The sequence below is a fragment of the Magnolia sinica genome, chromosome 14, assembly GCF_029962835.1.
Source record: "Magnolia sinica isolate HGM2019 chromosome 14, MsV1, whole genome shotgun sequence".
Taxonomy (NCBI): domain Eukaryota; kingdom Viridiplantae; phylum Streptophyta; class Magnoliopsida; order Magnoliales; family Magnoliaceae; genus Magnolia; species Magnolia sinica.
This window is the reverse complement of record NC_080586.1, coordinates 19,133,447-19,205,535: the sequence shown is the minus strand read 5'-3', so window position 1 is coordinate 19,205,535 and position 72,089 is coordinate 19,133,447. Positions and strand designations below refer to the sequence as shown.

Here is a 72,089-nt window from a genome sequence, read left to right as displayed (position 1 = left end):
TTGGGCCACAAGGCCTCATCATGACCATAAAATGAAGGAGGGAGAGAGAGAGAGAGAGAGAGAGAGACGCATGAAGGGGATGGAACCCGCCACTATGGGCCCTCCCTGCACTTAATACAAAGCATACATCAAGTGGGTCCCACCATAAGTGGGCCCACAAATAGAAATCAATGGAGAAAATTCCAAGATCACTCACCGATTTCACTTCTTCTAGTCTCATGAACTCCTTAGCTCCTAAGCTTGCCATTTGATGGAGGATGATGAAGTTGAAGGGCTAGGATGAAAGATGAGGGGGTAAGAAGTGGGCCACACATGGCTCTTCTCATGGAGAGCTTGGATGTTTCTCCTTTCCTTGGGTTGCTGGAAATGGAGTGAAGTGAGAGAGAGAGAGAGAGAGGAGTGATGTAAGGGAGTGAGATGGGTGATAGATGGAGTGATGGATGATGGGTGATGGGTGGTATGGGTTGTATAAGAGAGAGTTGACTTGGCGAATGGCTTGTGAACTTGGGGATGGGATGGAGTGATGGGTTGTACTTTGATTAATTGATGGGATTGATTTAACATTTGGTAGAGATTCTCTTACGCAGTGTTTTTCTCGAAATAAACGCGGGCCCACAACTCCAGGCCAGGATATCGCATCAGCGCATGAGACATGGCGTTGGAACCGAGGCGACGACACAGTCGCAATGGTATAAGTCTGGGGTCGAGTCAACTCAGATTGACAGAACGTGACTCAGGGTCGTACGCAAATGCTATCTACGCGTTGCGGGTCGTTGGAATTCGACCGGGAGGACCGCGGGAGCTTACAGAATGATACAGTCTAGGATACGGGCTGAAAAATTTATACATTTGTTTGTTTCTTGTTTATAATTAATTAAATGCATATAATACTGATAATTTAAAAAAATAAAAAATAAAAAAATCGGCTTCTTCGACAGGTCGTGCACGTACTCGACTAGTCGAACCCTTGACGGGTCGAGTACGCTGCTTGACCGGTTGAGGACTACGGGATTTCACTTCTTAAAAATGAACATTCACTTTTTTTTTCTTCATTTTCATCTTCTTCTTTGACTTGTCAGTGGCCCACTCATCCAACCCATATCCAAACCTTGCTTGTGAGTGATTGTTTTTCTATTTCTTTCAAGATTTGAGTACTTCATTGCTAAGTAATCTATCATTTGGGGTTTATTGTTGATTTCAAACCCTCTTTGGTGTGAGATTTGTGAAAAAATTTGTTATATCCTTAATCTCACATCTCTCATTTGTTATTTCTTGAGCAAATATTATATATGGAGCATTGTACTAAACGTGCAACTACACCAAAAACTCATGGTAGTTCGTCTTCTAGGCCAACTTCATCCAATGTAAGAACCCTAAGGGTTTTGAAGAAAATGCAGACCAAATTAGGGATTTCAGCTTAAGAGAATTATTATTGAGCATGCTATAAATGTTGCTCACATTGCTCCATTTAATCTTATTCCTTTGCTTTCTAATGTTGGTTGGGGAAGCATTTTGGCTTGGGGCGGCAAAGCTTACCGTTCCATTGTGCAATGCATGTATGCATCAATTTGTGAAGTGTCTTAAGAAAATCTTACCTTTACAATTAAATTTGTGGAAGGGAACTTCACTGTAGACCGCTATTTGATCTCAACCTTAACTAGGATTGCTATTACAAAGGATGGAATTCCTCTTAACAATCTAACTGATAGAATGTCTCATTTGAAATGGCTAGCAGTTACACATACTCTGTGTCGATTTAATGCGGAACGGCATTCGGGTGATGCTTTGCGTGCCAATTAGGGATGCACACAGGTCGATTTGGTCTGGTTCTAGGGTGAAACTGAAACCGAACCGTTCCCAACGGTTCTAGGATATTCGGAACTGGAACCAGACCGTTTAAACTGGTTCAGTTCTGGATCGATTCCACCGTTCTAGGCTTTTTATAATCCAGCCCAATTGCATGTTTTATTTTATAATCTTGCCCATGTCCATTCGTGTTGTGATCCATTTGATGAATGGTTTAGATATTGTATAAGGTGTGCTAAAATACATTTATGGAAATAATCAAATTGTGCATTGTAAACCATAAATCATGAGTCAAATAAGGAAACAATCAAAAGGTTCTTAGTTCGGTTCCAAGTTCAGTTCCGCGGTTTGGATCCACAGTTCGGTTCGGTTCTACACACCCCCAAACCGAGAACTAAACCAATGTACTCGGTTCTTTGATTTTTGGAACCGGAACCAGTGCACTCTAAAACCAGACCAAACCGAACCGTTTGGTCAGTTCTGGTCTGGTTCCACGTTTCTACCGGTTCGATGTTGTAACACCCCAGTTCCCAAAACCCAAATACACTACTCGTTTTTCAAAAACCCGAGTGTTAACCTTTAAAGATAGCCAAATTTTACGTACATTTTTTTTCAGAGTTAACCATTTAAGCGGAATAAAAACAATCCAAGTATAAGAGGGAGTCCAAATATATATAACCAAAGTTTCAAGTGGTTACTCAAAAACTTATACAATTCAATGTCTTAATCTTTATAAATATAATAGTATAAATTAAATACAAATAAAATTAAGAATGGAGAGTCGCTAGATCATCTGGCTCCTCCCATTCCATATGAACACCAGTATACGTGTCATCTGCGTCTCCTGCACACTGAGTATGGTTCGATAGCGTCAATAGCTATCGCAGTGAGATATACCCCCCAAGATTTATAGCATCATCAAGATAATTAAGCATAGTTATCAGAAACAGTATATAACAAATATTATACAATGATTTTCATGGGGATCACATAAGGTTCATCAGATATGCATTTATGGAATAAATCACACAAAATAATTTTGTTTAAATGCATGGATACATGCACATGCTCATAGACCTGAGAATGCATATCCAACTAGTAAAAAGTCACCCAAGGAGAACTAGTCACCCGGAAAAAGACCATACAGACCGCCCGCGATAGATTAACTACCTAGAAAAGGCCATTTAGACCGCCCGCGGTAGATTAACTACCTGGAAAAGGCCATATAAACCGCCCATGGTAGATGAACTACCTGAAAAAGGCTATGTAGACCACCCGCAGTAGATGAACTACCTGGAAAAGGCCATAATAATATATAAATTGCCCAAGGAGGACTAGTCATCCGGAAAAGTACACAAAGGTACGCCCAAGGAGAACTAACTACCCGGAAAAGACTATAATATATGCCATGAAAATGCATAATTAGCCCAACCATTACTAATCCAATTTCAAATAATCAATTTAGGAAAACTTAAAGGTCATTATGGGGGTTTTATCACCCATCATAGGCCGTCAGCTCAGGCATAGTGTCCAATTCCACCATCCCTGGCTCATGAGACTAACAAATATGGTGTTTAAAGGTAACCTACTCAACTAGTGACCAATTATAGTTCTACGAGTGGGACTTATCATCAAAGGATTATTTAATAAAAATTCATTAAAGCCGCAAGGACAAATAACTAATCCGAGCCACAAAGAGCAAATAGCCTAATAAGGCCACAAAAGGGTAATTAACCAATCAGAGCCACTAGGGAAAATACAAGCCGCAAGGGCAAATAACAAAAGCCACTTAGGCAATAAATGGTCCATAAGATGGTAAGTCCACCATAATTTCATTTAATTCATTACACAAATGGCCACTAGTTCGAGGACCTCTAAATACGCCATAAAGTAATCGCAAATGGTAAAAGAAGTCATATACAATGTCACTAACATTTACACATATAAAGTGTACATCTTACATCAGACGAGAGATACTAGAGATTCATAGCATGTTAAATTACTTGAATTTAAATCTAACCATGTTGAATTTATAAAAGATTATGCAAATGGAACTAACATTAATCATTACTTTCACGTTGCACTATATTAAGAAATCAACAAACAAATTAAACTAAGCTAACTATTATGATGTAGGAAAAGCTTGAAGGGTGATCCTCACCTCTAGTTATGATTTTCCTGGCTAAAAGGTAAGGAAAAGGAGATATTGGAAGAATTCCAAACTCCTACAATAAGAAGATAATTCTATTAATAAACCCATTGTGTAATCTACAATTAATTCTAACCTAGAAATTTTTAGAAAATATAGTTAACTCACCTCGGATTCGAGCCAACCTTGACAATAATACATCAAAAACTGAAACTAAGAATTGAGTCAAGATACAATTGAATAAATTACTTAGCTAAGCCGAGTTGACTCACATACTATGATTTCACGGTTAATATAAATCGATTCAAGATCGAGCTCTTCCGACACTATATGAAATCAAGATCTCTCTCATGAAGGTTTCAGGTGTTGTTGAACTGAATGTGGCCAACCTCAATTTGCACTCAAACTGAGCCAACTTGGTTGAGTCAACTTGGCTCACTAGATTTTCCTCTCCTGTCCTTTTTCCTTTCTCTCCCTTCTTCTTTGTTTCCTTTCTTTCTTTCTATCCTTTCAGATTTCTCTCTTTTCCCCCTCCTCTCTCCTACATTTGCTGAGATTCAACGAAACTCAGCCAGTGGTTTGACTCGGCCCACGATTCAGTCGACTCGCTAGTGGCCCCTGTTGTCCCACTAGCTACCTTCCTCATCTCTCTTCCTCTGTATTCTTCCTCTCCTTCTTCTCTCTCTCTGCTTTCTCTCTTTGTGGTCGAACAGAGCTCGGGCTCGTCCTCCATGCGCCCGGACAGAGCCTGGCTCAACTACAACTCAGGCCACGACTCGAACGAGTCTATGCGACGTGAATACAGCGTTGCACATTGTGCTCCCTCGCGTTCCTCTCTTCTCTCTACTTTCTCTCCATCTTCTCCCTTCTGCAATACCTGTCCAGCACCTGGACCGAGCACGGCCCGCCTGACTCACTACAACCCAGACCAAGTTGACTCGACTCCATGCGGCACAACAGACGGCGCATTTTCCCCTCTCTCTATCTCTTTCCATTTTTGGAAAGGAAGCCCTAAAAGGGTGCCTTTTATAAGGCCCTATTAACCTCTTCCAGACGTTTCTTAAGTGTAATTACTCAAGAGATTAGTTACGGTCTTTAACTATTAATGTGTGTCGTTTTGCATTGTTATAACCAAATCAGGTCTTCATGGACATAATCCAGCACCATGATTGACCATGTGAGGTTTTGGGTCGCCAGATCATGGCTCAGATCAAGGAAGATGGCCCATTCCTAGTGGTGGGTGTCTACGGTTAAATGGAGAAGAAGATCTCATCTATAATGGCGGTTTCATGATAAGTGGTTGGTCTGGTGATCTGATTCATATGAATGGTTTAGATGAGTTCACCTATCACTGTGGGACCCACTAGATGCATTGTCATTTACGTTTTAAGTCTCTGTTTTAATATGCAGCGGCGGTTCTTTGTGAGAGGATGGAAACCCTAAAATCTACGTGGATTGTAAGGCAGGGATTCGCTGAGGTAGAGGGCTAGGATTAAGGGAGGTTCCGCATGCACATAGCCAACCTGGCAATAACGTGGAGTTTTCATTTTCAAAAACCATCACACGTGACCTGTTTGCACCAGAAATTGTGCACATGCGCCCGTGTCTTAAGGTGAGGGAAAAGTTCTTTTTTGGTCAGATCCCAGGTCTGAACATGATAGACGGTTCAAATCCATCATGGGATCTATGATGGTGGGTCACGGATCACCACTATGGACGGTTGTCCATTTGCTGGCGTAAAAAGGAAAAGGAGAGGAGATTCCTCCTTTTTCAAATAGTTATGGGGTCAGCACCCGGTTGACCGGTTCTTAGAACCGGTGTGTCACGTGTGTGCGTCCATTGGTGCACACTCACACCGTGAGTGTGGGATCCACCTTGGTGTGTTGAGAGATCCATACCACTCGGTTCCTCTTTCTAGTCACTTTAGGGTCCAGGTTCATATACGAGGTAGATCTATGGATCAGGTGGGCCATGCTAACTGAACTATGGCCATTAACTGCCAATTATCGTCGATCCGACGATTGGATCAGTTTAAATCTAAGAATCGACGGTCAAAAGCCCTAAGGGGATCATACGTGCGTTTTTACTACGAATTCCTCAACATAGTATATTACTAAATTAGTGTAGAATCTTATTACTTGGTTATAAATTATTTTATTTTATTATTATTATCTGTATATTTAACATGTGGGACCTACACTTCATGGTACGTACCTTAAGTTTTAGTATTTTTATTATATAAATGGGCCACATTTAATGATTATGAATTTTATTATGGAAATTGTGGCTATACCTATCTAAATTTGTTAATTTTAATTTTTTTTAAAAAAATTGATGGTTAGGTAGTTTCCAAACATAATCTAGAATAGTTTTAGAAGTTCAATATTAATGATAAGTGGTTTAACTTATCTATCAAAGTGATTGAGATCTTAGAATTAAATTTCTTTAAAGATGTGATGGTCCATCTGAATATCGACTGATGGACGGTTTGATCAGTGGATGCAAACTATCCTTGATAATTAGATTGTTGCACGATTGAGTTTATAGGCTGATCTCGAAGTACTTAGGTGCGATATCCCATGCCTTAATGGTTGGATCGGATCGTGGGTCAGCCAGTTAGTGTCGATGTAATCCTACGTTGAGACGCAAGGGGTCATTCAAGGGTGGATCATGAGCAATCATAAGTAGTGTAAGTTATAAGTAACATGTGTTTTATCATGCATTCATGCTAGATTTGATTTAAATGGTAACACCTGAGTACTGAAAGGTATGGGGTGTTACAGATGTGCACCCCTAGTGCCAATCAAATGCTGTCTCGATTTCAAGTTCTTTATTGCATCTTCACATCCAATGTGTATCCTCGATCATGGAATAAGTTAGAACTTACTCCATTCATGGCTAATTTTTTACACTCGGTTGTTTCTGGGGTACAAGTGTGTCTTTCTTATCTGATTTGCTATATCATAATACAGTTTTGTCTTCATCCTGGTTATGGTTCTATTCCCTTTATGTATCTTATAACTTGTATTGCCTTAAATTGTAATGTTTTCCTATGTCTGACGCACCCGAGTCAGTATTACCATTCAATAACGTTAATATTCACAAGATGAATCTGAGATATCTTCCAGGCCAATGAGATGAGGAAGAAAAGGAAGGTCACGACATTACAGGTTTCACATCCATAGATGATATTTTTGTTGAATTTGATGAGTCAGATGATCCAGATGATCCATATTTTCAGCTTTCACAGGTTGATGACCGTCTTCAATTTCTCAAAGAGAATATCACGATATTACAGGTTTCACAGGATAACCTGGCGTAAACTCAAAAATCCTCTATGAAGTACATGAAGAAGTACTTCCACCGTATTACGAAGAGTTTGCATCAGATGGATCCTTTCATACCTGCTCTTTCCTCCTTACGATCTGATTGAGTTCATTTTCATTTCTTGTTTATTTCTATGGGACTGTATAACTTTATACTTATTTTGCTTGATGACTTGCTACTTTTGCTTTGTTTGGATGATCTTTCCTTTATATTATTGATGACTTGATGACTAGATGGCTTAATGGTTTATTTCTTCTACATATTTACATGTTAACATCCTTCTTTCTTTGTCAACTTGTGACAAAAAGGGGGAGAAGATTTGAATGAATGCATGAACATGATAGAGATTATAAATGCTATGAATGCTTGCTTTGAGTATGGTATATTTGAAAAACGGGCAATAGGGAAAGCACAACTTGAGGAGGAGTAGTATTTATTTATTTTGCTCTCTTCAATTACATCATGAGTTCAAGAATACAGTGCTATACTCAGATTCATGTATCTCTAAGTGTTTTGTCACGAATTTGATAAAGAGGGAGATTGTTAGCGCTATAATGTTTAATACACATGTTACACCTAGTTTGTCAAATTTCGTCTTGTCAAAACAACTTAGCATAGTATTCTTCAAGTTAAAGACAAGCTCATGTTTAAGTTGTAGTCTAGCTTATGTTCAAGTTAAAGTCAAGATAAAGTTCAAGTCACGTGGATCAAGATGGAAAGTTCACCTTCAAGTTCAAATTCTACTAAAATTGCTAGTAGAAGATCAAGCTCCAAGTGCAAGATCAAGCCTCAGGTTCAAGTTCAAGTTCTACTAAAAATGCTAGTAGAAGATCAAGTTCCAAGTGCAAGTTCAACTCTTGCTGATGAATCTTCTAAGTATAAGATCAAGCTTGTTTGAGAACTTCAAAGTTTCTACAAAGTTTAGTCCATACAGGTAATTTAAACCCTAGAAAGACCTTAGGTTTATGGGCTTTCAAAACATATTTAATTTGAGTTTTTATACTTATAATTGACTGAATTTTGTCTTGTCCAACTTCTGCTTCGACCAGTCTAAGATATTCCTCGACTAGTCCAAAGAACAACTGAAGTATAACAGAATTTCTGTTAGATCTTCGACCAGTTGAGTGGAATCATCGACCAGTCGAAGGACCCCCTTCAACCAGTCGAAAGTTCCTTGACTCAAAGTCCAGCAACTATTATCTATTCAGACTCAGTTTTCTCGACTAGTCAAGCAGACTATTCGACTAGTCGAAGGTCACCCTTGACCAGTTCAACAAACTCTTCAACCAGTCGAAGATTTGTTGAAACTTATCCTACTCGAATTTTAAAATTTGTTGGACCTGAATCTGGTGCTTCGATCAATCGAAGGAACATATTTTGTGAGTATAAATTGAGGTCCTTTCTAAATTCGAAAATACAACTTAAGCCTATCAAAGCCCTAATTCAAGAGAAAGAGAAGCCCCATTTATTGTCAAACTATCAAGCAGTATTTATAATTTTACTTATAGCTTTTTCATTAATTCATTTATCTCAAAACTTTATCATTCCGATTTATCAAAAAGAGTATTTACTCTTATTGAGATTTGAGGGAATTAATGCAAGTAGCCTTTAAGTTTAAAACTAATTAAAATCAATTACAACCCTAGACTTTTTCTATTGGACTGAACATCGAACATTCGTCATTCAAGAAAAGCGATCTATAGCTACAGCTTTTTCTTTGGTGAAAATAAGTATCATTTTACTTTCTATATTTGGTTTTTTATTAGATAGCTAGAAAATCTCATTTGTTGGTTTTTCTAAGATAGCCAGAAAATCTCAGTGTGGGGTTTTTGTTTGTGATAGCCCTTTAAAATCACAACTATATCAGGTTTTAAGGTGATCCTGTGAAAACCTTATTTTTAATGAAAGCCAATATAACGTAAGTTATGATTATTGGGAGTGGAGTAGGTATGGCTGTTTGAGAATAGTTAATGTACACACTGAACTACTATAATTCTTAGTGTTTGTGATGAATGTTTACTTTTTTTATATATGGAGAATGGTTATAATTTTATTTATGTAAATGCGATGAATGTTTATAATAGATATCTTTATTATCTCTTGCTTGGTTTGAGATCTTGATCCTTATAAACGTTCGTGAAATAAGGTTGTCCTACCTAAAACTTTATTTTTGGTGAAGGCTGTCCTACGAACTAAGTTTGAATCAATTTTTCAATACTAGTGCTATTGAGATTTCTTATTTATTTATTATTTCAGTAAGTTAATTTTTTATTTAGCATAGTCCTATTCATCCCCCCCCCCTTCTCTAGAACTGTTAAGCTCACCTTTTCATCTTGCAAAAACGAAACCCACTTAACATGCATATGATTAACGTTAGCTTGGCTATTAATAAATTTGAGAGCTTGATGGTCTGTGTAAAGTATGAATTCCCTTTAAATCAAATAATGTTGTCAGTGTCGCAGTGTCTGGACCACTATGTACAATTCGATTTCATATGTAGACCACTTCTTGCATGCATTACTAAATTTCTCACTGTAAAAGACTACTAGCCTATCTTCTTGAGACAAAACTCTCCCAATTTCGACATATAAGGCATCACATTCGACTTCAAACAGTTTATCGAAATTGGGAAGTACAAGAACTGGGGTTGTGTATAACCTGTGCTTAATTTAAGCAAAGCTCCTGTCGGCTTCATCAGTCCATTGAAACTGCCCCTTCTTTATGCAATCTGTGATTGGTGATACAATGGTACTAAAATTCTTCACGAACCAACGATAGAATGTTGATAGTCCATGAAAGCTTCGTACTTCATGAATATTGATGGGAACTGGCCATTTCCTGATTGCCTTCACCTTTTCCTCATCCACTTGAATGCCCATGGATGTCACGACAAAGCCCAAAAACAACAGGCTATTGATCATGAAGCTATACTTTTTTAAATTGAGATACAGTTTATTTTCAGTGAGCACTTGAATGACTTTCTTGAGATGTTCCATATGTGTGGTTTTGTCCTGACTGTATATCAAAATATTATCGAAATAAATCATAACAAATCGCCCAATGAAAGGTTTGAGAACTTAGTTCATTAACATCATGAATATGCTAGGCGCATTCGAAAGATTGAAGAGCATTACTATCCATTCGTATAATCCTTCCTTGATCTTAAAGGCTGTCTTCCACTCATCACCCGACTTTATTCGAATATGATGGCAACCGCTCCTTAGATCCAATAATTTCGCGCCCTCAAGCATGTCCAACATGTTATCCAACCGTGATATGGGAAACCTGTATTTTATGGTGATTTTGTTGATGGCCTGGTTGTCGACACACATGAGCCAACTCCAATCTTTCTTAGGAGTTAATAAAGTAGGTACAGCACATGGGCTCATCCTCTCTCGGATGAGACCCTTATAGATCAGTTCCTCCACTTGCCCTTATAAAATTTCGGACTCTTTCGGACTCATCCAATAGTGAGGACAATTTGGTAAGTTGGACCCAGGGACAAGGTCGATATAGTGTTAGATATCTCGCATGGGAAGTAATCCATCGGGAAGGTCATCGGGCCAAATTTCTTTAAGCTCTACAGTAAGGGTTTTAATTCATCAGGGATGTTGGTGGGATTGAGTTTTTTCCTTTTACAATTAGTGCATAAGCATGTCATGTTTGTTTGGATTCCTCCACGAAGTGTTATATGGTTAAAAGAAAACGACCCTCCACTTTAGAAGTTTCAGGTGGTCTCTCTGGATCCATAGGGGCCAATATAGTTTTCCGGCTATCCTTGATGAAAATACACACATTATCTAGCCCTTTATGAGTGGCGTCACGGTCGGATTGCCAGAGTCGACCGAGTAGTATGTGACATGTTTTCATGTCAACTACATCGCATACTACTTCATCTTTATAATGTTTGTCAATTGAAAAAGATATGGTGCACTGTTCAGTTACATTTGTTTCACCGACCTTCTTGATCTAACCGATCGTATATGGGGAGGGATGATACTCCATTTTCAAATGCAATTTTTCTACCATTACCATCGAGATGATGTTCTTGCTGCTCCCACTGTCGATGATCATATCACAGACTTTTTGATTCACCGTACACCTAGTTCGGAAGATGTTATGTCGTTGTGGGTGTACTTCTTTCCTTAGCGCATACAATAGTCACCTCACAACGAGTGATTCGCCATAATCCTGCTAAACCAACCTGACTCATCTGCATCGTCTTCTGTGGTGTGATCTGATTCCTCAGTACTTGGGTTATTGTCAGCGTTTTCAGCACTACCATCATTGATGGTGAAGTTCGCCACTTGTCGTTGGGGATAAGTATTTAATAGGTGACCCGGCTAGCCACAACAGAAGCAATGGTCCAGCCTTGGCCGAGCATAGGGATTCGGGATCCTGCATCAGCCAGCAGTAGTCGACATGCGCCATTGAGGCTTAGCTTGCCCTCTTCCTTGATCCTGGTTCATGGGTGTAAGAGGTTGAGTGCGTGCTCCTATGGGTTCCTTCCCCTTGGGCTGTGAAGCTTCCTAGGGCGGACCTGCCGCGACTACCCTTGCGGTAGAATAGATCTATGTGTTAGGACGTTCAAGTTATGCTTCTGGCCGGGTAGCCAATTTGATTACATCATTCATCGTCCAAACAAACTGCATCTAGACCCGATCCTGGATCGTCATACGTAATTCACCGTTGAATCAGGCGACTTGCTGCAATTTAGTCTCAACCAAATCGTTACACACCGCCAAGCAGTAAAATTCTCTTGTGTATTCTCTCACCGACCAATTACCCTGTCGACAATTTTAGTATTTTGGAATAATACCTAATTATAGTCGCTAAGGAGAAATCGGGCACGTAGTAGTTGTTTCATCCGCTGCCATGTGCGGATTGGTGCTTTCGTTTGTCTGGTCCGTCGAGTTATAGTTGTTCCCACCAAGTTGAAGCTCCGCCCTTCAACTTGTAGGCCACAAGCTTGACTTTTTTTTGCTTCGAGGATATCCATATAGTTGAAGAATCGCTCAACTTCAGAAAGCCAATCGAGGAAATACCCAATGTGTAATTGGTCATTGAAGCTAGGAATATTGACCCTCATCTTGAACTCTCGATCTATTCGATCTACTCGATCGTCGCCTTGTAAAATGCCGAATTTTCACGGTTAGAGTTTATACTCGTGCCCGAGAATATACACACACACACACACATATTATATCTCGTTACATTCATGAAGGTAATAATTCACGAGAATAAAATCGACTCTATTTATTATTTCATTAGAGTAAAGAATTCAATAAATTATCAAATGCTCTCTCAATGAGAGTTTATTACATTATCGAGTTCGCAGTGGAAGTATAAAACTAAATCATAAAATTATCTTCTTATTCTTTCAGTATAATCTTCCATAGGGAGATGGTCCTCTAGGTCTTCAATCTGTACATCACCTGCATCATCTGTACGGCTGTAGAGGGTCAATGCCCTACTCATAGTGATGGTTATCCTTTAAGATTAACAATAATTCAAGAGATTCATAAAAGTAATGTAAGGGTTCTGAAACGTCTCGCACTCCACTACTACGAGGGGTATCAGCATGAGCAAACAACTTACATAAGATGCATGCCTAACAAAGTGTGTGCAGCTCATCATAAAAAACCTGACTCGACCCGCATCTCATAACTATGAATATTCGCCAACATGTCCAATGCTATCGTGGATTTACGTAAACACCTCGAGGCGGCACAACACATAAATCAGATGAATTACATGACACGATTTGCTCATGGAGCGATTATTTGTGACATTCAATCCCGGAAGTAATGTAACACGCATTGTGAATTACTTACAGCAATTTGTGTATCACTACCTAAAAACCCATGGCATTACGCGTCGACCAAGGGGATCTCTACCTAGAAGCGCATTACGTCCATGATATAATATTTGAATCACTAGTTGTGATACCTTTAACACATCACTTTCATCAAAAAGAATGTAAAATGAATCATGAAAGTTTTAGGATACCAAAAATCATGCCCAAGCCTTAAAGATAGATAACACAAGGCTAATAAATAAGGAGGAGAGTGGCAATGACCAACTCAACAAAGAGGAGAGTGGCAATGATTAACTCAATAAAGAGAAGAGTGGTAATGGCTGACTCAACAAAGAGGAGAGTGACAATGACCAACACAATAAAGAGAAGAGTAGCAAGGGCTAACTCAACAAATTTGGTAAAGGCAAGGGCAAGGCCTATGTCCATCACCCCACATAAATAAAGATACGCATAATTAAACTCGGGCCTTAACCACCATTCTCAAAGGATAAATAATCATTGATGATAAATAAAACAATTGCAAGAAAAGAATCATAATAACATGATAATAGGGCATATAAAAGGTGGAATAAAATATATCAACTTAAATCAAGTTAAGCTTAAAGGAAAAACCCTCACATAAATTCAGGAAGATCATACATAATTAATAGCACATCTTAATCATAATTCCCAAAGGATAAATAATTGATGGGGGTAAATTAAATATTTGCATGGAGGATTTAAAGCATATGAGGGAATAAAATAATTCATATCAACTCAAGTTATAAGCTTAAAGGAATCCCTCACCTTAGCCTTAGATCTAAACCCTAGGTACATATCCATATAAGAAAGCTTCTACATGAATCATGACATCGCTTGAATAAGAGGGAAATACCAGATGTTTGGAGAAGGAGACAGATGATGGATGTCTATGCTTCTCTTTCTCTTTCTCTCTCTCTCTCTTTCTCTCTCCTTGGACGTTTGAGAGGTGAGCGTGTAAGTGGAGAGGGGAACGCACGCCCCCTTTTTAAAAGGGAGTGGGCGTATGAGAGGGACGTATTTCACATCACACTTGGATTGAGTTTCACCAATTTTTTCTTTTCTAACGATCTTTCTTTAAATTTAATTTGTTCATTGTGTCAGGGTCATCGAATAGAGCCAGGTTATATAATTTTCTTGGTGATCCGAAATTTAAATTGGCCAATCTTGAAAATTTTCCTAACAGGTACCAAAACGAACTTGATCTCAATTAACAGTCTACACCTAATGATCAGGGCCCAATTTTGAGGAAAATGTATAGTCAAGATAGGCAGACGATTGGGAAAAAATTGGTGGTTGATCAATGGTGGAAAAGGCATGGATCTAAAATATCACCTTTTACATCAAAAGGAATAAACTGGTTTCAACGTTCAACAGTGCAGGATCATAAATCGGGGTCTAAATTTTGTATAACCTCGAAGTCATATGAGACCAGAGTGTGGTCCAAATTTTAGTTGCAATGGACGGAAGGAAGTTGAAAAGAAGAGCTTAAGAAATCCTAAAGGGGGGCAAATAGGATTATGCCAAATAATCGAATAAAATACTGAATAATAAATAAATCAAATATCTCAATTGCCTTAGTATTGAAACATTGATTCAAACTGATTCGTAGGACAACCTTTATCTAAACAAGTTTAGGTAGGACAACCTTATTTCACGAATGTGATTAGAATCAAAACTCCAAACTAAGCAAGAGTAAATAAAATAATTATTACAATCATTCACCACTTATACTGAAATGAAATTACAACTATTCATTCACCAAAAACACCAAGAATTATAGTGGTTCGTGTGTCAACAACTGTCAAATAGCCACACCTACTCTACTCCTAAAATTACTCTCCACGTAATCTTAGCTTTCACTGTGAATAAGGTTTTCTGAGGGTCACCTTAAAACCTGATACAATTGTGATTTTACTGGGCTATCACAAACAAAAACTCTTACTGAGATCTTCTGGCTATCTCAAAAAAATCAACACTGAGATTTTCTAACTATCTCAAGAAAACCAATACAGAAAGTAAACAAATGTATACTTATATTCACCGTAGAAGAAGTTGTAGCCAAAGAACTTCTTTTCTTGAATGTCGAATGTTCAATGTTCAATTCGATAGAAAATGTCCAGGATTTTATTAATTTTAATTAAGATTAAACCAATGGCTACTTGTATTTATTCTTTTAAATCTCAATAAGAAGAGTAATATTCACTCTCTTTAGAATAAGAATGACAGAGTCTGAGATTTAGGAATTAAACAAAAAGATATAAAAAGTAATTTATAAATACTATTCAAATAGCTTAAATATAAATGGATCTTCTCTCTCACTTGTAGAAGGATTTGAATAGTCTTGAATGAATTTTTGAATTGAGAGAGGACCTCAATTTATAGGCAAAGAAGTTAGTTCTTCAACTGGCCTAAGATAGTCTTCGACTAGCCCAAGCACCAGATTTAGTTCCAATGGATTTTCATATTTGAGCAGGATAAGATTTAACAAATCTTCGATTGGTCGAAGGCTTTGTTCGACTGGTCGAATGAGCTAAAATCCGAACGGATTTAGTTATTGGACTTCGAGCTAAGAAACCTAGGATTGGTCCAAAATTGCCCTTCGACTGGTTGAGTAGGCCACTCGACTAATCGAAGAAGTAACAAATTTTCTATTTTACTTCAGTTTATTTTAGGACTGGCTGAGTAAAACTTAGGCTAGTCGAGCTAAACCTTAGGCTGGTCGAAACTTAACCAAATACAAGCATAAAAACCCAATTTTAAATAGTTTTTGAAAGCACCTAAACCTAAGGTCTTTCTAGGATTTATAATACCTGAATTGACTGAACTTATTTATCTTGAAGTAGATTAAAGACTTGAACTTCTTTATGGAGCTTGATCTTCTGCTAGAACATCATTTGATCTTAACTTTATGTTGTTTTTCAAACTTGATTTTTTACTTGAACTTGAACTTCATCTTCTACTAGAACTTGGACTAGGCTTGAATCATGATCTTGAACCATACTTGAAGATCTCTTGATAACATGTTTTGACTAAATGAAAATTGACAAACAAAGTGTGCTTTAAACATTATAGCACTTACAGAAGTGGTTAAATCGGAAGATCCAGATTTATAAGGAGTTGATAAGCCTTAAAAAGATAACTTCGGGCCTAAGGAAAAGTCTACCAAAGTGAGGTCTTCATATTTCGTACTCGATCCATATTATAGGCAATCCAAGTCGTTCATATAAATGGAGATATCCTACTACAACTACTCACGAGGTTTCTTCGACATCAAAATCAACGGCTAAGAGGATGATTTGTCAATTAGGTCACTTTTGCAATTATCTAAGGGCCGAAATTTGACAAATATGTTTAATTTATGATACACAGGCATAATATAAAATTTCATATCAAACGGATCGTAAGAACTATGTGATATAGAATTCAGGGGTTTAGGTTAATGGCATTTTCGTAATTATTGTTGACATGGGAGTTTTGGAAAATCTAATGGTTCTACATAGTTATGTGCACGTTTCTAAGTAATTCTTACAAAATGACTTATATCTAGATCATTATGAATAAAGAGTTATTCACCAAATAAATTAGGGAATGTACATATATCAAACCACACAATAAATGGTCAGATGACGTGTTTAAAATAGGAAAACTTGATGGTTGGTACTCTAACAGTGTATATAGGTATATGTACGACCAGTTTTGTAAATGAAAGAACACAAGGTAGGTTTTTGGAGTGATTGGGAGTAGGACATGTGTATTGTTAGATTCGAATATCTTGTTCACATATGTAAGTTTCTTGGATTATAATTCTGATGGTGGGTTAAGCATATTCATATGTAATGAATAAGATGAATGGATTAGAATATCAACTTGAAGTATGTACGAGCAGATATAGAGATAAAGTAGCCAGTTAACTACGATCCAGTGGTCCAAAATCAAAGTGGACGGTTAACTGTCTCTATCTAGCAGTGTATATTTGACTGAGCAGTTAGCTATGATAGACAAGTGAGAATATTTAGGTATATGATAATCCTATCTTAAAATCAATGGTCAGATAGCTTGATCTATGAATGAAGATTATTTTTAACAGTCAGATTCGTGTTGAAGAATAGATGTAAGGTTATGATAGTTAGATTGGTATTATACACAGGTACATAATAAGTTAAATTTCATGGTAACACTCGAGAACTTTTAATACGCAAGTATTGAACAGTTCGGGGTGTGACACGCCTTGTCCAGAATATTAGAGGATTATGTCGTCGATCTCCTCCTCGCTGGATCCCCCTTCCTAAAGAATGATCCTTGAATGCATTGCTGGCACTATTATGCGATTAGGACGATTATGAGTCTCAACAATTAGTGGTGAAGGATTACTATCAGAAACACGGAGTTACCCTATAACCTTCGTCATGAAAGCAATGGAAGCCTGCAGCCTTTGCATGACTTGCTGATTTTCTCGTTGTGTTGCTTCAAAAGCTGCCAAAAGATGATCCTATGGAGCACCGTCCACAGGATTGTTGCCCGACCCATCTTTATAAGCCATGGATCTGAGAAAAAGCCTCGCTCTGATACCAATTTGACGCAGGGAAGCATGTGAGGTTGAGCATCGTCTTCCTTAAGGGGATAACTGTTTTGAATCTACGAAAATTCTTTGAACTCCTCACAGAGGCTCCTTGAATCCACGAGGATAAGAACAAGAAAAATATAAAATAAATTCTATAAAATTCAAAATTGATCGATCAATGAATTAAACGAGTTCACAACCCTTTTAAATAGGAATAATAAGCAATATGAGAGAAATCAGAGTCAAACTATAACTAAAACTCTTGGAATTCGTAACTTACTATAAATAGTAAACTTACTATTTATAAACGGTCGTGATGTCTACCAGTGCACCAGTGCACAAGATTTTCGGCAAAAAATAGTAAGCGTCTTATTTGGCTTACTAATTATTCTAATTAGTAAGCTTCACCAAGTTGTTCTAATTATTCCAAGTACTTTTCGTGGTTGGGCGCAACTTCTATAGCCTAATGGATGAAGAGTTATAATCAAACTAAAACTTACTATTTATAGTAATAACGAAATTAAAATAGGGAAACAATCGTTGATCTAGTGGTATTTTGCAAATACAACTTGCGAGATATTAGTGTGTAAGGTTTTTGACAAAAAAATGTATAAAGTAGCTTGTTCTATCCCAAAATCATATATTTTACCATCGATTACTTATTTCGGATTGTGAAATACACCCAATTTAAAGTCCAACGGTCCAAATCACTTATGATGTTGATTGGGCCTTTTTTGCTCCATCTTGGCCATGAAACTGTCTACAACCCTTCTCTACATCAAGATCCAACGCTCAAGTGGACCACACCAAATGATAAGTTTGGAGAGAATTAAATGCAGGAGTCATTTCTCATGTGGTCTGCTTGAGCGTTGGATCTTCCTAATTTTTGTACTTATACATTAAAAATATTCCGAGAGGAGGGATGGACGGCGTAGATAAACAGATGGATCACGGTGGGTCTGCCCACAGAACTGCCCGTTCGTGGTTAAAGACGCGGGGGTAGAACGCAATCCGCGTCCTATCCCGTGTAACTTTTCTACGTGGCTCGTTTACCAAAGATTTCACCATCGAGGTGGTTTTAATGGTCTCAGCTCGTGAAGTCCTGGCGCAGAGATATACTTTTTCTGTATATCAACGCCGTCTATCATCTCTTACATGTTTTTAGGCCATCATGTCATTTTTCAAAAAATGAGGTAAATTTAAATCTTAAGTGGACCACATCACAGGAAATAGTGGTTATTAAATACTTACCATTAAAAATTTTCTAGGGCCCACCGTATTATTTATTTCCCATCCAACCTGTTGGTAAGAAAACACAAATATCATCTTGATTCAAATTTTTTGTGGCCCGCAAGAAGCTTTTAATGGTCAATGACCAATATTTCCTATGCTGTGGTCCACTTGAGAACTGGGTCTACTTCATTTTTTGGGATCGTGCCCTTAAATGAGCTGGAAAACTAATGGATGGCGTGGATATATAATTCACAGATCAAGATGGACCCCACGGTCAGAGAAACACCCACTACGGTGTTACCCGGGGAACACCTGATCCACTCCCAGCAGGATGGCCCATCTCGGACGCGGATTGCGTCCTACCCCCGCACGTCTCTAGCCCTGAACGGGCAGCTCTGTGGGTCGGCCCACCGTGATGTATCTGTTTATCCAAGCCGTTCATCCCATTTCTGAGATCATTTTAAGGCATGACCACAAAAATGATGCAAATCCAACGCTCAAATGGACCACACCAAATAATAAGCATGGATGCATTAAATGCAAGAGTCATCGGTGGTGAGGTCCATTTGAGCGTTGGGTCTGCCTCATTTTTGGCTTTATATGTTAAAATGATATGAGGAAAGGGTTGAACGGCTTGGATAAACAGATACATCACGGTGGGCCGGCCTACAGAACTGCCCGTTCGGGGCTAGAGACGGGCGGGGGTAGGACGCAATACACGTCCATCACCAATGGCTCCCAAGCTTTTCTCCTTCCCACGTAAGCGCAAGGGCAACTCCCCCTTGAAAATCATCGTTGCTCACGTCGAGCGCACTACGCACCCTGCGCAGTTTTATATCGTCGTCGAGCACCTCAACTTCATTGCCCGGGAAAGAAAAACAACGCCCGCAAAAACCCATTACAACGTGTCCGTACGCAATCCCGCCCCTATAAAATACCCTTCCATTCATCTGAGATCTGATTTTTCCCCTCTCATATGCAAGAAATGGCGAGGACAAGCTCTGGCCTCGCATATCCAGAGAGATTCTACGCCGCGGCTTCCTACGCTGGATTCGGCGGATCTCCGAACTCTTCCAAGGGCGCGATCTCGAAATTCCAGAACGATGTGGCGCTCCTGCTCTATGGATTGTATCAGCAAGTAAGCATGTAAAATTTCTGTGTTTTTTGTTTAATGTCTCGCCGGATCTGGTTTTCTTTCTCGTAAATTTGCTTTTTCTAGGTTCTTTTTGCGGCGTTTTTGGATGAGATCACGAGGTTTTGGATTTCTGGCTGATTTTCTAGAAATTGCGGTAGATCTGGGTTTGGAAATTGCGATATTCAGGGAGGGAATGTAGATCGGGGAGCCCTGATGTCTGACTTTGTGGTTTTTGCTCGAAATGTGGTGAAAATTTTCGATTGCATGTCTAATTGGGATGATTTGGTGCAATGTTGTGATGCTGGGGCAATTGGGGATGTCGATTTGGGGTGATTTAGTGGAAATATTGAGACATTTGTCTCGCGGAGAGGATTCGGAGAGGTCATTAATTTTTATTTTTTTAATTTTCGTTTGATTGGAATGGCGTCTGATGCTTTTGTATGTGGTTGTAGGCAACAGTAGGACCTTGCACTATTCCGAAACCCCGGGCATGGAATCCTGTTGAGCACAGCAAATGGACAAGGTAGGCCGTTCAAATTTTGGAATAATGCAATGCATGTACATAGCTAGAATTCACATAACAAGAATAGGGATTGGTTTTGTAGGTTTTTCTTTTACTTTTTTCAGTTGATAACTTGAAACTGTGTAGGATGGAGTAGAATCGGACGAACTTTCAGAAATCGTCTATTTTGTAGCTAAGAATAATGGACGCTTGTCTATCATAATGAGAAAATTCTGATGTGGTGACAGTTTCTGAATCTAGCTTGAGAGACATGTGAGTCAACTAATTATTGAAAAAAAAAAAAAAGAAAGTCTGAGTCAACTGGCTTGAATATTGCTAGGGAACTTGTTTGAGATTTCCTGATGAAAAAGATGTATTTTGACTTGTGTAAAAACGCATGCATTGATGATTCTATTGTATTGAATATATAAAGATTTACAATAGAAATACAAGGAAAGCTTTATGTGGATATTAACTACATATTTGCTGTTGAAAGCTGGGTTAAGGTGGCACTGGATTGGGTATCCTTTAAATGCCCCTGCAAGAGATGTGTTTCATCATAAACGTTGATCTTGGATCTAAATAACACAAACTGTTGACGAGATAACCCATTTGTTAACAGATCAGTCAATTGATCAATGGTTGACACATAACGAACCACAGGATTCTTGGACAACACCTTGTCATGGGTGAAGTGAAAATCAATTTCGATATGCTTTGTCCATGAGCGAAATGTTGGATTGCCTGTCATATAGGTGGCGCCAATATTATCGCATCAGATCAATGGCAGCTGATGTAGAGAAATTCCCAGCTCTTGAAGTAGTGATTGAACCTAGGTAATCTCAGCCGCTGATGTTGCGATGGTCTGATACTTGGCTTCCGTTGAGGAATGTGGGGCTGTGCATTGTTTGTGAGAGCTCCAAGACAACAAATTGGGACCAAGGAAAATAGCATAACCACCTGTGGACTTGCGGTCTTCAAGACAGCCAGCCCAGTCAGCATCCGAGTACCATTTGCAACCCATTATATTTTGAGCGGAGCAAGATGGAACCAAGACCCATGTACCATTATGGACAAGAGCATTAAATTCTTCTTGCATAGCAGTACGCCATTTGAGATGTTGCGCAGCTTGAGAGTAACACATAGGTAAGATTGGATCAAGTATAGGATGTTTAGCAGTGAGGGTAAATCGTGGCAGCTTGAGAGTACCCATAAGTGATCGAATGAGCATGGAATGAGTGTGTTATGGTGGAGCACATGCTGGATTGGGTATAGTAGCTTTAGAAGTATCAACCATCAAGTTGTGGGCCTAACAAATTTGCAACCAGGTCATGAGTGGGCCTTGCATCAATAGTTGGAGACACCTCAAAAGAACTTAGATTAGGCTGGTTGGGAACCGTGTTTGGTTGAGGAGTAATTGTTAATGGGGCAGCTATAGGTGGGCTAACTAACTGAATAAGATCTTGAGATGGGGCCTTGGAGAGGTTAACTACAGGTGGGCCAGATTGCTAGGGCTGTAGCGTGGGGGCAACTGGGCTCATAGTTGAAGTTGGTCAATATGGGCCTGGTACAATGACTGGTGTTACTATAGTAACGCGAGAATGATCAGAGGATGAGGAGGGCGACACGTGCCACAATACAATCAGAAGAGGTAAAGAAGTATTCCTCTCATTGGTTGCAAATGAAGAGTGCATCGTTATGGGCCCAATAGCACCTACAAATGGAAACACCTTCTCATCAAAATAAACATGCCGAGAGATGTATATCTTTCTAGAGGAGGGATCAAAGCATTTGAACCATTTGTGAACGGTTGAGAAACCAAGCAACAAGGTTTAGAGCGATGATCAAGTTCATGTTTAGCATAAGGCCGTAACCAGGAATAGCATAAACACCCAAACACGTCCAGGGAGGAGTACACTAGTGAGGACCCAAACAATTTTGTAAGATGACATATATTTCCAAGGATCGAGCTTGGCAATCGGTTGATCAAGTAAACCGCCTTTTGAAAAGCAAAGGACCAAAAGACGGTGGAAAGATGAGCATGAGTAAGCATGGCAAGCCTGGTTTTGACTATGTATTTGTGCTTGCGCTCAGCTGCACCATTTTGTTCTGCGTGTGGGTACATGAAATACGTTGGGTAATGCCTTTTTTAGCCAAGAATGGGGAGAGCTTGGTAAACTTACCCCCTCCATCTGATTGGAGTGCCTTAATCCGTCTACCGAAGTATGTCTCTACCAAAATTTTGAAGCGAGCAAAAACATTGAGAACATCAGATTTGCGTGCAATAGGAAATATCCAACAATATTTACTGAAATCATCCATGAATAACATGTAGATTCTAAATCCATCAATAGAAGGAAATGGGGCGGGTCTCTATACTACTGAATGAATGAGATCTAGAGGTGCATCACTCAATGAATCTAAAGGTGTAAAAGGTAGACAATGGCTTTTGGAATATCAGCATGCATCACATGCCACATCCACCTTATTAGCAAAAGGGTAAGGCAAAGCTAGAGAGAACATGTTTGACTATCCGTAATGAGGGGTGACCAAGACGTTGATGCAGACCATCTATAGAGATGTGCTCTCAAACCAAAGTAGACCGAACTCGTTCTTTATTCCTTACTAAATCATCGAAGTCAAGATGGTACAGTCCATTTCCACTCGGGCCACATAGAAGAACCACCACTGTCCCTTGATCCTTAACAAGAAAATGAGAAGGATGAACTCAAAAATAGCATGGTTATCTCAGTAAATTGATTGACATTTAATAAACAGTAGGAAATATCTTGCATCAAGAAAGCATTATTCTAAGAAACAAAATGAGAGGACCCAATGATAGAGATATCCAAACCTTGGCTATCACCAACCACGATTTGATCAGGCCCAAAATACTCAGAATGAATAGCTAAATTTGACATATTTGCAGTCAAATGATTGTTCGAGCCATAGCCAAGTAACTATGAATTTTGAGAATTCGCAGCATAAGAGGAATGGACACTAAAAAAGGCGTGATTAAAACACTCCGGGCAATGAGCAACAGAGTGGCCATCTTGAGAGCAGATGTAACATGTAGGTTGATGTTGATTGGTAAAAGGAGATCGAATGGGACGAGTTTGTGTGGAGGATGGTGAGCGATTTCAATTCCGATGGCGACGATTGCCACAATTGTTGTTGTGTTTGTTGTTCTGGGGATGAGTTGAGTACTCAACAGAGGTGCGAGATGCTGCATGTGCAGAGTGGATGGGTAGATCAACTTGATCATTAAAATTGGCCAAATAGGTCTCCCAACAAAGGAGTAAGTCGCAGAGATCATCGAAGGAGACGGGATCAACATGTGTGTGACCGCCTGACCAGAGGTTGCAAAGTCACGATAGTCAAGACCAAGACCACACAGAATGACGATGACAAGGTCCTCCTCACTAACCGGTTTGTCAATAGCCTAGGGAGACATCGATATAGTGAACAAATTGTAGATAATTTGTTATTGTGGAAGAACCTTTCTTAACTGTAGAAAGAAGGTCCTTCAAATGCATAACCTAGGTGCGAGACGTAGGAGCGAAGTTCATGCAAGCGTTGTTCAAGCCGCACTGACGACATGCGCAAGAACACCCTCAGTGAAAGAAGAAATGATCCAGTTGAGGATTAATCAATCTTGTCATTCCCACCGATCGAAAGTGGGATTCAAGTCGGAGGTGGAAGGCATACCCGAGGAAAGGAAGTGAGGCGAAGCCGGATGGGTGCCATGTACATACCCTAACAGTTTGTGACCACGCAACAGATGCAAGAATTGTGCATGCCATAACATGTAATTACATTGGTTGAGTTTCAACAGAAGTTGGGGAGCAACATTGGTATTGGCCAATGGAGAGATTGGTCATAGTAGTGAGAGACAACTGGGTGAGAAGAGATGGTTGCTAATTGAGAGCCATTGTTGATTGGGGTGGATGCCATGAAGGGATCGATGAAAAAAAAAACTCGTGAAGAGATTGTTAAATCTCTGATACCATGAACAAGATGTATTTTGAATTGTGTAAAAATGCACACATTGGTGATTGTATTGTATTGAATATGTAAAGATTACAACAGATATACAAGGAAAGCTTTATATGGATGTTAACTACGTCTTTGATGTTGGCAGCTAGGTTGAGGTGGCACTGGATTGGGTGTCCTTTACACTTGAAAAGCCTTTTATTGTTGTTGATGCCTTGTTGTTTCTTCTAATACAGCTAGTTGATCGACTTCCACATGTTTTCTAAACTATGCAAATGCAAGGATGGGTCTCTCCTTCCTTTCTCTCCCCACGTGTTGGTTAGTGTGGGGATGGAGCCTAGTAGCTTCCAAAGAGATAGATGTGTTGAGTTGTAAGGGTATTTTGGGTGTTTTTGTTTAAGTTAGTATGTGTACACATGTCATTTTCTTAGTATTTTGGGTGTATTTGTTTAAGTTAGTATGTGTACATGTGTGTAAGGGTATTTATATCATTTTCTTGTTGTAAGTCATTTCTAATAAAATATGGGGGAGTTGTGAGAGAGTATTCACGTTTTTTCATTTTCCCCATTCTCTTCATTTTCTTCTTCTTTTTATCTTTCCATTCATCCTTTCAAAGTTTTTAATCTTTCATCTTGGTATTAGAAAATCAAGATCATTATAAGGGTTTAACATAGGAGGATCAAAGGTGACTCGAAGCGTTGTCCGTTTGTGTTGACGTCATCTGACCGTACTGCTGACATCAGTAACCGTGTGATCAGGGTTGTTAGATTGGAACAAAATTACTACTGCCCGGATCATTTTGATTTATTATAGTTTTTTGGCTTCTTTTTTTTTTCCAGATTTTTTTGAAGCCATTTGATGGTGTTTCAAGGTGTTCCACTAAAAAAATAAAAATGAAAAACATGGGTTTCAGAACAAATTAGATGGCTGCGATCCTATGTGGTGATTTTCAGAATCAAGGTTAGTATTGTTTGGATCGGTTTTTTTTTTTATTGGAGTTGATTGGAAGTGGTCTCACATTGATCAGATCATTGTGGAGAGAGACATCACAATTTTTCTACCTTAGAGATTGACATCACCTAGGGTTTTTTGTTAGTGTATGAAACATATTAGATTCCTATCTGCTTTACTTCTACATTAATTTGACAGTTTTTTTGAAGTATCTGGTTGTGTAAACACTCCTTAGCTGTCTTCCGGAGTAATTTGTGGAGGCCAATTGGTGCGTACCTAAGCCCGAGAAGAGCCTGGAAGCATCGTTTGAGATAAAGAAACCTTTTTTTGTCAGTTGGAATTGACGTTGGTCATCTACAAGGATGTCGAACAACAGTAATACTGAGGTTAATTTATATTCCACTGGACGTTCATCCCTAGATAATTTAGGAACGCAAATGATGATGGTGAAGTTAAGTGGCCCTAATTATGTACAATGGTCACAGGCTGTGAATATATTTATTGGGGGAAGAAGTAAACTTGGATATCTGACAGGAAAAACAAAGGAACCAACAATCATTGATCCCTCTTATAATAAGAGGGAAGCAGATAATTTGTTGATTATGGCCTTTTTTGGTCAATTCTATGGGAGACGAATGTGAGTAACGGGTTTATGTTTCTGAAGACTGCCAAAGATATTTGGGATACTCTAGTCCAAAGTTATTCTTAGGTGCAAAACTTTGCTCAGATTTGTAAACTACGATAAGACGTTGCTCATCTTCGACTGAGGGAGAAAACTTTGGCAACCTACTTTGCAACTTGAGGCGTATCTAGGAAGAGTTGGATACTTGGATTTCTATGATTCATTTGAACTATTGCACTGAAGATTCTTTGATGTATAAGAAGAAGGTAGAGAGGAATCACATTATTGATTTTCTGGCTGGTATGAATCTGGAATTCGAATTGATCAGAGTACAGTTAGTTGGACAAGATCAGTTGCCCTCTTTGAGTCAGGTATATGCACACATTCAGAGTAAGGAGAGTAGGTTAGCTTCAGCACAATAGTATAATAATGTGACTCTAGAGAAATCAGCCCTTGCATTGAGTGCTGGTTTCCATAGATGCATATAAGGGAGTTGATAAGAAGCCTACTAAGGAGAAAAATGATTTGAAGTGCACACACTGTGGAAAGACCAGGCATGACAAAGAGCATTGTTGGGAAAGTATAGGTCAACCACCCTGATACAATCGTAAGAGGGGTACATCTGTAGCCAACACAACGTCTACTATAGAAGGGTCCACATCCACTGGCATTACCACTCCTAGCTCACAGTTTACTCCTATTGAAACCCCTCTGGGGGCTAATCCCTCACCTAGGATGGTTTGCATATCAGAAGATGAGTTGGAGCGCCTGCGCTATAAAGTATCACAGTTGGAAAATCCGTCTACCTCAGGTTATGCACACACAAGCATACGTGCGTGTGCATTCCACACCGATACATTTTTTCTCCACTTCTTCATCTTGGATCATTGATTCCGGTGCCTCAAATCACGTGATAGGTTTGGTTTGTCTTTTATTTTTTATTTTTTACTTACTCTATTTGTTCTAGAAAAGAAAAAATTAAAGTTCTAATGGTTCACTTTCTTTTATTGCCGGAAAGGGAAATGTCTCTCTTTATCCCAAATTTCCCCTTTCTTCTGTGTTATATGTACCAAATCTCGCCTCTAACTTGTTATCCATTTGCAGTATCACAAAATCCTTGAATTGTAGCGTAACCTTTTTTTTTTTTTTTCCCCCACTCATCGTGTGTTCTGGGATCTACATTTGAGGAGGATGATTGGGAGTGGCCGGGAATCTAATGGCTTATACCTTCTTGAGACTTCGTCAGCTCAGCCTAGGGCACATCAATCATGCAATGCTAATAGTAGTTCCAGTAGTAGCAATCAAGACGAGCTGTTTTGTTAGCACTTACATTTGGAACATTTATCCTTTTCGTATTTGAAAAAAAAATGTTTCCCGAGTTATTTAGTTCCAGTTCTGTTGAGTTATAATGTGAAGTGTATGAACTTGCAAAACACTCGTATTTCTTTTCTGTTGGGTCTTAATAAAAGCATTGCTCCTTTTTCTATTGTTCATTCTAATGTTTGGGGACCCTCTCCCACTACTTCTTTTACTGGTTATCGGTATTTTGTTTCTTTTGTTGATGATTGCACCCGTAGCACATGGGTTTATCTTATGAAATCTAAAGAAGTTTTTTTCCATCTTAAGAAATTTTCATAAGATGATTTGTACTCAATTTGATTCTCATATCAAAATTCTTGGTTCTAATGACCCGGGGGAGGGGGGGTGTATTTATTCTAGACTTAAATAATATTTGCGTGATAATGAGATTGAATGTTAGACTACTTGTGCTGGTACGCCATAACAAAATGGAGGGGCAGAGTGAAAGAAATGTCACCTCCTGGAAGTGACAGGAGCATTGTTATTTGGTATGAACGTTCCAAAGACTTTTTGGTCTGATGCTTTTCTCATTGCTGCTCTCCTCATAAATCACGTCTTCTTGTGTTCTTGGCTTTAAATCTCCTTTTGAGGTCCTTATCCCTGGTCATTCGTTATTTTCAATCCCTTATTGAGTTTTTGGTTGCATGTATTTTGTCCATATTCACAAACAATCATACACTAAACTTGATCTGAATGCTCTCAAGTGATATACATGTGATCATGGGATTGGACATTAGACCACTTGTGTTGGTACACTAGAACAAAATGGAGTGGTAGAGCAAAAGAACCATCGCCTCCTAGAAGTGACAAGAGCATTGTTATTTGGTATGAATGTCCCAAAGACTTTTTGGTTTGATGCTTTTCTCATTGCAGTTTTCCTCGTTCGTAAATCGCATGCATTCTCGTGTTCTTTGCTTTAAATCTCCCGTTCAGGTCCTTATCTATTATCATTCATTATTTCCAATCCCTCCTAGAGTCTTTGTTTGCATGTGTTTTGCCCATATTCATAAACAATCATGCACTAAACTTGATCCGAAGGCTCGCAAGTGTGTCTTCCTTGGGTACTTTGCCTCTCAAAAGGGATATCAGTGCTATCATCCTGCTTCTCAGCGTCGTCTTGTGTCCATGGATGTTACATTTCATGAGTCTATTTCTTTCTTCGCTTCTCGCGTTGCCCTTCTTCAGGAGGAGAGCGTTGGTGAAGAGAGGAGCGACCCGTTGTTTCTTCATGTTCATGCACCATAATATATATATTTTTTACTATAGTGGTACTATTAGCTTATAGGATACAAATTCTACTGGTACTATTAGCTACAAGATATGAGTGCACCGCTTAAAGAGTTACAAGTTTACACAAGATGGAAGCCAAAGGAAGACCAAACACGCAGGAAAGTCCTTGAACGCGGGTACTACTATTACTCTTATTATCACATCTTCTCCTAATCCTATTCATGTGGTTGAAAGTACTGATGATCTCAATCTTCCTATTGCTGTTTGGAAAGGTTAATGTTCTTGTACTCAACATCCCATGATAGAGTTTATTTCTTATCAGTCTCTTTCACTATCTTATCGTTCTTTCTTAGTTTCTATTTCCTCTGTTTCTCTTCTTGCTAGTGTTTCAGATGCTTTGTCCAAACTGCCGTGAAAAGTTGCTATGTATGAGGAGGATGAAAGCTCTAGAAAAGAATGGGACGTGGGACTTGGTAGACCTTCCTAGAGGGAAGCATCCGGTGGGGGTGTAAGTTGGCGTACACCATGAAATACAAAGCAGATGGATCTGTGGTTAGATATAAGGCCTATGTAGTTGCCAAAGGCTATACGCAAACATTCGGTATTGACTATCAGGAGACTTTTGCACCGGTGGCACATATGAACTCTATATGAGTACTCTTGTCTATGGTTGCAAATTTGGCATGGCCACTTTATCAGTTAGATGTGAAGCATGCCTTTCTTTATGGTGATTTGGAGGAGGTATTCATGAAGATACCTCTAGGTTTTTTGCATCTGAATACCCATGGATGGAAAGGTTTGCAAGCTGAAGAAGGCCTTGTATGGTTTCAAACAGTCACCTAAAGCATGGTTTGAGCGCTTCAGTAATGCAATAAAAAGGGTTGGCTAGACATCGAGTAAAGTAGATCATACTTTATTCATTAGACGATCTTGGGGGAAGTCAGTGGCTCTCCTTGTTTATGTAGAGATGATATAGTGGTAATTGGGGATGATGATGAAGAGATTCAAAAACTCAAGAGGTACCTTGGAAAGGAGTTTGAGATGAAGGATTTGGGCAACCTAAAGTTTTTTCTCGAGATAGAGGTGGCATGTTCAAAGCGGCGCATCTTTATCTCTTAAAGAAAGTATGTCCTAGACCTTTTGAAAGGGACTGGTAACCTTGGAGCAAAGCCAACAGATACTCCAATTGAACATAATTATAGATTGCATGATGAGGATGGTCAACAATTAGTTGATGTAGGGCGGTTTCAGTGGTTAGTAGGTCGACTAATTTACTTGTCTTTTACTCAACTAGATATTGTTAGTGTTATTAGTTAGTTCATGCATAATCCACGGACAACACACATGGACGCATCTCATCAGATTCTTACATATCTGAAATCATCTCCTGGAAGAGGAATTTTGTTTACTAGACATGGTCATGATGAGGACATCCGAGCACCATACCAGAGGACGGTTGAGCCAGTCTCCTTATGGCTAGACGACCATTACATGGGGCCCACTTGGCCCAATTCACATTCCTAGCCATGTTGAAGACCCCACGTGCATGTTTGTACTTCTTTGAAGACCTCACACTGGGAAGATGAACGTGAGCTGCATATAGGAGCTTGATGGATACATCGGACCGTTGGATTGGGTGGACATGATGATCGGACAGTTGGATCATCATCATCAAACATCTTGATCGTGGACCCCCATGGGCCACGAAATAGTTTAGTTGTTTAGATTGTTTACATGCTTATTATTTTTAGTATACCTTATATTTGTGTTGAGATTAGGGAGTTAGGAACAACTTTTAATTTATTAAGCGTATTTTTGTTGAGAATATTATTTGAGAGCGTCTTTTTGTAAAAGGTCTTTTCTGAGACTATAAAAGAGAAAGATGAGTGTGTGAAGCCCTGATGCTATTATTTTTAAGAAAAAAAAAAGAAGGCTATTTTTTCTCTTCTTCATATGATTTGGAGCTTGGGTGTGGTGTGATTTCATTCCCCATTCAACGGAGGTGCGAGGCTTCCTACTATTATCTTCCTTCTCTCTTCCTTTCTATCCAAAGAGGTATTTTTCCAAAAAACTCCATCTCTCTTCTTTCATTCCTATCCAAGACCATTCAAATCATCTTTTTCTTCAACTTTTCACCATCCAACTTCAATCCCAACCAAAATCAATTATTGAAGACCCAAAAACCCTAGGCAACGACCCACACGTGTGAGCCCCTAAATTGACCATATGGACAACCGTTCAATCATTTGATTTCCCCTTGCTTCCCCCATCAAAACCCATTGATTCCCCACCCATCACCCTACCCTAAACCATAGATCCCCCAATTTCCTATTTTTCATAATTTCTAAAAACCCTAATTCCAAAATTCGCAGTTCTCATGAACCCTATTTTTTCAAATTTCAGATTTTTTCCTTCCTAACCCTAATCATAAAACCTACAAATATGTCCCTTGAGTGCGGAACGTGCCTATGCTAAATTGGAAGTTTTATCCTTCCATCAGGCCTAGTTTTAATTAATTTATGTGATTTCTTAGCATACGGGCATGCGATTTAAGTTAAATCATATTTTATTTCCTATTCTTTACTCTTAATTACTTGGTGGGTTAGCATCTTTTGTTAATTGAATTACTTTATAGACTCTTTCATAATCTCCACGTTGTACCTTAGCATTAAATCATGTGTCTTGCATCAGGTCACCTAAGGGTTGAGCCTACACTAAATCATATTGGGCTGGTTCAGTTACTATAAACGATCAACTTTTGGGTATTGCTCTTTAATTGGGGGGAACTCAGTCACTTCGAGGAGTAAGAAACAGGCTGTTGTGGCAAGTTCTAGTGCAGAAGCAGAATTCGGATCCATAGCTCATGGTGTAGGTGAGCTATTATGGCTTCTATCTTTGTTATCGGAGTTGGGATACTACACTCTGGGTTCTGTGTATGTACCGTGACAAGAAGGCTGCCATAAGTATTGCTCACAATCCCGTCTAGCATGATCGCATTAAGCACATCAAGATAGACTAACATTTTGTAAAGGAGGAGCTGCGGGCTGGACTAGTTTGTACTCCGTACATTTTTACACGACTTCAATTGGCGGACATTCTTACTAAAGGAGTTTGCAAAGCTAGGTTGGACAATTTAGCTGCATTGACCTGGCTTGTAGGTAATAGCAAGGTGCTCACGGTGGACAATCTACGCAAGAGGGGGATGATTCTCCCGAATGTGTGTCTTCTATCTTACAAAGCTGAAAAATCGGTGAATCATTTCTTCATTCATTGCGTCTTTGCGACAAAGATTTGGGATGAGTTTGTTGTTAACCTCAGTTTTCGATGGGTAATGACGGGTTCTATAGAAGTTTTATTTTCATCCTGGCATGGTGGGGGTGGTGGTGAGATAGGGAAGAAAATATGGTGTCTCTGTTTACCCGTAGGAATATGGGTGCTGTGGATGGAAAGAAACAGTTGGTGCTTTCGAAGCTGGAAAAAGTCAGTTTTGGAGGTATGCAAAATGGCCCAGGGGCTGTTGAAGGAATGGACGAGTGAAGCAAAAATCATTGGGGCTGACCAGTTTGAAAAAAATTGGGCTGAGTTCTAGCTGTTCCTATTTATTTATTTATTTATTTTCCTTTTGTTTGGGTGTAATTCTTTAGGCTTCGGCCTCTATGCAATAAAATCTGTCATTTTTTCAAAAAAAAAAAGAAGTTAGGTTGTTTAAAACTTTAAGTTGGGCATGATAGATATTTTTGCACCAACTTTAGGGGGAGTGTTGAGCTGTAAGGGTATTTTGAGTGTATAAGTTAGTATGTGTACATGTATGTGAGGGTATTCATGTCATTTTCGTATGATAAGACATTTCTAATAAAAAAGGGGGAGACATGAGAGATTATTCATGGTTTTTTTTAATTTCCATTTTCCCTATTTTCTTCATTTTCTTCTTTGTATCCTTTCATTCATCCTTTCAAAGTTTTTAATCTTTCATCTAGATGTCCCTCTAGAAACTTAAGCTGCAATAGTAAATGAAGTAAAAAAGCAGTTCAGAAAGATTTTCAGCAAAAACATATTCAACTACATCAGAAATAATGAGTGGTTTTAATGAGCCCAACTAATAACTATGACTCACATACAAGAATGCAAGATCCCGCAGAATCCATGAACTACTTCACACACAACAAGAACACTTCTGCCTTTCAAAAAAAAAAAAAAAAAAGAACACTGCAGCGACATTGTCAAAAATCTCATAATTCTCAAAGAATCAAATCAATGCAACTTTCCCCTTGCCAGCATCCACGTTCTGAATTATGCTTGAGAAAACTTGAAACCTTCAACTATATTCAAACTTTAGCCCATGATTTAATCTATTCCCAGCATTTAAAAGTTGAGCTCCTAACCAACTTCTCTGACTAAAGAAAAGGACTGAAAACTCACTCCATGCGTCCGTTACAATTTTTTGTAACAAGACCCTTGAATAACATTTTATTAGACGATGGATGTGTGGAAGACTAGGAGGAAGAACAAAAAATGATGTCATCTGAAGCAGCCTAAGAAAATCTCCAATAGGAAATAAATTGGAGAAGTGTTTGAGGTGGTTCTGCCAGATGCTATTAAATCTAGAGATGGCCCCCATAGGGTGGCGCACTACAGCAGAGATGTGTCAGCTATTATATCGTGCTACAATACTGCCGTATTAATAATATAGTATAGCATCAATAATCCTAGCTTGATCAACAGGTTTGCTCAGTAATTGTCCTAGTTGGCTTGACTTGTCACACAAGTTTTTGAAACCTTAGTTGGGCTGGCTTGTTACACAAGTTATTAAAGTCTTAGGTTCAATCTAATTATGTTCTTTTAGAAGTAGTTTAGCGTAATAAGGGTTGTTGTGTACTAGGTCTATAAATAAACAGGAAGGGCATAGAGTATGGCAAGTTCTTAGAGTATTCTTAAATATGGATTTTCCTTTTCCAGTAGTAAAATTCCTGCAGCAAATTTTGTCACTTCCGAGGGTTCGGGTGGCCTGGTTTGCTTCCAGTATTTGCATGAATTGGTTTCAAAGCAAGTTCCGATACGCTGGAACTTGTTAATTTGATTGTCTTTTTTTTTTTTTTTGTGCAGATTTTCTGCATATTTTTTCCTTTTCCTTTACTCTGCATGTTACCTGCAGTGAATTTGGTTTTTCTGTGTAGCTTTTACTCCTAAACCCAACAACAGCACATGCACAGTCCTGAACACCAAATCTTCCAGCTTTTAACCAGCCCAATGTGCATAAATTTGAGCCAAATCTGAACCAAAATTTCCCCAAACTGCTCCTAAATGACTCATGTAAACCTGTCCCTTTTTAACTTTAGTTGGTCCCTAGTTCCACAGCCTGTCCTTTAAACATTTCTCAGTCTGCTTCTAGTCCATACCTAGTTCCTTTCCCTACTCACATATCCGTTTACTTTTGAGTCCTTAATCCTGCACGTTGTCCTGAAATGTGTCCTTTCATCTCACTCCACTCGCAGCCCCTGTTCCTAGCTGAAAAGTGAAAATTGTCTTATTGCAGCTATCTTTGCAACCTATCACAGCCCCTAAACTACACAAAGCCTACACGTTGAACCAGCCCTTAATTGCACATAAACTTGTCCCTGAAGTCTTGTCTTTCCAACTGCTTATTCTTGTTAAGATGTCTATTAGAAGCTTTCATTCTTACACTTCTCAATTTCTATCTGCATTCACATACCTATTACAACCATCCACTCCATCTTCCTATCGTTATCATGCCAATCCCTATCTTCCTTTGATTACCATGAAGGTCCTTATGGATATTCCACTCCTTATTGTGAAAATCCATCACAGTGCAATGGTAATAAAGAGACATTGACTAGTAGCAAAAAGGTTACACCGCCGATTGAAGCGGTTAGATAGAATAAGTGAGAAGTGCAGAGAGATAAGGAAATTCAAAGAAGACTTACAAGAAATATGCATATTAAACCAAGAATGCATGGATGTCATGTGTCAAAACAAAAGAAAAGGTCATATTGAATCTCAATCTGTTGAATTAGATAATCCGAGGGAGACAGTTTGTGAAGAGAGTGGCATGATTCACAATGACAAGCACAATGAATCCATCTTTGAATTGTCTGGTAAATCCCCAAATGGCGTGATTGACGAACCTGTCAATGGATCGACCAAGAGGTCGATGCCCAAATTGACAGGAAAAAAAAACAACGGAAGATGATCCTCATAGCAACGCAATAGAACAAAGGTCATTGCTGTGATTTAAGAGAATGTTGAAGATGGTGACTGACTAATTTGAGTGTGACAGTGGTGTGGGTGCTTGATGGTGCAACTGTCGCTGAGAAATGAGATCTCTCAACTCTCAAGAGAAGGCACGTGCTAGAGGATGCAAGATAAAGTGAGAGCATGACCTGATCAATGATATGCCTAGTTGACATGGAGGACTTTGTCATCAGCTTCCACCAAAGAAACAGAAGACTAGCCATGTTGGCACATCAATATCAACGGCTGACACTGTTTCAAACTCAAGGATGAGTTCCTTTCAGCCAGCGGGAACAATGCACTGCAGCAGATATGCAATCACTTTCAACAGCATGTTGCATTAAGGATTTAGTAGCTGATACAACAAAATACAATAAAGTTGCAATAATCTTGGCATGGTTAACATTTTATATCCTAGTTTGTTTGACATGTTACACAAGTTAAAGTCTTAGTTGGGTTGGCTTGTTAAACAAAGAAGTCCTAGGTTGAGCATATTTATGTTCTTTTATTAGTTGTTGAGTTTGATTATAATTTCTACTAGATGAAAAGGAAGGCCATAAAGTATAGTTAGTTTTCAGAGTACTCTTAAATATGGAATTTCTTTTCTAGTGAGTGGATTCTCAACTTCTTGACTTTTGTCAGTGAGTGGACTCTCCACCGTAAAGTTGTACCAAATTCTAGTCACCCTCTAAAGATTCGGTTACCTGGATTTGCTTCTGGTATCCACATCAGAGGAAAGGTTGATTAGTTTTTGAAGTGGATAATGCCTAAAGGAGGATGAGAGAATACCTAATAGGACTTGGATCTAGATTATTAGGAGTGATTCAAAGTCTTCATTGCTTACTGAGGATAAGGTCATATATATATATATATATATATATATATGAGAAGCTCACACACAACTAGTTGGACCATTCAAATTGGTCCAACTAGCTGTGCATTAAATATAAAAAAATATTTTTCTTTATTCATGTGTACATGACATCTAGTATTACATAAGTACGGTGAGAATACATGTCATAGATCGAGTTTGTTCATCAAATAAAGTTCACTAATTAAATTTTATGTTTAAAAAATTAATAAATGAATCTCATCATAAGAGCCACACATGCTAGTTGAATTCGGACAGATGGAATGAATTTTTAACATCCCATTTTTCTTATAAAAGAATATCCTACTATTGATTACAAAAAAATAACATTTTATATTATTTATGTACTTACAAGGTAACCTACCTGATTAACGGACCAGATTTCTTACACGTGTGGTTCATTGTATAAATACATCGCACGTGTATGACATGTCCAATTATCTCATTTTCTTTGAAAACAAACTTGCTTCTCCTCTGGGGCTTCATTTAATAACTTCTCTCTCCTTATTTAATAATCTCTTTCCCTATTCTATTGGAAATTGGGGAATTGCCTCCAAAAGGTAGGTGGGCCTTCTGTGATTTTTGTGATAAATCTAAGCCGTTTATCAATTTCTATAAGATAAGTTAGGACATGGGTCAAAAAATAAGTTAGCTCGAAAACTCAAGTAGGTCACACAAGTAAAGGTAAGGATTGAACGTTTACCGTGAAACATTCATGAGGCCACGGTAGTTCTTGATTAGGTTAACTTTTTTGTAATTTCAATTCATCCTAAGTAGGAAGGACCTCATGAATGGTATAGATGGTATATAAACATCACGACCGACTAGCACCAACCGGTACCGATACCGGAAAGCCAAATGAAAACTTTGTTAGAAGGTCTCAACTACAGGAGCCTGGACTAGAAGCTAAGGTCAAACTAGTCACAACGCCAAACTTTTCATGTATATATAAAATCAAAACCGTTTGATAGATTTTACATCATAAGAATCACCTTTTAAAAACGTAATATTCATCATTGATGGGTCAGAACTTATTTTCTATTTATCACTGTTTAGATGTTATTTTAAAGGGTGTGGGTCATTTGATGTGTATATATTAATGATTATTTAAAAATACTATCCAAATTATGGGGCCAAAATATTGAAAGGACTGGATTTGATATAAACATCATACTTTATAAGTTATCATATGATGGGCGTAACGTTTATTCCAACCAGTTGAACTTAAAAGTTTCCTGGGAATGTAACCACACATGTGGAACACCTTCAGGAACGGAAGTATAGGTGGTACTGATGATATATATGCCATCCACCATGATGTATATATGCCATCCATATCATTTATGAGGTCATTCCTGCTGGGATGAACTGAAATTATAAAAACATTAGCATGATCCAACACTTATGTAGCTGTTTGAATGTTTCAATGGTGGAAGTTCAATCCTCACCTTTTCCTTTCGTGCGGCCCACTCGAGGTTTGGATCTATATCATTGTTGGTCCAAATTGTAACATGATATAGTAAAATTGATGAGCTGGATAGATTTATCACAAACATCGTGGTGGGCCCCAACTAGCTTTCAGTTACAGCCGAAGGCTTTGGGTTTCCGTTTCCAATAACATAGGGAGAGAGAGCGTCGGTAAAGGAGATAGGGACTGAATGAAGAGAGAGAGGATGATGAGAAAATTTATTTTAAAATAAAATGACATTTAGAGAAGGTGAACTCTTGTGATTTATCCCAGCAATGTACCACATGTGTAACAAATCCGGTTCATTAAACGGTTATGGTCCCTTATGAACATGTGAAGCATATAAAATTATTATTTTTATGTAATTAATAGTATAATCTTATTCTACAAGAAAAGTGGATGGTTAGAAATTCATTCCAACCATTCCGATTCAATTTGCATGTGTGGCTTAAGTGAATTAGGATCGTTGAATAATTTTTTACAGATAAAATTAAATTAATACGACTTATTTGATAAATGGACTAGATAAGTAACATGTATTTCCATCGTACCTATATAAAAGTTAATACCATGTACTCTCGTGAGGAGGCATTATATGTGAACAAATATGTGTTTTTTTATATTTAATGCACAGCTAGTTGGACCAATTTAAATTGTCCAACTAGTTGTGTGTGTGTGTCTCTCTCTCTCTCTCTCTCTCTCTCTCTCTCTCTCTCTCTCTATATATATATATATATATATATATATATATATATATATATATAAAGTGACGAAGTTATATTAAAAGGATCAAAATACAAGAGAAAGAGGAGAACTCCCTCTGAGATAGTGGGAGAAACAACCTCCAAAGAAAAAAACCAAAACAGTCTAAGGATTGGGATAAACGAGACCCCAGTCTGCTAAGTAATGTTGGGCTCTCAGAATTGTTGAACCTGATGATTTAGAGGTCCTTATAAAACATCTCCGGTTTCTTTCTTCCCAAACTGACCACCAGACTGCCAACAGACACATTCTCCCCATTATCGTCTTCTGATTCCCTAATTCCAAGCTTTAATCAGACCGTTAGAAGAGGAAGGGAAACACCACGCTATATTGAAGGAGCTGAGAATAGCCGACCACACTTGAACAATGAATGGACAGCGAACGAACAGGTGATCCGCCAATTCCTCATCAGCCGTGCAGCAGAGACAAATGTTGGTTATTATCATGGCCCTCTTCCTTAAGTTGTCAACAGTCAGGACTTTCTTCTTCCCTCCTAACCAGCCGAAAACTTTGAATTTCCAGATTTTTCCCATCATGTAGGTGTCCTCATATATAGGAATGATTGTGCAAAACAGGATCAGTACATTGAACCCAAGAAGCTGGGACAAGGGTGGACCCATTCCCTTTTAGGCGTGTTGACTAATCTCTATGCCAGAAGGCTTAATTTGGCCAACTATTTGTTCTCTGAGGTCAATTTTTGGTTACATTTCGTCGTTTTGGTGAGAACAACATGCTTGAATATTTGCCAAATGAATTTTCAGCTTGAGAAACAATATTATTACTTTTTATGGCCATTTATTCCTTTATTGAGCTGCATTCTTGAATCTTTTCATGCAATATCTTTGAAGATTTGTTTCTCTTGATTTCCATCAAAGACTGTCAATTAATTTTTATTTCCTGATTATAGCATTCAGCATCTATTTTATCGGTGTCTGGTTGTTATCTTTGTAGTTTTTCCTATCTCATCTTTTCTCATCTATGATACTTGTTATTCCCACAGTTGGCATGGACTTGGAAACATGGCTTCAACAGAAGCAATGCGCCTCTTTGTGAAAATCTTGGAGGTGAGGATAGAGTTCTGTTTATATTGTTCGCATTTATAATGATACTATAATCAGCTTATTATTTCCTGTTTTATTTCTTTATATAGGAAGAAGATCCAGCTTGGTATTCAAGGGTATCAGAGTTTGTTGTCGAGCCTGTTGTTGATGTAGAAATGAATGTGAGTTTTTTTTTCGAAATTTTGGTAGATGCCGAACTTAATTTCTTCCTTCATGTATGAATTTAATCTTGTATCAGTCAATGCACTTCATGCTTAATTTAAATGTTTATTGGACCCTTTCAATCAAAGCATCATATCCCTAAGGGGCTGTTTGATTTTTTAATTCCCCACCTGTAATTCACCGTAAATGGATAACCAGTGTTTACATTTGTAATTCCTGCACCCGTCCCAACATGATGTTGACAGGCAGGTTATTTGAACGTATTGTCTCTAAACACAGGTGGAAATGCAATGTATGTGACTTATCCACACCATCCATTCCTTCCACCAATCCATTTTAGGGCCTGAGCTGAAAAATGAGGTAGATCCAAAGCTCAAGTGGACCACACCACAGGAAACAGTGGAAATTGTACGCCTACCGTTGAAAACTTCTTGGAGGCCACAGAAGTTCTGGATCAAGCTGATATTTGTGTTTTTTCCTTTATCCGTGTCTGTGTGACCTTATGAGCAGGTTGGATGACAAATAAACATCAATGTTGGCCTAACGAAGGAAACATTCAACAATGGACGTCTTTAGGGCCGTTGTTTCTTGTGGTGTGGTCCATTTGAGCTTTGGATCTGCCTAATTTTTGGGCTCATACCCTAAAATGTGCTGGTAAACTGGATGGTGTGGATAAGACACATACATCCATGGTGGGGCCCACAAATTAAAGTCAAACTCGACGACACCCTTTAGAGACTGGTTTTCAAGGTGGAAATGCTCACCGATTTCCATCCCATTCAAAAACTTCCAAGAAGTCATTATTACCTACTTACCTATATTTACTAGGGCAAATCGAAAACCTAAATATCAGTGACACGGGTTTGGGTTTTGAACCTTTTCCATAACATACCTAGTCCATGTGCCCTGTATCATTGAGGTAATTACATGTGATCGTATGCTATAAAATGGTCACAGACGATATTAAAAAAATTGGATAGGACTGTAAATCATAAGGGATGACTGGGTGAGAATCGAAATAAGTCACAAATCTCTTCAAAGAAAGATAATAAAAGTGTGTTCATATGCTATAAATGGACACAAATAATGTTCTAAAAAATGAATTGGACTGTTAATCATAAGGGACTAGGTGAGAATTGAATTGAATTACAAATTTTGTGTCTGATTTCCTAGAAAAATAGTAAAAGGAAAACTGACGTCAGTCGTAAGAAAAAGTACAATAAAGTCATTTACATTCAAACATTGCACATCAAGTTCCAGTCAATTGTGACATTTCTTTGTTGCACTAAACTACAACATTTGTAGCATTTATACATTCAAAAGCAATTCATCATCACGTGTTACTTGCATTACTTAGGTATGGATATGGTATCGAGTAAAGTGATTATTGGTACCCCTTTCTTAAATTACTTCCCTTGCACTATCACAATTTGAATTTATTCCCCAATTGGTTTGATGCACTCCAAATTCACCAAATAATTAACAACTCTAGAAATCAAAGTTTAGTAGATTTTGGGCCTTAGATTTGGGAAGGGGAATCCCTTATCTGAGCATCTGGGTATCTAACATGGATACTCCAGTTTCCTTGAGGGATCTGGTTATTGCAATGTGTTACTGATGACCCATTTTGTCTACCTCAAATCCATGGGATAAAGCTAACCTTAAAACAATCACAACAATGTATTTTATTGCAAATTGATAGGAACTTGAATGATGGGAATTTAAATGCTATATAGATTGTCAACCCCAATATACTTTGTGTTTCCGAATCATGTGATCCCAATTATGGGTCTTTCACGATCTGGATTGCTATTTTCAGTGGTCTGGAGTTATGATTGTACTCTTATTATTGATTAAGTCATAATGTAAATTAATATTGAAATTATGAAAAGTGCTGATTCATATTGAGACTGTAGAGATTTATTCTTTGATTCATGCATGCAGGATCTATAATAATAATCCATTATTCCATATATAAATTACAACACTTTGTATATATAAATATATTGCACTTCTTTTTTTTTTGGGTGTTTTTTTGGTGTTGGGAGTGACCCACACGATCCAACCCCTAGCGTAACATGTCCTGGAGAAAGTAGTGTACCGCGTCTCCATTCCCATAGCCTATGTACCAAAGCAACAAAGGATCCAGTTAATGTTGGCATGTTCCACCATAAAAAATCATAAGATTCACGTAGGTGTTTAAGAAGAAAAGGAGGATGGAAATATGTCTACATTATCATGCACTCACATCACATGGGTATAGTATAAATGCCACAATACCACATGGTATACAAATAATCTTGCCAAAGAAATACAGACCAATCCACTCTGAGAGTCATAGACCTTATTAAAGATGAAAATAATGTCTTCCATTAAATATTTCTGTTTGCATTGCTTTTATGATTTGTCCATTTTTATACGTTATAGCTTTTTTATAATACTTTGCTTCTGGCTTGTCTCAGAATCCAAATATGGAGTCGGTCACTCCAAATGGGGACTCTTTTCCAGAGCCCAAGATTATCTCCACTGAAAATGGGAGCCTAATAGAGACCGAGGATAAAGATGTTGTCTTGGAGGGCCTGGGTTCGGTTGGTATCTATGACCAGTGGGTTGCACCTTCAGTATCTGGCCAACACCCCAAGACCCGGTATGAGGTATCAATTCTTTCCTGTTACTAGGAGTGGTGGGTTGATATATTCCTCAATGTGGAATACCTCATTTGTTGACATACATCAACATGAAGTCTTCTCAATCTTGCAGCATGGAGCAGCACTCATTCAAGAAAAAATGTATGTCTTCGGCGGAAACCACAATGGGCGTTACCTTAATGATCTTCAGGTATGTTCCCTTGCAGATTGTTATTGATTGTTTTGTATTGGTTACAGAATCTCTGACATATCAGAAAACAGTTAGATATTTAGGAACTGGAAGTTTGTATATGAATATGCTGGAAATCAAACAGTTATTCCTTTCAAAGATATCATACACGAGTTTCAGGTTAATTTTGAATTTTGTACCAAATTTTGGATTGTAAATTTTGTATTTTGAACCATATTATTACTGGTATTATACTATCCATGTTTTGCCTCTTTACTTTTATCTTTTAAGGATCAATAACAAGTCCTAAATTGTAGTTATACATGAAAGTGGCTATACACACTACTTTTTCCTTTGGAGCAATGCAGGTTCTCGATTTGAAAAGCTTGACATGGTCAAAGTTAGATATGAAGGCAGCAACAGAGTCTCTGGAATCGTCATCCCCAGTGACATTGGCTCCCTGTGCTGGTCATTCATTGGTGGGTATAGAATGATTTCTGCTTTTGATATGTGGATGTCATTGAGCTTGTTCTGCAATGGACTGTGTCAATCATGACTCATGAGGGATACTGTGTATCTTTATGCATTGTATCAGTTTCCAGTTTTGTGTGGGGTTATATCATAAAGTTTTTTTTTTAAAAAAAACCTTCTTGCAGATATCATGGGGAAATAAGCTTCTTTCTATTGCTGGACATACAAAAGATCCTTCTGAGACTGTTACAGGTTGAGGTTATTTCTTTTTTCTTGTTTTCTCCTTTAATGACTTTTTAGCTCATTTAGTGTCATCCCAAGCAGCTTCTTACAAGTACTGACTTTTATATTTTCTTGTGGCAGTGAAGGAATTTGATCTCCAAACTTTTACTTGGTCAAACTTAAAGACTTATGGGAAAGGACCGGTATGTAATTCATTGTTCCTTCAAGGATATCACCAAAATAATCATTGTATTTTACCCTTTAAGAAAAATGATTGACACAGTTTTGATTTGTAAATATAGTCAAATACCCATGATTAATTAGTATCTGAATACTTCAGATGATTAAACATTAGGACACTATGGAAGCGCCAATGATTACAGGACACTACAGAAGCACCGAGTTTGATAAAAAAATAAAAATAAAAATTTAATGTGAAAGCTTTTGAGGTTTAGGTTTATAAAAGCTATGAACATTATTATTGGTGATTGTTTTTCGCCATACGGTGCTTATTATGTCAGTTCCTGCAATTTTACGGAAGTGCTTCTACTACGTTTTCTTATGAATCATGTCAACTGCGCCAATTTATTTGTCTTCTCCAATTAACAAATTCCCTTGCTTCCCTGCTGTGTTGCCTGCGTATGAAGTTAACTCGTGACCTGTGGCTTCTAAAAAAAAGTGATGAACTTACATTTGTCTTGAGGCTTTTCTATATAATCAGATATTGGGAAATGTGTATGTTGCCTCTTTTCAACCATCCAATATCTTCTCTGATTTAATTTTTCTATATTTTGAAATACTCGTATTTAGAATTGTAAAAGATATGCAGGTACTGCAATTTACATTCCTGTTACTAAAGTTTGTTGTCCTGAGGATATTCAGAACATGATAGATATAATTTCAAGGAGCTATTTATTGGATTTGTCACTTTCAGTATTTATACGTATTTGTGGCATTACCGTAGATATTTTGGCCACATAAATACCAAAGGGTTTGTTGGAATCATTTTTTTTTGTGCTATAAACTTTCTGCTCTGATGTTGATTTTCTCTTGCAGGTCTCACGTGGAGGTCAGTCGGTGACCCTCGTTGGGACAAGTTTAGTGATGTTTGGTGGCCAGGATGCGAAGAGATCTCTCCTGAATGACTTGCACATTCTTGACTTGGAAACCATGACCTGGGATGAAATTGATGCTGTGTAAGAAGAAAATTTGGAAATTGTTTAGCACCCTTTTGAAGAATACATACCATTCTCCCCTTTTAGTTTCTGGTTGGGCGAGTGCAGTCGAGGAACACTCAAATTTTTATGGCACTTAACCAAGAGCCTCAACCCCCAACTCCCTCTCTCCAAATAATAAATTCCCTTGATTTTTTTGTTGTTGGAATTTGATGTAAATCATGCATGCTTGCTTCCGTGGAGTAAATGTTGTATGATCCCTGCAGTTACTTCCTTAAATAGCTGGATGCTGGTGATCTAGCCATTGATTCCTTTTCTCTCTTGAAAATATTTCCCTATATTCAGTAAGACCTTTGAGGAGCAAAACCAGAGCCAGTCATATATTTCCCATAGTTAAATTCATCAGAGGGTGTCTTTCATGATCTAAACCTTGAAGGGAATTAGAATGGTATTTTGATACTTCGAGAGGGGGTGGTTATTAACCGGTTTTTTTTTCAAATTTTGTTGTGGCTATCACTTGCATCTTATTGTTCTTCATTGTTGTGTAGGGGGATGCCTCCTTCTCCAAGATCTGATCATGCTGCTGCAGTACATGCTGAGCGGTACCTTCTGATATTTGGTGGGGGTTCACATGCTACATGCTTCAATGATCTGCATGTCCTTGACTTGCAGAGTGTAAGAGAGTCACTATCTGTTCCACATATTGTTTGGCAATAGTTTAGGAGACAATTCTAACCTTTTGAATGGATATGATTTTGTTGCAGATGGAATGGTCGAGGCCAACACAACAGGGTGATATTCCAACTCCACGAGCTGGGCATGCTGGTGTGACAGTAGGTGAAAACTGGTTTATTGTTGGAGGGGGTGACAACAAGAGTGGTATGTTTTCTAAATGCTACTTTCTAAATATGAGTATGTTGGTACATGATAATACCTCTAAATATGCACATTTCCATAACATGATTATTCCCTGGACTTCTCAGTCACTTGTCGCAAGTTGTAGCTGATGCATACATCTCATCCCAGTGTTTGTTGGCTTCTTTAAAATGACATGTGCTGATCGTGGAGGGCTTTCTACTTATTATCGTAACCATTACCTCTCCAAATCTTTAAATATGCTTCCCTCAGTTATTTTTACATCGTCTTACTGTACTCTCTTTTGTGATGTAGAATCGTTATAATTTGGATATTAATTAACCATGTTGTTTTGGTCAGATTTTCTTCTCTTTTAGTATGCTATAGTTGCAATTATCTGTAAAGAGCTGATATCGGTCATATGAATGATGGTGTTAAATAGAACCAAGTGAATATCAAGCCTAAAAGCATACTAGTCAAGTTGAATCGTGTCAAGAATCTTGAATTGTGCATCTCTGGGCACTTACCAATATATCAACTTTTTTATGGACCTGGATATTTATGTAGCATTAGACCATGCTCTGAAAATATCAACTTGTTTATGGACCTGGATATTTGTATGTGGCATTGGACCATCCACTGAATCTGATTGAATCGTGCAAAACTGCAATCTTCATGAGAAGTACCAGTATAAGTACTTTCTTGTGCTTGATAAACATGACAGAACAACCTATGTGCAGTGTCTTAACTTTCTGCCAGTGTTCGAAATATCAGAATCGTGTTACGTATCATACCCTTGGTATATGGATATGTATCGGTTATCGCATGGGTTATAATCGGTTGTATCGCGTAATGTATCGTTGTTGTTGGAAACATAGGGAAATTGGTCGAATTTTTCCATGAAACTTCAGTGATTGTTAAAAGAGACACCAACACACATTTATAAATCAAAACATTACAAAAAATAAGTGCACATAATAGCTTTTCTTTGCATGGGGTCCAAATCTATGCATTGTCTAACTGAATTGATGCAAGTATATTCAAAGTCTATTCATATATTTTATAAATGTAAGAAGACGTGTGGAAACACAAACAATACATTCAAAAGCAAAAGAAGAATCACTAGATCGGGTTATATACATGTTTGATTTTATATTTGGACACAAGGATTGCAACCGATTTGCAAGAAAGTGGGAAATTTCAATTCTTTTTACAAAAAAATAAAAATTAAATTTCCACAACATGGCCCATCTCCTCCAAATCTCGAAATTGAAGCTCCCAATCCATGATTTTTCATACAAAACATGAAAAACCATGGATTTGTAACAATTTGACACTAATTTAACATGATTTATAGAAGAAAAAAAAAAAAGGATCGAAAATCGAAAATGCTCACCAGATCGAACATGTGAGATATATCACACTACTGTGAGTTTCGTATCGCACAAGTGGGATACAAGATATATCGTGGGATATATCGGCTGATATCATCGATATTTAACACTGCTTTTTTGCCTGCATGTAAAAACTCGTGTGTTTTTGGAAAGTTCTGAATGCTTTTTTGGCTAGCATTTTGAGTGCGTATAATGAATATCCCAGTGAGTTGCCAATCCACTTTTTCCATTAAAAACAAAAGGCTTCCAATCCAATCACTAGTGAAAAGGGAGATTCGCTGTTTTGTTTTGTGGCACGCCATGGACTAATTTTCAAGTCATCTGGGTCAAGCATCAACATTTTTATATATTCCCTATCATTAAAGTATCACCCAGTATTGTTCCCCAATTACAATAAAAGGAAGAGAAACTACAAAAATAAAACAAAAGATGTTGTTATTGAATTTAGAAGATAGAGCATACTAGTCTGGTGTATAGTTGATTTTCTTTTTTCTTTTGGTTCGTTTTACTACTTTGGCTCGGTACTAATTCATACTTCTTTGCAGGGGCCGCGGAAACTGTTGTTCTGAACATGTCCACGCTGGTTTGGTCAGTTGTAACCACGGTCCAAGGACGTGTGCCTCTTGCTAGTGAGGTATATTGCATTTGTTGAAGTTTGCAGTTATTGCAAGAGGTGGAATGATAAAATTGTGAACCTATGACCTTGAGATGTACAAATAGCTCAAATTTCTCTCCTTCTTAAGGAATACAAAATATTTACAGTAAGAAAGAGGTAGATGGTTAGATAAATAGTCTTTGACTAGCTCCACAAGAAGAAAATACAGTAGTGCTTATATACAATAAATTGCAAAATAGTTACCCTCTACATCATTCCATATTTGTAAGACAACAATCTTGAGTTCGTGGTAGTATTTTCTATCATATTTTTGAGGTTCCCTAAATTATACTTCGTGAATCTAGTTTCATGAAAAGTGTCCAAGTTACCATAGGCAATTGGCTTTGATGCTTGAATAACCAAATATAAATTGCTAGATGTATCCTAAATGATAAAAATAGCAATTTCACTTCTTTTTTTGTTTTTGACTCAAGATGAGAATCTCTTGTATTTGTGCTAAAACTTGAAGCGTAACCTTTGCATTGTCATATGACCAACTTACCTTGACTATCCAAGAAACTACCACCTGCCTTCTTTTTCTTTTTTTTGAAAGATAGTGGCTAGCTACCTTTGTTTGTTAAAAATTAGTAAAATGGTTACTTTTGATTGGTAGCCAATGTTTGGAAGTTGTCTTAGTGCAGGGCTTGAGTTTGGTTGTGAGCTCCTATAATGGGGAAGACATTCTTGTGTCTTTTGGAGGGTACAATGGGCGATACAACAATGAGGTTAGTAGCAATATTATGACTCTATTCTGGACCACATCTTCTAACTACCTTTTTATTTCCTTCTAATCTTTCTTTCCTGCTGATCAGGTCCATGTTCTTAAACCAAGCCACAAATCAACCTTAAAATCAAAGACGTTGGAGGTACCTGTGTCCGATAGCGTTGCTGGCCTGCATCCCATGACAAATGCTACTAGAGATTTGGGGTCTGAGCTGGAAACAGATCAAGATGGAAAGATAAGGGAAATTGTCATGGACAATGTTGACTCAGGGCCTGCGGTAATTGATGTAACACAACTTGAAAATATTGAACTAGGAATTAGAAGATCATACATCCATGATTATGCCATAAAATTGATGATCCCCTCACTTGAGAAAAAAAAAAAGGGAATGAAGATGAAATGGGTAAATATGTGGAGAGTGGAGTTACACCACAAAGAAAACCCTAAGAAACCACACAAATGAATCTAGATGGATCTCACCACTCGATTCTACAAGAATATCGCCAAGGGTTTGAATCCCATCACAGGAAACTAAATCAGTGTTTTTGTTGAATTGTCTGCTGAGACCTTTACATTTTTCAGAAATCTCATACTGTCATAGATACAATATATATATATATATATATAAAATATTTTGTTGAACAGTGATAATACATTTACTGTCATACATACAGTTTATATAGTCTTTTACAAATGCAACTTGAAAATAAAGAATAGCCTGTTTGCCCTCACATTTACCTACCTTGTTATCTCAAAATGGTTGGGGAGACAAACCAAATAAAGAACTAAAGAGGAATGTCTGAATATTGCTGCACCTCAAATTTGCAATAAGATGTTGTGCACAGCCCATATGCACTTGTATAAAAGGCAAAGTGTATAATAACACTTGGTTGATCTCATGGGCCCTACAGGTCAATTTGTTCACTAGATGGTCCATCTGATTGGATCTGTGGGTCCTAGTCCAACATGACTGTTAATTTGGTCCAGACTGTCATCAAACTCTTCATTTGATTCAGATTCTCTATCAAGTCAATCTGGACCCTTGATGTTGTTTGGATTTTCAATCTGGATGGTTGGATAGGCCGTAAATGCAACATGGACTCTTAGAGTGGCCTGATTTTGGGCTTGAACTCCATCTGAACCCTTAGATGGACCTGATTGTGAAATTAGTCTTATTTGAACCCTGAACAGGCCTGCATCAGTAATTTTCATCCTTTTCATCATTGTCATTATCATCATCATCATAGCATTGTCCCTGTTATTTAGTGCCAGCTTCTCAAATCTTGGTTTCTACAATCACATGTTTTTGATTGGTGACAGAAAATTTGTTGTTCAATAGAAGTGGGAGGGAGGGAGGGAGGGGCTAATCCATTAAGTTAAAGGTATTTAGATTTGAACGACGAAAAAGATCTGGGAACACCTTCCTTAGCTAGAGGAGTTAGGAATCCTGGGAGCAGTAGATGTTGGATTTTGTTACTTTTGAGATCAACGGATCAATTATTTCATGGACATCCCAAACTGGGTGTATCTGGAATTTGTTATTTGTTGACAGATTTAGAAAGAAAAATGAGTGCTAAGAAAAAAGAAAAAAGGAGATTTAGAAAGAAAAATGAGTGCTAAGAAAAAAGAAAAAAGGAGATTTAGAAAGAGAGCAGTCAGATGGTGGCTGGATGGAGATCAGACAACGGCCAGAGATAAAGAGTTTGTGTCCTTAGTCCTTAGATTGTGTGATAACACATTTGAACAGAGTTGTCAATCACCACCTCTGGAGTGGCAAACTGCAAATGGAGTCATCAATCCCAGGATTGGTTCTGAGGTGAATCCAGGGTAAACTCAAGGGTCCTTATGGCTCCTTCTATCACTCCTAATGAGGAGGATTCCACTCATCATAGCAGCAATATTAATGCGAAACATGATATTTTGTCTTTAGACCTAAAACACTTTTCATTAGGAACTCAGCCGTGACTAGTATGGGTAGAAAAGCTGGAGATGTCATCCATCCACCATTCTGATTGCAGGAATTGCTGTCTAGATATCTTGTGTTTTTAGGCATGCGTTTATCAGACTCACAGATATATGCTTAAACACAGATCTGTTGCAATAGGACAAAAACCACTGAAGATTATACCTTATGGACTTCCATGCAGGCATAGCTTACCTGTGTAACTGCATAAATACACACACACACAATTAATAATTCGACCCGCATAGAAACTACGTTCTCTGGCCATTTTCATTTCTTTCAAATCTACTGGAATAAATCTTTATTCAATGGATGATACATAGCCACCTTTATGCTCATCTCTGATTAATTCCTTCTGCAGAATATCAAAAGTGAGGAAACTAGTGAACGGCTTCTGGTAGCCCTCAAAGCAGAGAAAGAAGAATTGGAAGCAGCACTCACCAAGGAGCAGTTGCAGTCTCTCCAGCTGAAGCAAGAGCTAGCTGAAGCTGGGACACGAAATGCAGACCTTACAAAGGCAAGCATTATTGGTATTTTGGGGATTTACTGAAAAGGGATTTCTTTTCCTAATATAATTACAACAAATGGGGACTTCCACCCAAGGGAACCCTCCACAACATAATCACTAATAAAGGATGAGTTCATAGATGCATACTTATAACTTAGGACAATTGGCTAATATTCTTCGAAACCAATATAGTAGTTGTTTTATGGTCTGTTTTACCCTAGAACTTAAATTTTTGCAATTATATTCCACTTGGGAAAAGCCAAACCTACCCCTGGAGCTTATCTCGCATCAGCGCTTGGGGCATCTCTAACACGTTTGATCGAGATGTCTGGATGGCACGTTCGTAGAAAGACAGAACACAAAACAACCACTAATATTTCCGCCAAATGCAAAACTTGATTATATGTTGGATTTTGTAGGAGCTCCAATCTGTACGTGGTCTGCTTGCCGCTGAGCAGTCACGGTGTTTCAAACTTGAGGTATGTTTTTACTCATATGTGCAGATATCTGGCTTTTCATAAAGTGATCTCTCTCTCTCTCTCTCTCTCTCTCTCTCTCTGTGAATAGTCTTTTTGTAGCAATTATGAGTGAAGTTATTTTTAGTTAAAGCAAAGCATTGTGATGACCCCTGTGGATGTTCATCCAATGTGCCAGTGGGTTCCCATGTATTTTGTGCAGCAAACCAACTTGAGCATGATGCGTTAGGTGTGCTGGTGCTTCATGCTTAGTGGTTTGCCTGGTGACTGTCCTTCCATGACCCTATTTTGCTTGCTTTCACCCCATTGGGGCCTGCCTACAATAGTTGGGCCGGGGGTTGTATTGGGTGAGACTGCTGGCATGTGAATGGTGTCACCATGAGCCCCTGCCATGGCTGGTTCCTAGAGCCTGGTTAAAAAAGGTGACTGGCAGCCCTGATCCTAATTGCTAATCTACCATTTAAAAGCCTGCCCAAAATAGCTGGGAGAAAGGCTAAGATGGCAGTGATGACGACAGAAATATACATGAAACTTTAGGATCCAGTTTTTGGGACAACCAAACACAGCCTTTGGTCTTAATTAGCTAAATGAGGTCCCTTTTTTTTAATTATTGGTTAGCACGTTAGTACACACCCCAATGTTAGCCACACCCCACTTGGGCATCGATACCAAGACCTCAGTGTTGAATGAGGTCTCAGTCCCCACTTGGGAATCAATACGTTAGTGCACACACCCCACTGTTAGCTAAATGAGGTCTCTGACAAAGCACCTGATGCTCTCTTCGAAACAGGTTGATGTTGCGGAGCTACGGCAGAAGCTACAAACCATGGAGACACTACAAAAGGAACTGGAGCTGCTTCAACGCCAAAGAGCTGCTTCTGAAGAACAGGCAGCCCTAAGACAGAAGCAGAGCTCAGGTGGTGTATGGGGTTGGCTTGCGGGAACGCCATCTAACCAGAGGGAAGATGCCTGAAAGTTCTAGTGCCCGGTTGCATCAGCTGTATCCCTTACACTTATTTCCAATGACTTGCCGTTTTTCTTTTCTTTTCTTTTTCTTTTTTATAATTTTAGGGGGTGGCCATTTTATTTTGATTTCACCTGTGTTCTTTCTAGTGATGGAAATAAGAGATCGTCTTTCCGTTGGTGGGGAAGCCATGAAGCTTCTGGCCTGATCATAGTTGGTAATATCAGGTGCACCTATACAAGTGTCTCAGCTGTTTTCTAGTTTATTTTATTTTTCTTATAATATATTTTTACCCCGGAATTTTTTGTATGGAGAGGAATATTTGTGGGAGCAATCGAAATTAATTGTTGGTGGGTGTAGTGGAATTGAGAATCCAAAAATGGCAAGGGTCCTGATTCAGTGGGGTCCACCAAAACACGCATTGAAGGTCAGGAAGGAACGTATCATTTCGCATCTGATCTTGTGGCCCTCGTTAACATGCCATGCTGCCTGTAAGGTCCAGGAAAAGGTGCTCCACGTGGACCCATTGATTGGTTGATGTGGGGGGTTGGCTTCGCGCATCACCTTTAACGTGTTGACTGGACACGTGAGTTGTGACCTTATCAAATTGCACTTGGGCACCTTTTTATTATTATTATTATTATTATTTTTTGCTTATCCTTGGAGGATCCACATCCGAGAGTTATTCAGGCTCTCTTCCAGCTCGACTAACGAGCCGGTAACTGGGCACGGTTTTCTCATGCGTGGGACCAGCGCTGAAAGTCACTTGGTTCTTCGTGGTTGTTTTTTTTTTTTTTTTTTTTTTTGTTTCTTGGACAGATGTCAGGACATCAAGCACGTGTAGCGTTTTGGATTGAGAGACGGCAACCGCCCACTCCCCAAAATAAGAAACAAAAGTTCTCTGCTACTTGAAGAGGACCCCCTTATAAATGCAGAATCTTCGTCCACCCGTATGATCCATTTATAGGTTTTGGTGTGGTCCATGGTCGCCTACCATAACAAGGTCGAAATTGTGAGGGTTGGCTAGAGCAGATCGTCGAACAGCTGGTTTTGGAATCAAAACGATTCCACTGACGTTTTAGTCATCCTTTTAACTGCTAGGTTTGCAACACGTGGCATTCAACCATTCTCTCTCATGGTCTGCGCCTTCATTGAAGATCTGGTACCGACATAAAGGGTTTTAGGTACACACTTGCCAAAGCGGGCTGCCCGGATGGTGTGCCCCGGCGTGCATGGAGTAGCCTGGTCTGAAAATCAAACTGCGTTCGTTTTGTTGGCCATTCTGTGAAGGAATAAACTGTTAAATGAGGCCCATGTTTTGGACGGTCTAGATTGGTGCACGCATGCGGTAGATGAGCTGCAGCGTGACCGCAATTGCCCGGCGACTAGCGAGGGATGAATGTTGTCCGGGGCCATTGAAATAATGTCCATAGTGCCAGGCCCAGGCACTGGTGAGGGATGAATGGTGCCCGGATCCATTGAGATAATCAGATAATGCATGATGCCAGGTTCATTTCCAAGATTAAGAACGATGTTGCACACATGGTGGTGATAGCCATGCAATCCTGGCCATCTGATCAGTGGGCGTCTGCTTATTGAAAGTGGACGTTGCTGCACATTGAATGCCCCATATTACAATCACAGGGTGAGTTCATGAGAAGTGTCCGTTTTGCCTCCATCGCAACTATGGATCCTCCTTGTGGCCACGCTACGGGGGCTGCATGCTGTGGTCCATTTAGCTGAAAGTTTCCTATTTCAATTGCTACCACAAATAAGTTATTATTCCAAAACTAAATCTTCAGTGGTGATTCCTACCCTATGAACCGTTGAAATTATTTTCATTGTTCCATATTCATCAGATAGTGATGGTCACAAGAAGCTTCTCACCAACGGTTCAGATCATATGATCACTCGAGCATGTTACCGGTGACACTGGTTGCTTTCCGAGCGCCGACAGGGAAAACGAAATGGCCTTGGGTACCGGACGAATTTTGCGGATCGGCCTCTACCTGCCAATTGCACGTCAGCCGATTCTCAGGATATTCGTACGATTTTTTTTTCAAGAAAAGAAAGCGTAACTGAATTTATTCATGTGCAACACGTTTTCCGAAGCAAAACTGGGAAGCAGAACTGATCATATACCGTCTCCGGCTCATTCGATGACCAGGGTTTCATCTTTGTTTGTTCGGTAAATGAACAATGGAACTGGAGATAAATGAATGGGGAGCAAATGGCTTTTCTCAACTGTGTTTGGACGGGAGTAAATGAATTGTATTATTTAGGTTGGATGAGAGGAAATGAAATGTATTTGAAATTAAAAAATTCTGTTTGAATGCAAGTAAATGGGAGGAATTGGAATGCATTGGAATTTTTGAATATATTCACATATACATATGTATATATATGATATTTCAAATTAGCTTTGATACTTAAATTAGTGTACATTTGGTACTCAGTTTGTTTTCTATCAAGTGTAGTGTGTATGGGCGTTCTAGAATCAATATAGTGGATCAATCCAAACCGATCAACTTTGACCCCAAGTGACGAAATAAGCAGGTATGTTCAATATGAACATATATTACTAAAATCTTCTCAAATTGGTCGAGTAAATTTCCTCGTATGTCATATATTTCCCTTGCAATGGCACGTTTTCTTTCCTAATCGATTTAGTCATAATTAGGCTACAACATTGCCTCCCACGTCGCCTCATATTTGGTTAAAAAGTTGAGAGCGACGTTGATTTGTTATTTGACACAATAAATGTGATTGCTCAGCCATGTAAAAACATCAATTGGTTTAGGGCCTACCTGATTTTGTATTATGTAATACGGTGGATTCCTAGGGAAGGGTTATCCCCTAGGTATACCCTGATTTTTTCTTTTAAGAACGATGTTCCTGACCTCCCATTCATGTTGCCGAAACTCAATAGGCATCAGAGCGTTCTATATCTCCTGAATTGGAGCCGAATGAATATTCTATTGTGCAAGAGGTAATTGTGGTGCTGATGCTATATTTTCGACAGAACTAATGTCAACAATTGGTTAATGCACATTTTTTTACAGCATGGTTGGTGTTCTTTTAAAAAATATCTTATTTAGGCTTTCAGCCTGGCTGGCTATCAATTTGTTGAAGGTTCTGGCCTGAATTTGTGACTACTTGGCCTGAGCTTGTAACTGCTCTGCCATGTGTTGATTTGTCATTTTCATATCATGTAGCCCAGCTATTATTATCTAAAAAAGATCTGTTGGACATCTTGCTTTCTCATGACTTCATACTAGCTTATGTCATCGAGCTCCACCGGGCGTGCCAAAATTTTTGGCATTCTGTTTGTTTTCTATCACGTGTAGTGTGCGCAGGCGTGCCAGAATAGATATAACGGCTCGATCCAAACCGATCAGCTTTGACCCCAAGCGTCGAAATAAGCAGATACATCCAATATGAACGTATATGACCAGAATCTTTTTAGATCAGTCGCTTATTCAGCCACTTGCAGAATTTTGTAATGATTAGGTGACAATTAGAGGGAGGGGTTCTTCCTCGGAAGATGGATTGCGTTTTTCCTTCCACAAGAAAGGACATTCAGTATACCAGCGCAAATCAAACAAAAGGAAAAACTCACAATTGGCCATTATGAGCAACTACAAGAATGAGTCTTTTGAAAGAACTGCATGATATTGGATAAAGGACAAATCCAGTGTCTGAGTATAGATTTGGATTACAACTAAAAATTATAGCCAAGTATTACCGCTACTTGATTAACACTCCTAGGATAACTGAGATAAAAGGTAGATAAATTTGATTTGATTGTTGGATTATACTGGATTGTGTCTTTACTCTACCATTTCTTTGGCTATTTATAGATTTTTGTTATGTAGCTTATTCTTTTATATGCTTCTTTTATTACTCCAGCGGTTACAGTAATCGAATAGGTTCTCTCTAAATCTTTTTCTTGTTACGTTTCTCTTTTGTGATGGTTCTTCTTATGTTGGCCAAGCTTTGTTTCTTTCAGTCGCCACTCATGCTTCAATTGCATATCAGCCCCATTTTTCCACTTGACTGCTTTTTGCACCTTGGACTGCTCAGCCATGCCAGTTATAAGTCCGTGAGAGGTGCTCTCAATATCCTCGCATTTCACAATTTCCTTGCAATGGCACGCTTCCTTTCCTGATCGGCTCGGCAAGAATTAGGCTACAACAGTACGTATGTGATATTTAATGGAATAATTGTAACAAGCCCATTAAAATATATAATTTAGCTAAAAATGAGGAAATTTAAGCTTCAAGTGGGACACAAATGTAATGATCACAAACAAGCAACTTGATAATGTTTTTTAACCATCTATTTAGATTACCAACATTTGTATGGTTTGGATGATTCTATTGGTGTGATTTTAGTGATCTAACCAATAATTGAATTGTTTCGAAGTATCATCACCATGCCATGTGTACCGTGGACATGTATGTAGCAACATCTTTGCTTATGCGGGACTCTCCATGGGAGCTCAAAAGGACATTTCACGCCATTTACTTCCAAATGATCTTTAAAAAAGAGGATTTCATTTAAGGCTCATTTACTTCTATTGTATTTCATTTACATTCATGTCCTCTTATTCAACACACCTCAAATGTCATTTACCTCCATTTACTTCTATTCAATAGCATTAAAAAGAACGGATCATATTCAGAATTACAAAGTGAGAGGGTTAGGTGTGGCCCCCGGCTACACCTAAGAAGGTGTAGCCCTTACCGTGTGGCCCACCTTGATGTATGTGTTCTATATCCACGTTGTCCATCCGTCTTGCTAGGTTATGAGCCCAAAAAAATATATGCAAATCTTAGGTGGACCATATCATAGGAAATAATTGTGATTGACCATTGAAAACTTCTTAGAAGACAACTTTTGGATCAAGCTGATATTTGGTTTTTCCCTTTATCCAGGTTTGTGTGACCTTATCAATGGGTTGGATGACAAATAAACATTGTAAAAGCATTACGATGGGCCTTGGGAAGTTTTTAATGGCATGGCATTCAATCAAGTGGACCACATGGTAAGCGTTGCACCTAATCCGCTCCCAATTACAGATAGGTACCACCACTCGTGACACAATATCCCAGCACTGTCGTAATTAGGGGTGCCAATAGGTCGGGCCCGGACCTACCAAATGTGGAATTTTAAATAGGGGGCTAAAACAGTTCAAAATCAGGGCCAAGACCAACCTAGGTCTAGCCTGTTGACAACCCTAAATGTATTGAATGCGAACCGGCAGATTGACTTAACGAATAGGTTAGCTAGCCTAGTGAGTGGGTCAGCCCAGTTTTTTTAGCACTTTCCATTAAAGTTACATGTATTTTGTGAAAATGCAACTTTTATTTGATGGGTGGCTTAAATTTCACCGGCAAAAGTTATCCAACCACCAAACATTCTCCTGTACTAAGCCTCTCTACATCTGCATAGTTTTTCTTTGATTCCCGGTACGGTTTTCATGACTTTTTTATGCTATATATAGAGCTATAAGCTATAAGCTTGGAACATTTTTTCCCTCACAGTTAGTTTTTAAGGGTATTTATATTCTGTGGACATAAAAACTATTAATTAAGGTTAGGGGTATATTATGATAGTGAAAATGTCGCTGCTATCCAACAAGGGGCTTTGGTTTCACCCCAAAAGCCAACCATGTTAATGTCTAACAAAGGCTTTGGTTTCACTCCCAAAAGCTAACCATGAGCTTACTTTTTACTGACATGAAGCTATAAGTCTCTTCATGTACATTTTTTTCGCCCTCCCTTGCTCATTTGTTCTCTTCTCAAGAATGCTTGCATGACTTCATGAACAGAGAATGCTACTTTCACTGACATAGACAAAATGGCTTGATTGGGAAGAGACCCATCTAACCATGTGGCATCATGTGTTGACGAAGACCAAAAAGTTGTCAATTCAACGTCCAGGTAGGCTATACGATGAGAAATATTTAAGATGAAAAGTCTCACCATTAAAATGATCCAAATTGTGTGTTGCATTTGTCATGCAATTCAATCAAACACATGGTCACACGTGTGATCAATGGCTTATATTCGATTTATGCGTGCAATTAAGAAGTGCGCACCTGCTAGAGTCATACTTGATTCAATGTTTGATTGAACACTGATGACCCCCGCTGAGTAAGATTGGATTTAAAAATCCAACTGTCGAGCCAACCAACGATAGTGATCAGTGATAAGATGATTTACAAAAAGGGTGAGGATGAGTCATCTCTTATGGAATCTTTTTTGCCTTATGACTTCTGGATTTTTCTTTTACAAGTAATTGCAATTAATATTTCTCAAACAAATAAAGATAGACAAATAAATAAAAAGAAGGCTAAAACTATGCTGATTTTAGTAATATTTGAATGCAGCTCATTACAATCAATAGAGTATCAAAATAAACATAGAAAAATGAATACAATGATAGATAAATACCCAACTTGTCTTATAAGAACAGATGATCAAGGAAAATGGTCAGCATGCAAGACGTGGCTAGAGAGATGATTGCCCAAATAAGGACTCGATTGATCTGGATCCAACAACTTAGGGTAATGAATATTTAATCTAATCTTACGGTACTGTAGCGGTGACGCTATACAGTAACGATCTATGATAAGACTAGGCTACGCTATGTAGGGATAAAAGTAAAGATAAATGAAGATAGATTGTGTTTTGGCATGGCCCTTGAGCTCTTCATCACGTGTTCCTTTTATAGGTTATCAAGGAAGCAAAACCCCTACTACGTTTCCTTGTTGATCATGGATCTTCCGCCTTCACATCATGTATTCCAAATAGCAAAGTCTCCATATATCTCGAGCCGTGGGTTTTCATATCTCTACTTTTATGTAGATGGTCTTCATATTAGAACCTTTAGGACCCTGCACGTAGATTCATGATCAATCAGATTAATCTCTATCGCTGATCATATACCTCAAATCGATCATGATCATGCATTTAAATGACCCAATCAAACCACCTCCCGTAAGACCCTTATGATTATGGAATTGGTGGGACTGGATCCACTAGTTCGAGTTCTCCCTTTAATTCTGATTGATGTATGGCTAAGGACCCAATATGCTTGGTGTCCATCCTCTCTTGATTTGGATTTGTATTGCAACTGGTTCTGTTAGATGTCAGTCTGACCTTTGGATATTTGGAATCCTTGTGATCACCATGAAACCTCCAAACATCTCTTAGAAGATCTCCCATTTTAGAAGGACTATAGGAGATAGCTTTACTAGATGAATCATAACTAGATCCGTGATAGAATTCTTTCCCTCGATGGGTTTTTATATATGTGTAAGACATGCTACCTTGTTAATTGGCCCATTAGTCATGGTCACGTAGCACGCAACGTTTCATTCTCCAAAAGACATGCATAAGGTTATGAGTTATTGCATTAATAATAGAATGCGTATTGTCGAAGATAAGATCAACCGGAGATATCTTCGGGTGCAAGTATGATTTCCGCCAACATCAAACCTATAATGTCGACACGTGACGACTTCTTATTGGTCCACATTGGTACCCTAAAAACGAGTGTAAATCATGTTCACTGTGATTTGTATATACTGTCTAATCCATGAACTTAATGCTACACATGGGTTAATGTATTTCTGAAAAATCAAGACATTCCAAGACTTGTGTGGGCAAAACTATGTGAATTTAAACGTTTTAGGCATGCTTTTACACCGTTTCCTATGGTGTGGCTCATCTTAGTCTTGGATTTGATTAAATTTTAGGATCTATGGTGAAAAAATAACTATGCGTCTAATGGATGGGGTGGATTTGATGCATATTTGTCTCACATAGTGATTAGTTAGCCAAGTCAAGCTCTTTACATGCTTACACAAGTTGAGGTGCTCCATCACCCTACCATAAAGGAAGCATGTTAATCAGCCTCATACATGCATTTACTCATGATTCAATCCCTTCACTATTATGGCCACTCACTATAAATGTATATCTCAAGTTGTTCAAGTAATGGATAATCGGATATCAGCCATAAGATCATGGTCAAGTGCTATAAAAATAGTTATAACAGTTAAAATAAAACTTCAACATGTGAAAACCATTTAAAACGTTTAAGTATTTAGCCTGGTAGAAAAAACCACTTGATGAATCAATGGTCTTAGCCATAAATATACCTTTAGGTAAATTCAATGTATTCCATGTTGGCCCCAGTAAGAATTAACAAATCTGGGTGGATATACCTAACATTATTTACTTTTAGTAACCTTTAAGAAGCTTAGTAAAGCAAGTCAAAGCATCCCAATTAAGACCGTGACCCTTACATGTCCTTAGATCTAAGCGTTTAACCATCTTTCATGTAGCATCAAGTTTTGATCATATTAATGATAGCCTAAGCTAATGGGCCTTTTAGACTATTGATTTGAATTCGATCCTTCAATGCAATTGTCAAAATATTCAATGCCAAAATCATATGTTCATGGTACACTTACACTTGTGTAGAGTAAGGGCAGGGGTATAATCGACATTAAGGTTAACTCCCGATGGTGTAAACCATCCATCTTAACCCAAGTCAATTCCCTTAAATAGATTGATCACACATCGTATGATATGATGCCCACAGGTTATGGCTCAATAAGGTACTAAAATCTATGAATCACAATGGTTTGAGACAAAATGTATCATTGCAATTAAGGGTATGGAGGGGGTGTTTTGACCTTTTCATCAATCATTGGGTATTAGGTGGCTCATATAGTTGTGGTTGGCATCATGGGTTTAACCATGAGAAGTAGTGGTGTTAAATAGTCAATTAGTGATAAAGTGTGAAAGGGGGAATATTGGTTGTAAGGTTGTAGACACCTCATCTAAAACAAGAACAAATTACTATTTCAGCTTCAACATGACTACAATTAAATTGTCTCTGAGTGACTTGGTAATTGTTGAAAATCCAAAAGAGTTAAATGGAAAGCATCTTCGGCATGTTTCAGGAATAATTGATGAGCTCGATTGACAGATTTGAAACACGATAAATCAAATCCCAACCAATTATTTAGACTCTCTAAAAATCTTGATTAGCTCGATCATTTTGATCAAATGTACATAGCCGGTCCAAAGAAGAATCGAAAGCTCAAACGAGTATTAGGTAGGAACTCCCGACATATTCCTGATATACCTATCAGGCCAGATTGGCAGATCTGAAGCCCCTCCAATAAAAAATTGATCGAACATCTAGGTAATCTACAAGCCTTGACTGCATCACACCTTGATGAAATCTCCTCTTATTTACCCAACAAAAAATATTGAAATATATAGACGGGGCAAGTAAAAAGGGTCTTTGACGCCTCCTGAAAATAATCACGAGACTTAATTAACCCGTGCTAAATCTATTAAATATCAAATCTCGACTACTCATTTGGGCTCTCTAGAATCTTGAAAAACCTCTATACGTAACAACCAATGTGCAGATCAGGCCACATTACATTCAAGGGTTGTCAATCTAAAAGAACCATCTTTTAGTATACACTCTCGTCACCTAGCCAATGAGTTATTAAAGATGAAAACGAAGCTTATAATTAAATGCCGACCATTAATGGGCCCGACCCTTTTGGTCTATATAAAGAGCACATCGGCAAGCTCTTTGGGGGTTGACAGTAGTGGGTGGTGGTTGGAGAGATTGTAAGGGTTTGGAGAGCTAGAGAAGGTTTGTCTAAGCCTTCAGGATGTTTAGAAATCCTGACAATGATGACATGTTGTCCAATATAAGGATAAAGTATTTTGCCGAATAAGCCACTAAAGTTATGAATAGTGTTGGAATTGGAGATATCCGACTTTACATTTTGCAGAAAAACGGTGTTTGATCTTTTTCATTTCTTTCTTACATCTCAACTTACATTGCATCCATCTCACACATTCTAAGCATACCTGCGACTCCCACTCACGTCCTTTTATTACTATTCCCACAATATTCTCTCCGCCCACATACTTCTATTTTATTCGTCTACTAAAATCTTAAATCTTGTGAAGTGAGGCTAGGCGTTGTTTAGTTTTATTTACTTGTTCAGAGTTTTAACTTTTATAAAACAAGACTATGTGCTTTTATTTTATTTGCGTATACAAAGTTTTGAATTTTGCAAAGTAAAACTAGTTACTTTTTACTCATTTGCCTGCCTGGACCCTTATGGATTATGTGAAGCATGACCAGATGTAGTAATGCCAAAATTTTGACTAAATTCTCTTAAAAAATATAGGATTCCATAAAGTAGATACTGCGCATTGTGCAGGCAGAAAATGGTGCATAACTTATTCATTGTCTATAACTGAGGCCCTTACCTAGAATCCACAGTTGTAGATCAACCGCATTAGTCAATTAAATAAGGGATTTTTGTAAATCTCCAACTTTTAAGTGATTTTATGGTTTCTAGCCCGTAGTATATTTTGACTTTTATTTAGTTAGTAACAACTCTAAAGTTCATACTTATTTATATATAAGTCAATACCACTCCAATCATTTCAAACAAAAGAAATAAGGCCTGACTCGAAATACAAAATTTTGTGATTTTTAGAGAATTATATAATTTTCAGTGCACTATGTTTCCAATTTACTATGGGCCCTAATTACTTTCTTGCACTCCACTGTATATTAATCCTATTTATTTTTCATACTGTACTTTTTAACATTTCAATGAATACTGAATTTTTGCTAATCCATTGATTCATCGTCCAATGTATGCTAATCCCATTTGCTTTCTTGCACTTACATTAACTTATTCCTGTGCGTGTTGGTTCCACTTACTTTCTTGCACTTATATTATATTATTGCTGGGCATGCTAGTTCCATTTACTTTCTTGCACCTGCATTATGATATTTCGGTATATAACAGTCTTCTTTACTTTTTTGCCATTTATCTTATATGTTATGGGAAGATCTAAGCCCTTTATAGTCCCGAGGACCGGCATCGTTCTAGTCCGATCGGATCCGCATGAATATCCAAAACGGCGAACACTATTGAAGAGGAAGACCTTCAGAATGTGTAGTAGATAAGTGAAAACTAGTTACACTCCGCTCGGTCTGGAACTCAGTTCGAATTCATGACAGAAGATGCATCTAAGAAAGGGAACTCCACGTTAAGCCCTAGAGGACCCTTAGACACGACCTTAAGTTGAGTAAGGTGTGACCCCACCGATGGACAATGGCTCGAGCCGAGGCCCCGTCCTCGTCTCCGGCTTCGTTTAAAGAAGGGCTACTAAGCCGAGGGCTCATCCTCGGCCTCATCCTCATCTTCCTCCAGGGAAGGGATAGCCCGAGCCGAGGCCCCATCCTCGTCTCCGACTTCGTTTGAAGAAGGACCGTCTGGCCGAGGGCTCGTCCTCATCCTCATCCTTATCTTCCTTCAGAGAAGAGATGGCCCGAGCTAAGGTTAGGGCGAAATGTAAGTGCATTATGCATCAAACTTGGAAACTAACATAAGCGAACATGACTGGTTACTTCGCCCGCAGATGCGCATGACACAATACATGATCTTGGATTATGTACAATATCTCCATGATCCTAAAATCCTCTTGATTGAGAGAATCGTGCCGAGATTAACGGACCTAGACCATCCGACAATCAGGTATAAATATGATGAGACCCCACCGCTATAGGTACGCAAGATCTCACACCCTCTCTCTGCAATCAACTTAGACCCAGATTCCCTTGACCTGACTTAGGCATCGGAGGGTCCCCCGGCTTAGCCAGGGTCTCCTTTGCTCACTCTTTGTGCAGGACGAGGGCTTGCTGTGAGTTCGTTGCGCTGAGTGGAGGGTGGTCCAAATTTTATCCTCAACATTTTTGGCGCCGTCTGTGGGAAGATGATATAAAAGGTCAGGTTCCTATTCTCGAGCATAATGACTAGAGGAAAGAAGAAAGCAGTAGCCGCAGAACCAGAGCTAAATGAGCAAACTCGCTCCTCCTCACTATTTCATGCCGAATCAGCCCCGGGGCCTTTCCAGCGTTCTCACAATCGGGCAAGTAAGTATCGAGCCATGCAGAACAAAATACAGGCCCTGCGTGACAAAGTAAACCAGATGAAGCAACAATAGGAGCCACAACCACGCCTGACTCAGGAAAACCCTGTTCCCGAGCCAATCGGTCTTGTCATGGAAGCTCACTCCGCGCGGAAGAGTATGAGGCCTGAGGCACCTCAACATCCCCAAATACCGATTTCGGGTCAGAATCTCCCTCCGACCCAGATCCGAGTCTCGACTCAGAACACAGCCATTCGAGCTCCGACCAATGCTTCGGTCACTTCGGCCCTGGCACCAACGAATCTCCGACATCGATTAGAACGGAGGAGGGGAAGGAGGACTCCAGAAATAGAAAACACGTAAGAAATCGTAGTAGAAAATAAGGACCCTTGGGAGAAACGGTTCGCGGAGCTCAACGACAAGTTTCTAGCTCTGGAAAAGAAACAACAGTCGATGTCAGTTCCCACCGCTATTCAGGCAATGATGGAAGAGACCGAGCCTCCCTTCACCTTGAAAATCATGAACGAGGTGATGCCTCAGAGGTTCCACATACCTCTCGTCATCCAATACTCTGGGTCCGGAGACTCATCCCAGCACATGGAAGCCTATCGTTCATGGATGCAGATCCAGATGGCGACGGATGTCATGATGTGCCGAGGGTTCTCGATCACGCTCATGGGCTCCGCTTAGAGTTGGTATCGGCAGCTCAAGCCAAATTCCATTAATTCCTTCGCAGAGTTGAATCGGCTATTCCTTACCCAATTCATAAATGGTAAGAGAAGTCGAAGGCCCAACACTCACATATTTGCTATCAAGTAAGAGCCGAAAGAGTCGTTGAAAGATTACATCGCTTGCTTCAATGAGGAAGCATTGTTAATAGAAGATTACGACGATAAGATGACACTTACAGTCGTGTTTAGCGGCCTAAAAGAAGGAATATTCACCTTCTCCATTGGAAAGAACCCACCACAGACATCCTGATGACTACACCCCTCACGATCGTCACCCGAACAGAAGACTAGAAGGAAAGTTCCGCTCCTACACCCCCCTTAACACATCCACCGAGCAGATTCTATTGGGCATCCGAGGAGAGAAACTGCTGCATTGACTCGTTTGTATGAGGGCCGACCCGGATCATCGAGACAAGCGTAAGTACTGCCACTTTCACCGAGATCACGGCCATAACACGGCTGACTGTGTAGATCTCAAAGATGAGATTGAGACCCTTATTTGGAAGGGACATCTACGTCGATACACTAAAGAAAGAAAAGCTGTGAGACCCGTATCCTAAACCGTACTGTTCCGTATGCTTCCGTAGTCATTTCAGTCGAATTCCGGCAACCCGCGACCTATAATCGGCATTTGTGCGCGACTCTCAATTGCATCCTATCGATCTGAGTCTGCTCGGCCTAAGACTTATATCATTGCGACACGCCGTTGCTGCGGTTTTGATGCCATGTCTTGTGCGCCAAGATGATACCTGGGCGAGGAGATATAGGCCCGCGTTCAGTTCAAGGAAAACGCCGCATGTTGCAAATCTGTAGAGAATCCATCACATCAATCACTTCACTTGTCAAAGTACACCCATTACTCTATCCCATCCCCAAGTGCAAAAAGCAACCCTTAAAAGTCAACTCTCCCTTACACAAGTACACTCATCCATCCCTCTCTCCCATCACTCGTCTCCCATCATCTCTCTCTCTTTCACTCTCTCTCTCATTTTTCCTCCGAAGCAACTTACGTCCAAGCTCCCCATGAGAGAGCTAGTGTGGCCCACCTTCCTACCTCCCATCTTCACCATTCAAAGTCCATCTCAACCGTCGGAATCGTTTCCTTGGAGCTCTAGAGACTATAGGCTGAAAAAGGAAGAGAAGATCAAAAGTGGGTGCTTTTTTCTCTCTCTCTTTCTCATTTTTGTGTGATGTGTGGCCCACTCGGATGGACCCCACCTTGATGTATGTCTTATCTAAACTATCCAAGTCATGTGGACCCTACCTTAAGGTGGTGGAAAAACACAAGTATCAGATTGAATCAAATCAGGTGGGCTACATTCATGTGGGACCCACCTTGATGAAATGTGGGCCGTCTATGTGGGACCCACCACGATGCCTGTGATTATTTATGTCGTCCAGCGTCCAGGGACGCTGGACGTGATCGTGTACTAACATGGAGTGCGTGTACTGACATGGGTGTGCGCTAAGAGCTAACAAAAAAATTAAAAAATATATATAGTTTTAGGGTGGGCCGCTCATGCAGGCCCCACCTTGATGTATGTATACAATCCACGCCATCTATCCCATTCCCCAGCTCATTTTAGGCGTTGAGCCTAAAGATGAAGCCAATTCGATCATTTGGCGGGCTATAACATAAAAGATGGTGGCTTTACCGTTGAAATCCACTACGATATTTCTATACATCAAAACATGCTCGATATTGGGCTTGATGGATCTGTTATGGGCTGCAGAATGCAATGGATGGAGTGGATCTCCCTGATTTGGAACCCACATAGGAAAAACCACCAAAAAAAATAAAAATAATAAAAAAAGGGGCGTGTGCAATAGGCGCTACTGCTGTTTAGAGGACGCGCAACGTCCTGCTACACTGGCGTGAACGGAAAAAGGCAGGGACCCACGGTCCCAGCCGTGGGCCCCACCATGATGTGTGTGAAACATCCACTCCGTACATTTGGTAGGTCCCCTTTGGTACAGTGGGTCCCCCAAAAATCAGCGGTATGAGGAACTCAGGTGGCCCCAACGGCAGGAAGCAGTGATGATTTAGCGTCTGCCATTAAAACCCTTTTGTGGTTAACAGAAATTTCGGATCATTGTCCCTGTGACCCTATTAACAGAGTGGATGGTAAATAAACCTCATGGTGGGCCCTACGTGGGACCCACCTCTGTCGTTCTTTAAGCAGCAGCCACTGCTAGCTGCTACTGCACTTGCAGCAGCAACACGTGGTGCACGTGCCATCTATGGTGTATATGCACACCATCCATATATATGGGGTCCACCATGATGTATGTGTGGTATTTGGGCCATCCAGCAACGCTAGACGTGATCCACCTTGATGTAATTATTTTGTACCCAACGGTGGGTACCTACCATGATGTTCGTGTTTCACCACACCGTTCAGCCATTTGAGATGGCAGGTGAGACCCATGTGATGTACCTGTTTTGTCCTCACCGTCCATACATCAGGTGGACCACACCGAAGAAAATAGTGGTGAATTGAACGTCCACCATTGGAACTCTTTTTTTTGGGTCACAAAAGTTTTGGATCTATATGAAACTACTTTTCCTCCTAATTTAGGTATTTGTGACCTGACGATCAGATTGGATGGTAAATAAACGCTTTGGTGGGCCCCAGGTCTGTGTGACCTTATTCACAGGTTGGGTGGAAAATAAACTTTATAGTGGGCCCTGTGAATTATTTAACCGTGAAAAATCATTATCTCCACTGCTATTTGTGTTTTGGTCCAGATGATCTTTCAATACGATTCATTCCTTTGGAAATGCTCTAGATTGACTTCTAAATGGGTTAAGGCCCATTGGTGCGACCCATGTGATGCGACCCACCTGCGATGTATATTAGGCCCATGTGTAGGGCCCATCCATTGTGTATTAAGTCCCATGGGTTGTAGCTCATTGTAATGTATTTTCGACCCATGGGCAAGGCCCGATGTGATGTATTTATAGCCCAATTGCAGGGCCCACCTATTGTGTATTTGAAGACCATATATTTTGACCCTTGAATGAAGCTCGACTTGATGTATTCATGGCCCATTATGTTGTGTATGAGGCCCTTGTGAGAGGCCAGGGGCCCACTATATGTTTGGCCCTATGTGGGCCACTCTTTGAGAGCAATGTTGTTTAAATGTCCACATTGATGGGCAATAATAGTTCAATGTCCAAATTGTGACCTCCCCTTAAGCCTTGATCGACCGATCATCGAGGCCGATTCCGATTGTCGTGGCCGATTGCCGATTAACAATCGATCCCGATTATCATGACCGATTGCAGGTTCTGATTGCCGTGACCGATTTGTCGATTCTGATTATCGATCGATTTCGATTGTCGTGACCGATTATCGATTCCGATTAACATGACCGATTCACCGATTTTGACGATTGATCGATCCCGATTGTCGTGACCGATTGTTTATTCCGATTGCCGTGACCGATTTGCCGATTCTGATTATCGATCGATTCTGATTGTCGTGACCGATTACCGATTCCATTGACATGACCGATTTGTTGATTTTGATGATCGATCAATCCCGATTGTCGTGACCGATTACCAATTTCGATTGACATGACCTATTTGCCAATTCTGATTGTCGATCAATCCCGATTGTCGTGACCGATTGCCGATTCCGATTGACATGACTAATTTGCCAATTTTGATGACGATTGATCCTGATTGTCGTGACTAATTGCTGATTCCGATTGACATGGCGATTTGCCAATTCTGATTATCAATTGATCTCGATTATCATGACCGATTACCGATTCCGATTGTCGTGACCGATTTACCGATTCTGATTATCGATCGATTCCAATTGTCGTGACCGATTGCCGATTCCGATTGACATGACCGATTTACCGATTCTGATTATCAATCGATTCCGATTGTCGTGACCGATTGCCGATTCTGATTATCGATTGATTCTGATTGTCGTGATCAAGTGTCGATTCCAATTAACATGACCGATTTACCGATTTCGATTATCGAGGCCAATTCTGATGATTCCAATTATCGAGGTCGAATTCTGATGATCGAGGCCAATTCTGATTGTCGAGGTCGATTCTGATTATTGAGATCGATTTCGACTGTCAAGGCTAACCTCGAGGCTAATTTTGATTATCGAGGTCGAGTGTCGAGGCCTAATGTGATGTATATGCGGCCCGTATATTGAGGCCCGTCGTGATGTTTCAGCCTATGTTTAAGGCCCATTGTGATGTATTCGTGGCCAAAGGGCAAGGCCCATTGTGATATGTATTAGGCCCATGATGTGTGGCCCACTTGATGTATTCGAGGCCTGGGTATGTGGCCCATTTGATGTATATGAGACCCATGTGTATGGCCCACATGCTGTGTTTGAGGCCCATGTGCAGGGCCCACCTGTCATGTATATGAGACCCATTAATGCGGTCCAAGATGTATATTGAGGCCCATGGGTCATAACCCATTATGATGTATTTGAGGACCATGGGTCGTGACCTATGGTGATGTATATTAGGCCTTTGTGTGAGGTCATGGGTCCACTATGATGTTAGCTCTATGTGGGCCACTGCTTGGGAGCGATGTTGGTTAAATGTCCACATTATCGAGGTCGATTGTCAATGCCGGTTATTGATACCAGTTTTGAGTATGTGACAACATAACATCATGATACATACCCATACACATCATCTGCATGTTTGTTATGAGATGTGGTTGACCATTGCATATGTCATTAGACAGATTGTTACGGGACTCCCTGATAGGCGGAGGTTATCTCACATGAGCGCATGGTATAAGCAGGATTGATGTATGGCTGGATTAAATGACTTATGCACCTTGTATTGTACGCTCTAGCGACATCAGGGCCGTAGCCTCCACAAGCATATCGTGGATGGCCAGACGGGATACCGAAAATTTGTTCTAGCATCGGGCTGCCATAGATGGCCCTTGGTGAAAATCCCTAAACCCTCTTAGTACCAGAGGACGCCCCAACGTCGAGACCGAGTGGATACATGAGTGCCAGAGTGCCAAATATTAGGAGGCCACTTCTCCCACTGTGTCGTGGTCGATTAGGAGAGGGTGTGGCCTTACCCGCCCGAGCGTAGGGGCATTGCTAGGCTGAGTTTGACCAGCTCGTGAATAGGTACGCTATTGACGTGCCAGATAAGTATTGGCAGATTATTGGCTAGGCGGATAGTGAGGTTTCTTACGCTCACTTGGACTGTACGGCTGGGAGAGCGGCAGTGCCATTTGGAGTGTACTAAACCCCGGTGATGATCCCAAAGATGAACTGTACTGATATGTGGACTTTTCAGCAGGAGTTGCATACTCATTCATTCATTTATTCACTATCCACTCGGGCTGGTGGTGCGCAACTATTTGTTACGTGTACCTTCATAATGGCTAGGATTTCGGTTGGGGCACATGACTAACCTGAGATCAGGAGTTTACCACATTAGGTCTGACTATCTAAATCTTGGTATGAGACTGGTTTGGATATAAGCCTTTTGTGGTAGACCCCATAGCCTACGATACTACGTACTATCATCCCGACTTCACACTCCAGCATGGTCATTCCATTCGCACTGCATATCACATTACATCCACAGCATATGACATTTTGGGTTACTATGTTAATGCATTTATATGGCCTAGATATGATTGACGGTATTCGTGGACTCATCAAGATTTGCATGTTGCATTGCATCATCGGCATCTGATATTCGTTTTGCTGTCTCCGCATTACATAGTTGATCTATATTACTTCATGATATTGTTTTTATTATATTTCTGCATCGCATAGCCTGAATAAGGTTGGTGGTACTTATGGGCCTATCAGTATATTTACACATTACTCTGATATTGTATGATTTATGAGCTTGTCAGTATTTTCCGCTTACTCTAATTTCTCTGATATTGCTTACTTAACACTTACTTTAGGCACACACTTTCACCACCCTCTAAGCTTTTTATAAGCTTATGCGCGATAGATGCGTGTAGGTAATGTTAAGTTACAATAGCGTGGAGCTTGGAGCATTTAGCTGACTTATGAAGCTTTGAGTTTATTTTGACATATGTATTTCCCTTTCGGCATTGTACTCAAATGTTTATATTAGTAGATATGTGATGATGATGTTGTTTTTTTGTGATTTAGGTAAACTTGTGGTTATGCTTCTTACGAGATAAATGTAAGTTGAAAAAAAAATAATCCTCCTTATAGGATCCCAAGATCGGAACCTGGCATATGAGCGCTGGGAGCTGAGAATGGGGTACTATGGAGGCTTTCAGCACCAAATTCGGCGATTAGGATTCCTGTGAATCCGATTTTCGGGTTTGGTGCTTGACAAAAACTACTTGGAAAGAAACGCGAAAGCAGCCGAATAACCCCCCAGAAGGGCCAGCTGAAATCCACACCATTTTTTGGGGTTCATCTGGTGGGGGAGATTCGAACAGGGCTTGGAAAGCCCACTCTCGGAAGCTTTATCCGGAACATTACGTCCACCTGACCGATCGGCCTAGCAAGGAACTCCAGGTCAGCCCGTGCAGCCTGACCTTCACTGAGGACGATGCCCGAGAAATCCAGCATCCGCACGACGATGCCTTGGTGGTTACTATGACCATAGCTAATCATAAGGTGTATCGTATTCTGGTCGACACCAGCAGCTCAGCCGACGTGGTCTACTCTGAGGCTTTCGAGAGAATGGGGATTTCACGGTCACACCTCCGACCTGTGAAGACCCCTCTGCACGGCTTTGCCGGAGAAAGAGTGATCTCTGAGGGAGTTATCTCCCTCTCGGTAATTGTGGGAGAAGGGCAACATCAAGACACCCTTATGGTAGACTTCCTTATTATTAATGTACTATCTGTACACAATGTCATCCTGGGCAGACCCTCTCTCAACGCAATGAGGGCGGTCGTCTCCACCATTACCTAATGATGAAGTTCCCAGCTAAGGGTGGAATAGGCTACCTCTGAGGTGACCAACGCGAGGCTCGGAGATTTTACACAATTGTAGTAAAAAAGGTATCCGTGAAGCAAACGGTTGCTATCAGTGTTTTGAATACCCGAGGGCCCGTAGAGAATTCATTTGTAGAAGACCTGGAGAAAGTGCCCCTTGATGAGGCAGATCCGAGCAAAACCGTCCAACTTGGGACGTCATTAAGTTCCGATCAGCGATCCAATTCTAACCTTCCCACGGCAACACAAGAACGATTTTGCATGATCACATGCGGACATGCCAGGGATCTCTCCTAACGTCTTGGTTCACAGACTAAACGTGGACCCAGACCACAAACCGGTAAAGTAAAAGAGAAGACCATTCGATGCCGAGCGGTATGAGGCCATTGCTGATGAGGTTTCCATCTTGCTCGACGCTGATTTCATAGAGAAAGTATATTACCCCGACTGGATAGCAAACGTGGTACTTGTTAAAAAACCCAACGGGAAATGGCGGGTCTGCGTAGACTACTCGGATCTGAATAAGGCATGCCCAAAAAATAGCTTCCCATTACCTCAAATTGACCAGCTGGTAGACAGTACGGCAAGCCATGAATTACTCTCCTTCCTGGATGCCTACTCCGGGTATAACTAGATCGCGATGCATCCCCCAGACAGGCATAAGACTACCTTTATCACGGACAAAGGACTCTACTGTTGCCGGGTCATGCCATTTGTCCTGAAGAATGCTGGGGCCACGTATCAAAGACTGGTAAATCAGATGTTCTCCAAACAGATCGGACGCACTATGGAAGTGTATGTCGATGACATGCTGGTGAAAAGTGTTAAGGCGTCCAATCACCTGGCAGATCTCGGAGAAACGTTCACTGTCCTCCGAGAATACTAGATGAAGCTGAATCCCGCAAA

The 72,089-nt window shown here is 39.4% G+C and overlaps 1 protein-coding gene across 2 annotated transcripts; it reads left to right on the top strand.

Moving 5' to 3' along the window:
• The first annotated feature begins 19,695 nt into the window (after positions 1-19,695).
• LOC131224820 (acyl-CoA-binding domain-containing protein 4-like) lies at positions 19,696-51,869 on the top strand. Of its 2 annotated transcripts, none has more exons than XM_058220224.1 (18): positions 19,696-20,053; positions 20,503-20,573; positions 39,058-39,121; positions 39,208-39,279; positions 41,743-41,934; positions 42,041-42,118; positions 42,466-42,576; positions 42,754-42,820; positions 42,932-42,993; positions 43,847-43,986; positions 44,514-44,640; positions 44,730-44,844; positions 46,760-46,848; positions 47,511-47,594; positions 47,682-47,879; positions 49,918-50,073; positions 50,484-50,543; positions 51,331-51,869. In XM_058220224.1, the coding sequence occupies exons 1-18, from the start codon at positions 19,892-19,894 to the stop codon at positions 51,511-51,513; spliced, it is 2,031 nt and encodes a 676-aa protein (XP_058076207.1). In that variant the 5' UTR covers positions 19,696-19,891; the 3' UTR covers positions 51,514-51,869. The 2 variants fall into 2 exon arrangements, with proteins under 2 accessions (XP_058076207.1, XP_058076208.1); XM_058220225.1 differs by having other exon boundaries at positions 19,698-20,053; positions 47,682-47,870.
• Positions 51,870-72,089: the final 20,220 nt, after the last annotated feature.

What these genes read in the sequence shown, in the direction of transcription:
- LOC131224820 (XM_058220224.1), top strand. Translation starts at nt 19,892, where the DNA reads ATGCAAGAAATGGCGAGGACAAGCTCTGGCCTCGCATATCCAGAGAGA. An exon ending in ACCCCAAGACCCGGTATGAG is followed by an intron (nt 41,935 to 42,040) that starts GTATCAATTCTT and finishes TCAATCTTGCAG; the next exon opens with CATGGAGCAGCACTCATTCA. An exon ending in CCTGTGCTGGTCATTCATTG is followed by an intron (nt 42,577 to 42,753) that starts GTGGGTATAGAA and finishes ACCTTCTTGCAG; the next exon opens with ATATCATGGGGAAATAAGCT.